Below are 51,923 nucleotides of genomic sequence, written 5' to 3' on the forward strand. Positions count from 1 at the left end.
AGTTATATTATGTGGCTAAAGAGGAGGACAGGTGTCTATTGATCCAGAGTAGATGCCCAAAATGCATGGAGTTTTAAGCTCATGATTGGTCAATACACACCTATTATTTACCCACCGGATATACGACATTACATATGATGTGCGATGTATTCAATATAATTTTGGCATTAAAATAAAATTAAATTCAGTCCGATGCATAAAACATCTTATGTTAGAAGGGTCAAGAGAAAGGTCACTTTCAAAGAGTGTGATGTAGATAACATATTCTAATGCAAGCACTAGTGATTGCTTTCACATCTCAAACTCTCGTAATTTATAGATCACAGAGAAATAACTTTATCGTTGCTCTAAGAATCCCTTTCAATTTTAACATTAAAATTTATATAGAGTGAGAAAAAAGAAATGAGTTCCAATTCTTTATAATAGAACCAAAATGTTATTACGTTTAGCTTCTAAAACTATATAGTATATGGAGCATGACGGATATCATGATGTGTTCTTCACATATAAACAAATTAACAAAAGTTTTTGGTCCTAGCCCAACTAACTATCCTAAATATATATATATATATATATATATATATATATATATATATATATATATATATATATATATATATATATATGCCTAATATAAGGGTAAGTGTTAAAAACTATTCAAGATTTGTGTTGCACGATATAAAGTAAACAACAACATTCAAGGTTCAATCGACAAAATGAGGGTTTCACTAAAAATATTCAAAATATATTCGATATGTACGGAAAGTAATTTTATTGTACCTAAGTATATTTTTTTTGGATACATATAACTCCCTCTGTCTTATTTTAGTTGTCATTTTAAGATTTTGCACAACCCTTAAGAAAACACTCTCTTAAGAAAAACATTCAAGGATAAAATTTGAACTATATTTTCCTCTATTACCCTTTTGTTTAATCAACCTCATAAAAAATATTAAATGTGAAATCATAAATACATGGAGTCCTTTATTGGAGTATAACTTTGTAAGTAGTGTAGTTTAAGTCCTAGAAAATTACAAAACTTCATTAATGGAAAGGGTAAACATGGAAAAAGTTTCAAACATTTCTCGTGAACTTTGAATAATTCAACTATTTTGAACAATGAAAAAAACTCTAGAAATTTAGTTAATATAGAATAGATGGAGTATTAATTAGGAGCGTTATTTGACTAATACCCCCCTTATTAATTTTTTTATCTTTATCTATTTATGTGCCTCTTAATTCTAGAATAATTAATGTCAAAAGTAAAGTTGAAAAAATATAATTAATTCTCTCTTGATTGTTTAAATAGACAACTATCTTGGGACAATTATTTTGAGTAAACATGACAACTAATATGGAACGGATGAAATATAATTTTCAATAAAAAAAATTCAATTGACCACCCAATATTATACATGGCTACGTAGGTCGCAACCTATATCTATATTTTACAGGAGTAACATATATTATTAACTTTTTCATGTGCTTAAACAATTCAAAGATATAACTTTTATAAAGTGTATGGTTAGTTACCGGCGGTGTAGTTAACTTTCTAATGATGTGAGATCTATACTTAGTATAATCCTAATCCTACGTCCTCCTAACTTTAATCTTAATGGTGGATGAAACTTTTTTGCTTGCGGATTCATTAGAATTCAGTTTTATTGATGGGAAACATAAATATATTTGTAATGAGTCTATAGTCTTTCGAAAACAATAATTATATTTTTATGAGATGGGGATAAAATTTATGTGCATGACACCATTCCCAAACCCCGTCATCGAATATGCTGTTTTTGTTGTCCTACAACCTTTTTACCAATATTAATTCCACCAATGTTTAAGTTTACCACGACATTAAACAATATGATAATTAACTGAATAAGTTTATTTAGTTCTTTTTTCTTAATCCTTACTTTTTAATTAGGTTCTCCGTGGGCTGTGGCATTATCTAACATTTAAAAAAAGGGACATCATTTATTTTATTTTTTTGCTGTATAACTAGATTTCCACCTTGTTATTGTGTAGATAATAAAATTTATTCAGTCTCGTGTGTACCCATTTTCCACTAACAAATTAATAAAATGCACACTTAATAAGTTTTAATCAAAATCAATTCATTGGATTCAGACAATTTGATAGGAGTACAACATAATTAATGAATCCTATAACTAATAAAATTCTGTCTGCAAAAGGTGTTTTTTTTTTCTTTTCCCAAAATGAAATTATATATTGAGTCACTATCATTTTATTGGTATAACCTATGGTCTAGTAGAAGTCTTAGTGTGTAGATATGACGAGGTAGGTCCACACACAAAGAAATTCCGACCAGAGAGGATGGCTCGAGTGGTTGAACATTTTTTTAATTGGCAAGTTAAAGGTTCGAGTGAACACTATTCATCCGATGAGTGGAGTGGAGTTAAAAAAAAAGAATTATAAAAAATAACTTGATGATCTCTTCTCATTTGCTTAAGTCTTGGCAAAAATTATCCGACACTTGTACTAGTGAGAAGAAATACCCAATTGATTTGTCAAAGTGTGGCAAGTTGGACTCAATAAAGGGTAGCTCAATGCACAAAATAATCTGAGTTCAGGCAAAGTGCAAGGACCGCACAATCACACACCAAAAGGTGTGATATATAGAACTGGGAGTTTACCTTGATGTATCAGTAGCTGATTTTACAGCTCAAACATGTGATCTATAAATTACACGATGACAATTTTACCGTTGCTTCTAAACTCTCCGTTGCAAGTTGACTCAATTATTTTTAAAAAAATTAAAGAAATATTAACGGCTGATATCTTTTATTGGGGTTGGTAGCTAAAAAGGTTCTCATTTACCCATGTTTTGGTGGCTAGTTCAACACCTCTAATTGCTTCTGTACCAAAAATAGAAATGCTCATTTTTTTTTCCTAATATCTTAAAGTATGCAAAAGCATGCATCATCTTTGCTTCTTCAATTCTACAATTGTCTATAGTGCATCATCATGGCTAAAATTCAGGGATTTTGTCTGTAAATTCCCAGCCAAGAGATTCTTCTCAATGCATAAATCCTGCATTGCTACTGAACTGAAGTCACCAAAAGCCAAGTTCTCTTTTTCTTACAGCTCACATATCCAGTTTTTACAGCTCACAAAGATTGAAACAACTGCAATCTATAAAACCTAGAATCTTCAAACATGTGCTTGTGTCATATTTTCAACAAGAAACTCTTGATTTTGCACATATCCTTTGACTCGGAAACTTCGTGACGCTTCTAGAAGTTCCAGAAGTTTCGCAGGATTTCTTATGAATAATACAAGCAACTGACTTCATTAAGCAAAATCACTCCTGCATATTTGCTTCTCAAGTTCCTAAAGGACCAAGTCTTCTAGTCAATTAAAGGAAACAACCAAAGCTAAAACTAGTTTTGCCTACCTAGTACAACACATCAACAAAAAGCATATGGACCAGATGGAAAAATCAAGAAGAGAGAGTTATAGAGCAAAACTAGTGATTAGATAAAAAAAGCACCTTTTATCAGACTGCTCTCTATATCAGAATTCTCTAACACCCACATAATACAGATTCTAAAATGGCCCACAAGAAACTATTTCAACTTTTTACTAATAAAGTTCCAAGAACTTCAAAATGCTAAAAGTAAAGACAGCACAACTTGGATTTTGTGTAAAAAAAAAGGAGTTTATTAAAGGCATTTTCAGCTGAAAACAATTGAACCAACAAACCAATATCTCCTCAAAAAGCTGCAGAAGAAGATTAAGTCAAGGGACCAATTTTATATAACGTGTCAACACCAATGAGAAAGGGTCCCCAAAGGAACCAATGGTGACATAGATTTTGATAATCTTATAGAAAAAACTTTTGTGTCCCTTTCAGTAAAGAGGCTATTGATTTGTGTCATCCTGTTACTGGTCCAACCCACATAACATCAACTTTTGGGGATACCCTCTTTGCAATAATGCTTGACATCATTGCGTGCCTCACCCACATGACTGCCAAAACTCAAAATCCTGAACAAAAATTCAATTATAGGAAGGGAAAAAATGATCTCTTTGAACCACCTACCTTACAGCTTAAACAGATATAATATGTTGCAAAGAAGCAAACTAAGTCTTTGGTATGTGTCTATGTTTTATATGAGATGACATGTGCATTGCACATGTGTACATCTGGATAGCCCACATTTATAAGATAATGTTAAATAGGGAAATAAAAGCTTGGACGTGGCATCTAACAAACCAGAGATATGCCTGTTCCATTTGATAAATGAAGTCAAATATGGAAAAATAATATCACAAACCATGACCAATAAGATATAATAAACAATATGACTACGATATCAGACAAGCGACCTCACAATTGCTGAATGCTTCTTTATGGTTTGTTTAGACTACTTATTGTATACTCTTAATAACTTGAACACAAAATGACTGTCATATTTGTTTTGTTTTTCCACCTAAATAAAATTCTTTTAGGCTCAAAAGGCATGGTTTTGATGTCTTTTTGCTTATGATAGGCTAAAACTAAAGCAACTGCTTCGACTCAACTCAGATGAAAATTTTCAATTTCCATACAGCATCATTTTTATTTTCTTAATACTATTGTATTTATCTTCACGAACTTCTCAATGAAATTGTATTAATCTGCACGGTAGCAGATATTCCCCCAAAAACTTACTTACCAACTTTCTTCTTTAAAACTATCCTTTGTTGGAACTAACAATTAAAACTTTGGCAAGAATTTTCAAGATTCTGCTAATTAAAATTCTAAACACAAGCAATTTAACAAATTGAATATTTATAAACCTAAGGCTAATGCAAATGCATGTTTTCTGTTGAACTCCAAGGCAGCCTTGATTCAACTATCGATTTGATGCACAACACAATGAGAAGTCTTCCTGAATTCCTAAAAGTCTAGCTCCTTCTTTAAAGATAAAGCAAGTAAATTAAAAATTTCACCTTCTTTTTATTATCTGTAATGAGATATCCACTAGACCTAACACCTAACACTCACAGTTTGTGACTTGGACATCATCAAAGACTGTTTTTATTCCTCACTAGAAGAAAGCTACAAAGACAGCAATAAGCAACATCTCAAAACTCAATAATCAGAAGCAGAAACAGACACAATAATCATTCAGCCATTCCATGATTGTGCATCTTTAATGTTGTACTTCCTTTTCCATAACTACTTTGATTTGTTGTTCTTGAGCCGAGGGTCTTTCGGAAATTCCCTCTCTACCTCCACGAGATATGGGTAAGATTTGCGCACACTCTACACTCCCCAAACCTCACTTGTGAGATGACATTGGGTATGTTATTGTTGTTGTTACTCCAAGATTGTGTATTAAAACATTTTAGAGCACCACATCATTAAAAATGGGCAGGAAGCATGCTACTGACAGAGGTTTTAAATTCACAAAACTTAAAATTGTTAGATGAGCCCATAAAACATCAAAAATAAAATTGTTAGAATGATAATTTCCAATATCTGAATGATAGCCTACGAAACAACCCTGATAAAATTATGATATTTGGGCCTATCTCAAACCCAAATGCTAGATCATGAAGAAGATTGTCCAATTCAATATAAGCAAACTACCAGATATTCAGGCCCAACTCACCGAACTAGAGAGTGGACAATATAACATGGGCCCCAAACATGAGGACTTGGCTCTAATACCATGTAAACATATGGCACTTGGATATAACTCAACCCCAAAAGCTAGCTCATAAGGGAAGGATTGTCCAAGTTCATATAAGCATACCACTAGTTTATTCTCCAACCAATGTGGGACTCTAACCCACTCTAACTATCCCCAAATCACTGGATTCAACAAAATCATGAAAGCATTCAGAAAATGGACTTTAGCAAAAATAGTGACCAAAGAACTACTAAGGGTTACTTACTTTGAAAAAGAAAAGAAAGTATCACTGCATGGTTGATGCTAGAAGCAGGGAGAGGCGGGACCAAGGCAGAAGACTGCTGAAATAAACAGAATGCAGAATCAGGCCATCTGCATTTTTCTTTCTTACTTTTTTTCTTTAAAGCTTTGGACGCATCAAAACAGTGAAGGCGTGTGGGAGGGAGAGTGAGAGTGAGAGATAGGGGATTGGATAAAGTGGTTAAGTGGTTTGCTTTCTATAATTATGTAGTATATCTTTGTATTAGAGTTATTATTTTCCACGAAACTGATTAGATTAACCCCCTTTAGTACAAGGTGGGTTCTCCCTACTAGCTATATTGTATGATCTAAGTCAAACATATCATCCATGACATCACAATTGTTCTAGTATCACTTTTTCATCAGAAAATAGAAGAACCCACATTAGAAACAAATCCAGAAACTTTAGAGCATCAGTGGAGCATGTCCAAATGAACAAAAAAGAAATACTTTTTGAGAATGTATGAAGCATATTCAATATAACATCCCACCATACCGCCAAACCCGAAGCAACGTGTCCATGAAAACAAGTCCTAGTTGTACAACATGTATATGTATGACTATAGATATAGTTGTACTTCTAGGCCTGTTTTCATGTTATCTAAACTATTTCTGAAAAAAAAAGCAATGATGACCATATAATTTGATGTATACACCTATATTATATCTGTCAAACAAAATACAACATATTGTTTGTTAAATATAGGAGCTAGGAAAAATCAAATTTAAGAACTTTACACTTATTTCATGCCTCTAATGCAACCAAAGGCAAGATTCAGGTCCCGAGGCAATGCAAAGAACGGAAATGGCGCCTAACCACACTTCAGGCGAGGTGTGGCACACAAGCGATCAATAAGCGCACACCTCAAGTAAGGAAAAAACAAGAATTTAGAATCCAAGAGAAAAAGAAATATCCTGCAAGAATAAAAGAGATGTACTCTTGAGAATAGAATCAGAAACTACTACAACACAGAATAAATGACGTGAGAAGATCATCAATGATCAGAGTTGGATGAAGCACAAGAAACAGTGGTCTTCATGGTTACTCTTTCTTTCTTTTTTTTAGAAAAATTATTTTGGCAAACAAGTTTGACTGCCTGTATCTTTTATTTCCTCTATTTCCTTTCATTTCTCTTTTGGGAAAAAGAGAGAATAATATTTTTTCCACTCAGGCTCTTAGTTTTGTCTATGGTCTGTCATTTTATTTCTTCTTGGAGAAAGGAGAAATCTTCTGTTTATATTTTAGAAAAAGGGTCATATTTACACCTCTACTATTGAAAAAGGTTTAATATTGTCATCTGTTATACTATCAATCTATATATGCCCCTAACGTCAATAGCTTGGTGACTGTTGTGATGCGATGGATACTAAGCTGCAAAATGTTTAAGGGGGGAGTCAGTTCGCATTGTTGTTAGTTTGTTAGAATCAGCTACAGGAATATCCAGCAGGGACATCTCAAAGGAAAGCATTGAAAATACATATCCAAACCCCATTTTAGCTCTTTTTTTGCTCCTCTAAACTTTTACCTTATTTCTAATAACTTTTCATTCCTTCCAGATTTATTTTTCTTCTTCTATTGGCGTATTAGTTGTGAAAACCATAACATTTGGAAATTGCAATGGCGGGAAACCAGAATTTGAGAGGGATTGTAAAACCCTTCATTTACATAAGTGACATTCATATTCATTAGAGATTAATGCCTAGGATATTAGTCCAACAACTTTTTTAGATGTGCATTAAGTAGCCAAGTAGCATGAGGAATCCATCAATTCGATAAGCACAATTCTACTCCATAATCCAGCTTCTTTCCAATAAATAGCCTGAAACCAAGCACCTAACACAAAACTCCCCAGCCATGTCCCCAAGCCACCTAGTCTTCCATCGACAAACCTTTCAACTTTCTTTTACCTCACATACAATCTACTATGTACGCAGAAGCTGAAAATACTTTCCAAGACATTGATACAAGCCCAAATACCTCGACATTGTTTGCGTAAATGAAGGAGGATATAGGAGAGAATGTTGAGAAGGATGATGGCAAATCAGTTAAAGAGGAACAGGGTGAAGATCAAGAGGAAGTGTTGTTGAATATAGTCTACGACGTCAAATTTTCGTCTGACCGTCAAAATTGTTAAATCTGCTAAGAGATACTATGACAGATAATCATAGGACCAGCGGCGAAGATATGTGTGTGTGTGTGTCTGTGTCTGTGTAAATAAAAACAATATGTAATTGCAGAGTCCAACCCCTTTATAAACTTGGGACATGAGGTAAAGCTTTAGAATTCCCACAACCCCATATCCAGACAATAGGCCGACACTGCTTAATGCAAAATCGTGTCAATGCCTTTGCACCGGACTTTATGCCATCAGTTACAATCAAACTTATAAGGAATAATCTCAAGTGAATCTCATTTTAAACTTCATTATGCTAAAGGTTAACATCATCTTGGGATTGATTCATGGATCGGATTGACCTCTACTCCCTGGTCATTTAGACACGTGACCAAACCAAGTATCATTCTGGTGATGATAAGGGAGAATCAAGGGGAAGAATTGCTAAAAGAATTTCACCATCGTGTTACTCAAGTGTTCAACATTGCAATAATGCTGCACAGTAGAGTCACCTAAAGTGACCTTACTCCTACCATTGTTTCAAGATGCCCTCAAAAGTCAAAACATTATCTACAGCTCAAAAAAAGAATTAGTCGGGAAGTTTATCTATTACACTTGATCCCTGGAGTATGTTTGATTTCTAATTTCTTAACCTCCCATTTGACCATAGATTATGAAGTTAAAACTTGAAACTTAAAAAATTGAGTTTTTGAAGTTGTGATCTATGGAATTTGAAGTTTTTAGCGGAATATTTGAATATCATATTTCAAAATCTAATCAAACTTGGTTAACAAACTTATATTTGAAGACAATTTTTTAAAAACTACTCCCAAACTCTAGCTTAGAGTTAGTTTAAGGAATTTCCAGCAGGAGCATCTCAGCTCTATAAAAATTGAGGTTTGCAATAATAAAATTCCCATTTTAGCTTCTTTTAATTGCTTCCTTAGTTCTTCTAATGGCAATCACAACAATCACGAATCCAAATTGTTTCATAAATACATCCATAACATTAAACTAATGAGATACAAATAGAATTACCATGGAGGATTCGGTTTCTGCTGATTAAGAAGAATTACAACTCCGGGACAATTGCATCAATCTCCACCCAGTGGCGGAGCCACATGTTGCTCAGCTGTTCATTCGAAACTTTCGACAGAAAATTATAGTATTTATACATGCTAAAAATAATTTTCTATATACACGTGCAGGATTCTTAACCCCTTCCATAAGTTTACGTGTCTTACTTCTTCCAATTTTAAATTTTTAAATCAAAATTCTGACTTCGATACTAACTCCACCACTGTAAACAACTTAAACTGGATCTCTTTCGCTTCTTTCATTGCTGACAATTAATGATCGAACAATTCCGGGGATTTCAACTTTTTTGGGGGTCTTTTCGTCGTTTTCTTTGATGGGCCATAACCAGAACTAGAATGATTTTCGGGAAAAAAACACTTCGGTATAAATAAAAGACGGGAAAAGGTTTAAATATTTTTGAATTATTGAAAATAATATAAAAATGGGAAACTTACATAAATACACAATCTTAAGAAAATATTTACCAGCAATAAAAAAATAATTTTACTGAACACTTATAATACATTTATAATACAGTTTTAATACATATTGCAGAGAACTATTTATAAAACATATATAATACAAGTTTTATAGATGGATAATATATTTATCACATATTTTAATAGACTTATAATACATTATGTTAGTTTTTTACTAGACAAACATAATATATATTTTAAAACACTTATAATACATTTATATTGTATGCATAATTCACTTTTAATACAAGTGTAGATTTATCATAATATTGCTATATATTGCTATAAATGGTAATAAATAAAAAATATCGCTAAAATCAGTAATTAATTTTTAAAAAGCACTCAATCAAGTAATTTTTCCTATAAAAATACCTCTCGTTTATCTATTGGGCTTAAAAAACGCATCCACATTTAGGTCCAAAAATGAACTTTTCTTTAATAGAAAAGAACATAATGGGGCATTTTTGTACCATTTTCATTAGTTCAAAGGCATTTTAGGCCCTTTTCCAAAAAAGAAACTATTTACAAGCAGAAAATTTTCAGCAAACATTAAGGCTTAAATAGGACTCCTTAGATATACTTTCACTATTTATAATAAATAGCTATACTTTAATTTGCTATTGGACTAATTTATGTATTTCTTTTAAGAATTTCAATTAACAAAATACAAATAAGAAACAACCAACTAGAGAAAATTATGGGAGAGAATCTTTCAAATTAGGTAATATGCTTAATTTTCTCACTATTTAAGTTACACAATTTAGGAGTCTCAAAATAGGAGACTATCTTCCTTCTTCCTTAAACTCAATTCTAAATTGATAATTGTCCTTTTTCCTCGAATTCAATTGAATTCGTCAGAGTTCTCTGATGGAAAAATAAAGAACGACATTGATAAAGATTTTACTGAATATGAAATTGGAGCAATGTGAACTAATCGACCAGAAAAACTCGTTGAAATTCAAGTTTGATCTTTGAGCTTTACTTGGTAAGGTATTGTGTCAAAAGTTTTGTTGAATTAACTTATGAGGAAGAATGAATACAATTTTATTGAAATCAATTTACATATTTGTTTGGATAGACATGAATTTTAACTCTTTTGCTAACGACTATCCGATCAATCTTTTCTTTCAGAATCGTGGTCAGAAACTTGGGCGAACGGATTCCATTCAGTCCCGGCGGTTTAACAGTTCTCGCAGAAAATTCCAAGTTGACTATTTTTTCCATTTGGGAACTCTGAAAGGAAGGAAATAGGAAGTTTTTAATATACAACAGTTTGGAATATAATTTAAATGATGTGATTCAAATTGTATATTCAACGTGGATACTTTAGAATACAATTAAAGCTTCGAAATTCATTTGTACATTTAAATGCTGATCCGTTTGGAATACAAATAATGCATACTTGAATGGACATGAATTTGTAAGTTTCGAATACACATCTGATTAGAATACATTACGCTTCGAAATATATTTGTACTTTGACTGAATTATGTTTGGGATACAAACATTGCATGATTTTATGGTTTTACATTTTTGTATTTTGTACGATTGAAATACAAAGTTATTTAGACTACAAAAATGTTGTTGATGTGACCGACAAATTGAACCTTGTATATAAAATATTGTGAAATACAAAACAAATAAGAAATACGTTTTGTCTTGGAATACAATGTATCCGAAATACAAATTTTAAATATTACTATGATTGTGAATTTGTATGATTGGATGATTGGAATACAATTTTTTTGGCATACGTAATGGAATGAATACAAACTAATAAAGAAAAACAAGTTTCATTATACAAAATACAACATGAATACTAGAATGAATACAAATACATTAAGTTTGATGTTCAGAAAATTGTTCTTCCTCAATTTGATCTTCATCAAGTTTTTCGACTTCGCTGTTGGTAGACGAAGTATCTATAATTTTCATTTTCTTGATGATATTGCTATTTCAATCTTGGGGAAGATTTTGCATGCAAATAGGGTCATGTAGATACTTGGATCTGCTCTCTTCAACCAGTTTAGCCGCAGAGACTACATTTTTGAGTACTCCTTGAGTAATGCATAGATCAAAAGAGAAAAATTAATTGCTAATAGTTGATGATTATATGGGATACCTCTTGTATTCCTATTTGACTCAAACATTAGAGTGGAATCTTTGAAGTTTTTCATAGCCAGAACTCAAATCGAAAATGGAGAAATTACTAAGTAACTAAACACACAAATATATAGAAAAATTCAAACAAATACAAAAAATACAGAAATGGTTCAATATAAATAGAAGAATACAACTACAAAACCCAAACTACAAATCAAATCTCTAAAAAAGAGATAAAATCGCAAAAAATACATACCAAAAATTTATACCCGAATCAATGGAATTGTTGTATAAATCCTTTTAGAGATTATTCTAATTTCTGAAAAGAAAAAAAAATAAAATAAGAAACGAAATTTGAAATCCTTGATGAGAGAAAATAAGGATTGTTGTAGATTAAATGAGGGAAGTGAAGGAGAGAAAATTTTCAAATTTGAAATATTTTAAAAATTGGAGAGAGAACGTATGTGAGCAAAACGTGGCATTCATATGAGTTAATTTAGGAATTAAGGATACTATTAATTTGCTATATAAATAAAATATTGTTCTTTTTTATAATTTTTTTTTAACATTTGTTGTTTTCAATAAAAAAGCTATAGTTTTTTGCCGTTACATAATTTTTCCCTAAATAATTGGAGTCGTGAGTCCAATCAGGATAAATTTTGAATTGAATCCAATTTGAGTAAACAATTTGCCTAATGAGTCCAATTTATGTAGTTTTTCTAATGATTTTCTTCGAGATTAATGCCACGATCCCCAATCATTGGACAATTTGCGTTTCTTGTTGATATATATCCACCCACTAAAATAATAATAGATAATATATATTTTATATATTAACATAAAAAAAGCTAAAGATTACGTTTTGCTAACAATACACTCAGTATGATTTCACAAGTGAAGTTTGAAGAGTGTTAAATTATACACGAACATTACCCTTACCTTTGTAGGATATAACACTAGGCATATTCTATTTATTTTTATTTTTTCATTCATCTATATCTTGGTGGGCAAAGTAAGTAGTATCCATATTTGTGCAAAGATGATAGATAAACAATGTTGCACAAACTACCCCAAAGAACGTAATTAAAGTAAAAAACGTCAAATTCATTCACTACAGAATTCTGTTCTTTTGTTTATCTAAATCTTTGATGAACAGATTACCAGTAACTCTACACAAATCTATCCAAACTCAACTGTAAAATTTAACCCCTGTATTCTCTAGGGGAGTATCAAAATATCAGTGATACACCAAACTTCGAAAAAACATGGCAATTACAATTTTTGGGTTCTGCATATGCCGATGAAGACAGAACCAAAAAATATAAATATCACGAAAGAATATATTGCAAAATCTCTAGTTCAACTCCAACAGCCCACACATGCATGCTCATCTATCTTGTGGCACAGCTCAATCTCTATTACATATTGAAACCTAAATCTGCTAGTACATCATCCATCACATACTGCATCTAAAAAAAAGTAAGAAAAAACACCTTTTAATCTGCAGTATTGGCTTGGAGTTTCGTGCGTATATAAATACACTGGGAATTTCATTTACAAGAACGAATATCTTACCACGCATAGAGGTCACGGAGAAAAAATCTAGTCCTCCTCCATAGGAACGTTGGGGATATCAAACCTATCTTCTTCAATTGCCTTATTGATCACAGAAAGAGGACTTGGTAATACAGAGTTAAGAGAACATATTTTCCAATGATGCAGCAAAAAAAAATATTAATAGGAACATCCAACAAGTAAACTTTAGCAACATGAAAAAATCATAGCTACATCTACTATTTTACCTCAGTCATTAGAGAACCACAGAAAATAAACATGTTAAAATTTATCCATCTTGCAAAAAGCAACTAGCGTCAAAGATACACAACTTTCAGATCGTTGTTATGCATGACATCCTACCCCATCAATGCAGATATGCACACACCCACAGAAAATAGCAGAATTTAAGCATGAACTGTCACGGAAGATCTAAAGATTTTTTGTTTAATCCGTAGTTTTTAAAACATTAAGAACGCCATTATGTTATGGCAATAGCAGAAGACAATATAAATAGACCAAATTAAGCTCAACCAGAGATGTATCTGAAAGATTTAAACCATCAATGAGAGGATATCAAATGACATTGCATCGTCCTCCTTTTCCCCACGACTTCTGCTCTTTTCGATTTCCCTCAATATGTCAGGTGTAATCTGCATTTGGAGGCACAAACATAACTTGAATGTTTACTTGCATCAACAGAAAACAGAACAGCTGCAGTGAAAATAAAATACAAAAGCATACCAATCTATGTCTTTGCCTTTCAACAAGTGCTCTTATGTTAGCTTTATCCTCCTTCCTCAACTCAGTTTTGTACCTGTAACAATATTTACCCACATAGTATAAACATTATTCAGAACTCTGCAAAAGCTATCATGTTATTGGACAAATTGACAAGAATGTAAAAAAGGAAAGACCCCATAATGCAAAGGCAATATCAAGGTTAACATTAAAGTGCCATTGAAAGAAAAAGAACATAACATCACCTGAACAAGTGACAACACCACTTGTCTACCTCAAAATATACTTAGCAATGGAGTGTCAGTCATACAGAATAGTGAAGTAGACATTAGGAATAAACAAGAAACGTTACATCATGTTCCTTAATATAAAAGAAATTGTTGCTACTTGTCATTTCACATCCCCATTTTGTCAATAAAATTGTTATTATATCTTCAAATAAGAGTTTCAATCCACGTGGACACCCAAAAGAATTCAAAGCAAGTATGATTACCCAGGTACTTGAGAGAAAAGATGATTAATAGAAGGTGAGACATGTAAATAAGTCTAGTGTGTAGCTTATCAATGAGTTAAGTGTGAGAAGTAACCTTGAAGCTTTTATCATTCAAAAAAATGGTAACCTTGGAGCTTTATTACCATTAACTTAATACCACCATGAAGAGGAGAAACACCACAAGAAACGAAGGGGTGAAACCAACCTCTGCACAAATACAAGAAGTGACAGGTGCCAGATCACAGGCATGACTCTTGTTTCATCAAAGAAATTCATGAAGTGTGCTACCATGGCATCAAGTACACGATAGGGCAAAGCATATTTCTTCTCAATTAGTAACTTGATGAAATAACTGCAGCAACAAAGAAAGAAAATAATTATCAGACTAATTGTAGCGGGAAAAAAGATCTGCATTAGGCAGCATAAATTGCATGATTGAACATATCCTGGTGCTAAAAAATCCAGCCATATAATTTAGCTCCCCTTGAACTCAATAAAAGCAACTACTTCCGGTAGGTCCATCCCTAAAAACTTGGCATCTTTGTTTAAATACAGAACTTTTTCCCCAAGAGTGCAGACTAATGTAAACTAATGCTACTTCACATTAACCAGTATAAATATCCCATGAGTTATTATTCCACCAAAAAGATTGCTGCTATATATTAAACACAAACTTAATATTACATGAACTATTCAACCTTTTTTACATTAATTATTATTTTAAGCATTTCTCCACCAAAATTGAACTTGATAGTCTGTTCAAACATACATTTTTATTTTCAAATCAAACTAGTTCAAGTTTATTGAGAGATGGAGTTAGCAACAGATATTGTTCCCCTTTATATCAGTCAACCATATCAATTTGGAGAAATTTTGCTTTTCCACGAGACTAATTCAAAAATTCCATGTGTTGTGGTTAGCATCATTTTTAAAAATTATCTTAGTGAAGTGAATAAAATCAAACAAAACACCAACCATTCAATGCTCTCACTTTTTAAATCCTATCATTCAAACAACCATACACTGGGTATGATGTTGTTGCATTCAGACAACCTTAGTAAGTTGTAATTATCTCAATTAACTTGGTTGGTCATTCATAAACAAAATAAATTGTCTTAGGCCACCAATATAACTTTTTTTTCCTTATATAATACAGTAGTATACAGTTTTTTTACTGGCACTTGAATCATGGGTAAACCAAAAGAAAAAAGTTTATAAATAGATATAAAATTCACCAGATATTCCCATGTGAAGCAAGTGCTAACAGGTAGTACTAATCTTAACTGTGCAATAACTACGATTATTTACCAGCAGTGCAAGACTGTAGAGTGTGGACATGTATAAGAAAGGAAGACATCTCTAATTCTTCATAATTGACTGTGATAACCAAATGTTCATGATGAGTTGTTTTTTTTTTGATATCATGGTGGCCGGGCCAGCCTCACCAAAGTTTAAATAGATGAGAAGAAATAACCTAATGTGGGATTTGAACCTAAGACTCCATGGTTCTCAACCCATTTTATTGACCACTAGGACACACCCTTGGGTGCACCGTTCATGATGAGTTTAAGTTATGCATGCACAGAAATTTACCACAACCAAGAGTTTCAATTGAATATTCGTATCTTAAACTGCAACACATCATGAGTATAACAAGGATATATTTCTAAAACATCCTCTGGGTTTTTTTTTTTTGCTGCATAGCCATGTGGTAGGAATCGACCGATCAAGTGATGATATACTGAGAAACAATTTTAGCTTCCATGTATAAGATCAACAAAGTGCTTTAGTAACTATTGAATATTATAAGATCATAACAGTAGCTATTATTCAAAAGACCAAAAAGGAAAAAACATTGAAGATGTAAGGCAACATGAGGTAAGGAAGCACAACATGTAGAATACCTTGTTGTGCCACAATACTCCATCTCTGCAAGTTTCAGCAGCGCTACACTGCATCCCAGAACGATTAAAAGTTAAGACTTCTCAAAGAATGAGGTATTACAGTGACAGTAGCAATAGCTTGATAATAACTGTCTTTACTTGCAAAATATGAAAAGAGGTAGCAACAAGAATAAGTTTTAAAAGTAGAGTTACTGTTTCTAATCTTGTCCTAAACTGTGAAGTTGGGTTATTGAGCTACTGACTACTCTTAGTGTATCCGACCTTTTGGAACTAAAACCCAACGATATAATAGTGTTTTTATCCTACTTTACATGTGCCTCTCTTATTTCCTTCTTTTGATAACATGAAGTCAAATTTCACTACAAAAGCCAGTCAAATTGACCATAAAGTAAAATTATACGCCCTAAAGTGGGATGTAGGCTGTATATAACTTGCAAATGGTTTTTTTATATTCACTGCAGGCTTGTTTTAAACCAAAGAGACATGTTTTAGCCATGATACGGGGAAGTATGTATAGTTTACTAACCTAGCAGTTCCCATATAAGCAATTTGTAGATGTATGTACTCCAATTATTAGAACGAAAGGCCGACACTATTAGGGAAGTGCAAAAACTTGTAACAGATTTCTGCTCACTGCATAAATTTCTAGCATCTTGCTTGAGCTCTTTATTAGTATTTTGACTGAATTTCAGATTCTAGTACATTGAACAGAATGCATTTCTTCCAGATTGCTTGCGACACCAATCATCATAAAATAAACAGGTAATAAAACAATTCGTTACCACATAACTTTGTCAACCACATAAAAAGTGTAGGTGAGAACCTTAATTAAGAGAAATTCTCATGGTTCTCACAAAAATATAGAAAGACCATCAGCAGAACTAGGAGAATCTGTACAAATATGATGACATCTTCTTTTAAAGCCCTAAAAACGCATGTCACTTTTACCACTATAAACGTTTCCAGAAACCATACCTAGCATGAAGATGAGGAATGGAGACCTTCTCAATAACACTCCCAAAGATGACAGCCTCCCTCAAGGTGCACGTCCTTGACTGGATCAGAAAATGCAAAATAGACATTTCAGTAAGCACAGGATAAACATCATACACATATACAAAGAGATGATACAGAAGATAGAACTATATTAAATGTGTGTGTCCTGACAATGTGAAAGAACATCAGAGTATTCGAGAAAACTGATCTCAGCAGACATTCAAGTCATATCTCAATACAGGATGGCCGTGAGACAACATGTTTTTGCAAATTGCATAAGTCTATCTATCCTAGAGTATACAAACTTCTGTTGATTGTTTCATGGTACATTATTGCATTTATTATGTGTGAACTAAGTGTGGAGACACCACGTGTTCTAGCAGTCTTTTGCAGTTAGCATCCAAAGTTCCACACCTTGGACCTGAGCATTCAGTCTTGTTACTTGAAATTATAGAAGTCTTTATATTCACCAAATAGGAGACTCAACATAGTTGCTCTCCATCTGCTCCGAAGAGATTACGAAGGCACATAACAATACTTTCTTTTCTTTTTCTTTTTTTCTCATTGAGAATCTATGCCTAATGTAAGTTCCCAACAACAAAAGTAAAAGAGTCAGATTCTACATAAAACGTTTGAAACCCAGACCCCCAAAAAGGGAAGGAAGAAAAAAAGAGGCAGTGCACAATTATAAAATCTCATTACAAGCAAGGTTTTGAAACATTAACCACATATGCAACTTTTGACTACATCTATCCACTTAATAACTTTTGGTTAACTAAAATATACAAGAAAGATGTCAGATTCTCGAATAACTCCTGCTTAGTAACAAAACTCTCAGCGTGTATGTAGCATCAGATTCACCAAGTTTTGTAGCACAGCTTTAACAAAGTACCAGTAAAGTAGAGAAACAGATAAACGGAAAACCCACTACCCACTTTTCAATATCCCTATGTCACGACCTATATTTTGCTGTAAAGAAAGTCACTTAAAAATTCAATAGGCAATCAAGACAATATAGCTAATCAAATCATTGTTAGTTCTTATAAAAGAAGTTGTAAACTTTGGACATAAATGCAATTCTCCAATAACTTTTAAAGAATTCTTTCACAATGGTTTTATACCTCACACAAAGGAAACAAGATTCCCTTATTGAAGGCAGCAGGCTTATAAAGAGATTTCTTCAAGGATTGATACAGAGCAAAATGCAGTCTCTTATTCTTGCGAATATCATCTCTAACTCGTGGGAGCAAGACAAACTTGTAGAAGCGTTCTGCCTTCTTGACACCCAAATTTGAAGCAAATATTCTTGTGGCTTGGTACATTGCATTTGGTGACCATTTCTCAGGTTCTGTTAAATATAGAACATCTTCCCAATATTGTAATGAAGGAATATGTTTGAACGCTTTTGGCATCTTGCCTGAAGTGTATTTGCTAAGATGCTTGCCAACACTGCATCACAACCACACCAGTCAGCCAAGGTTGTTAATGCAAAGTTGCAGATAAAGAACTTATAAAATAAGGACCAGGAGAGTAAACATACCCTTTGTATAACTCAATGATCGAGTCATCCAATTTGGGCATTGGTTGCACTTCAACAAACAAAACTTATATCAGTTCTCATATTCAAAGAGCTTTTTTTTATTACTACTATTATTATTTTTGGATAAAGGACATTGTCAAATTGCTGAAAAGAAGTTTGATAAAGAATGTTTAAAGCTTGGGTTGCTCAAGAACAATCACAAGAAGTCAAATATTGGTGATAGTTATTTTCTGTTCTGAAATGACAGAATAATACCTGAAGAAACTTGTGCATTTTGTTCCTTGCTCTTTTCGATAAGGATTTGGCCCAATGTGCGTTCGGGGCGATTTTGTGTAGAATAAAAAGCCTCCAATAGCTTTTCATCCTCCAATAGCATCTTGTCAACCTCATCCTGCATTGATGCGTGGAAAAAAGTCATTAACTTTTGTAAACTGACACCATGAAAAACTGGGAAAAGAAGTGACAAGTTTCTATCTTTGAAAATTGATTTTTTTTTTCTTGCTAGATATCAGTTAAGATCCAATTTATTGTATTAAACAGATAAATCCTCCCGTTATAGCTAGAAAAAATCCCCTCGTAACTGATGGAATGTGTTATCAATGAAAATCAATTAATCAAGCAACTAGACCTCAAACCAAAATTAGTCGGGGTAGGCTTTATAAATCATCTATATCCATCTGCTCTATGACCTCTATGTGAATCCTCTAGGAAGTTTGTGAAGTTCATACAGACACGTCATTTCCAAATCAATACAAGGCAATGAAAAAGTTCAAGCAATTGTATAACTACTACATTCATCAACCTTCCACTAAGCTATTATATAAAGGAGTTACCTCCAAATCACCACATTGGCTTTGGGTCTCCTGAAACCCAGTAAAATTATCAACGTCATCGTCATCCTCCTCTTCTACAGCTCTAGTTGCAACATCCTCCGTGAAAACTATAGCATTAGGATTTCTCTCTCGAGTCTCCTCCTCATCTACTTCCTTCTGCTGAAGTAACGCCTCCTTCAATATCTTCGAGCTAATGCTAGACGATATAACCTGATATAAGAATGATCAAATTAGTACTATTAGTTCTTAAGATTATTTAGTAAATTTCTCCGTTCATAAATCGAAAAAAAAGAAGTATGATTTGCCTGTTGTTGCTGTTGGTGAGATTTAGGAGCTTTTGAGCGTTTCTTGGAGGAGGCTTTGGATTTGGTATCATCTTCCAGGAAGGGTTCTGGATTTGTGAGGCGTTCTCGTTTTTTCCCCATTTTTGCTTTGCTTAAACCTCTGTAGCTCTCTCTGTTTTTAGGGCTACACTAGTTTGCGCCAACGTCTAAGAATCCATTATATAGGATGACTTTTTTTCTTTTTTTCTTCTCCACATAAAATGGTATTTTATTTTTACTAACTTAATAGGATTAATAGACCCAAAAATATTACCGTGGTTTAATATATAGAGCTTGGTTGAGTTAATTGATTAAAAAAGTGTTATCTCTTCTATTAAAGTTAGTAAATCAAAAATAATTAAGATTAAAAAAAGAAGTAATATTTGAGTTCACAAAATTCATTGTGTATTCTTATAGAATTTAATTCATTTAGTGTATCCTAGTTTATGAATTATTTCATCCCAAAATAAAACGGATAGAACATTAAAGAAGTTGTGGTATCTCAAACTTTAATAATTTTAGTGAAATCAAAAAGAAGCAACGTAATCACACAAAGATACAATTTTAGTTGTAAGAAAATATATGCAGAAGAGGGAGAAATTTTGATGTTCAAAAATGAGAGGAAAATCATCTATTTATAGACAACAAAGGGTAGTGTGAACATGTGCTTCTTATGATTTATCGGAAAAGTCACAACCCTTCGCAAAAGTCATAACATTTCAGAAAAGCGCAACTCTTCAAAAAAAATGGCAACTTTTTGAAAAAGTCACAATATTATGAAACGATCGCAATTTTTTAGAAAAGGCACAATCTTTCATAAATATCACAACATTTTATTTTCCATTCACATTTTTAAAACTCAATAAAAAGCAAGTTATATATTTAATTGGTATATTTATTAATTAGATATATAAAATATATATATAACTAATATATAGAAGCCGTTTGAAAAGTAGTTGGTTGTTGTCCTTCAGATTGCCCAAGCATTATTTTGATAATTTCAGGTATAGAAGTCGCTTGGGAATAGGGAGCATTCGGTTTGCAAATTTCGATTCAATTTTTTGATTTTTGATTTGGGGAAAATCTTAATTTAAATTAAATTAAAATAAATTTAGTTTGATTCAATTTTTATAATATCGATTTGGTTTATTTCGATTTAATTTTCAGTTTGTAAAATTATACTATGTATATTGTTATGTTGCTGTTGAATAAATTCACCTCTTTAATGTGAAATTTCAAATAAAGTTGCCAACTTTTGGTAATTTCGAAAAAATATACCACAATGATACATTGATACTATTATTACTACTAGTAACACATCTTTAACTACAACGAAAAGGAAGAACAAGTTAAAAGATATTGTTCTAGCAAAAAAAAAAAGTTAAAACATATTGTCATAGAATCATATGGGCCATATGATAAATTAGTCACTGCCACAGTGGTCACTGCATCCAGCCTTCAGCCTTCACTTTAGGGCACTAATATTTAACAGACAACAAGCAAGCAAGTAAGCAACTGTAGAGTGACTTGTGAGAGAGGATTGTCATATGTCGAGACTCAAGAGCGGAGGACGGAGACTGGAGAGAGTCTGCAAACATCGGCGATGGACTGTAGATGAGTGAGGACTGACGAGTCGACGTCGTTAGGGCTTGGCGTCGACGAGAGGTGCGCGAGAGTTCAGGAATTTCAATTTCAGATTTGGAAATTGGGACTTGACAGTTCACAAATCACAAATTGACTTATGATTAGGCCATTTGGCAATTGGGTTTGGGTATAATTTAAATTGGGCCACATTTTAATAATTTATTTTTTAATTAATTAACTTTTTGTGCTTTAATTTTTCAAAATATTCGAGTGTGTCACATCAAAAATTTCTAACTGTTGTTAGTAATTATATAATTATCATCTTCAAAATGTTGTTGTATTGTTTGTGTGCACCACACATAATTCAATCAACTACATGAACTCCAAAGTAGTTAACATTATCTTTAAGAATATATGCTAATGATTAATTTACCATAGTCCTGCTCCTTTATCTGAATTTAGCATGGATTTTGAAGATGCAAATCTTCTAGTTTGTTCCAACTAAGAACAACTCATGCCACAAACAAGAAAAGTTTTATCTCAGCAATGTATTGGCTATTGAGCAGAGAACTTTATGCGTGAAGTTCCACGATATGATGATATATAGAAATAGAGGATGTACAATGGAGGCATCACTTGCCATTTATCAGAATATATCAGTTTTCCATCACCATGAAAAGCTTAACACAACCGAAAACTCATTAACAGATACGAGTATTCAAATCAAAACATAAGCTTCAGAGATAGTGAAGCAATACTTTGCTTTGATGAAATAATATGAAACTTGAGGTACATTTTCACAACCTTGGGGCTGGAAGAGCAGCATGTGGGGCGTCCCATTCAGTGACAATGTGGTTTCGGGTAATCTCCTTCAGTGAGCGACAGCCACTCAATGCCATAGTTAGCTCAAACTCATCACGCAACATTTGCAGCACTTTTCTGACTCCAGCTTCTCCTTCAGCAGCCAATGAGAAAACTACTGGCCTTCCAATCTGTTAAGGACACCACAGAACGCACGTCACTCACTAGAATCTATGAAGACGATAAGGAAACATGGTATAATATGCAACTGTGTACAGAAGGGAGATTTAAAATCACTTTCAGATTGTTGATCATTCTCAAGGGAGAATTTTGGAAAAAGGCGCTATTTGGTCTACTGGTGAATAGATGAAAGATTGAGCTATGTGCTAATCTAGGTCCAATGAGTATATGGTACTTACAAAAATGCCTGAAGCTCCAAGTGCCAAAGCTTTGAAGACATCTGTTCCACGGCGGACACCTCCATCCAAGAATACAGGGACCCTGCCTTGTGCACCTTTCACAACCTGGTACAATAACACAAACGGAGCAAATCAGTATGTGTACAGAAGCTCCCAACAGATATTCTAGGCAAAGAACAGATTAGTGGAACAACAAAAGAACAACTACTCTTAGAAACAAGCCATATATGTACCTCTTCAAGAGCCGAGATTGTTGCAGGGACATAATCGAGTTGGCGAGCGCCATGGTTTGACACAATGATACCAGCTGCTCCAGCCTGAACTGCAAGCCTAGCTGCAAGTTCAAGGTGGTAAATTGTTTCAGCATTAATGCATGAGCATAATAGGACTGAATAATAAAAGCGGGTAGATTATTTAGGGTATTGAATCATATACCATCCTCAGCCGTAAGTACACCCTTTACCAGGATTGGCATTGAAGTGATAGTCTGGAGCCACTGAACATCCTGTTCAAGTCCAGAAAGAAATCCTTGACATATGAAATTTGTCTCGAGATTCATTTTTAAGCACAGAATGCCCATCACAGTTTCAAATGATATGCATGTTTATCAAATCTTTTTTTGTCATGTCAAATTAAGTTTCGACTTTCAATCCTAACCTTAGTGCACTTGAACTACTGACAAACTGATGTTCTTTTCCTCATTGACCCAAAAAAAAATGTGTATTTCGTGTCTTTAGTGTTTCTACCTATTTGAGATTAAAGAATAGTTCTCGGCCTACTGAATTCTCAAGAAATGATGGAAAAGGGGAATAAAACATGGAATATGTAGGAGGAGCCGAAGAAAGGTAATGTACCTTCCAACTCAAAGTGCGATCAATTTGACCAGCAACATACGAAGCTAATCCAGAGTCATTAGCCTGCAACAAGAAGACAATTTAAGATTATACATAAATAGATTCTTACAAAAACTTGATGCACGGATTAGAGAACTATCCATTTTTCCACTCACTTGGTCCATCTTGCCAAGGTCCAATCCTTCAAAGTTCTTCAATGTCAAAAATGGTGGCAACACGAATCTGCAAGGTGATGAAGATAAAATTAACGTATACAGCTTCATATATTAAGCTCCTTAGCAGGCTGAAAAGGCAACACAACCTAATGGAGTGACAGTAATATAAGGATATATACCTGTTCTTAATATCAGCTTCTCTACGTCCGAGCCTTGGGGTATCAACTGTGAGGGCTATAGCCTTGAAACCTGCCCTTTCAGCTCTCCTCACAAGTTGAGCAACAACATTCCTGTCCTTGTAGACCTGAATATATGAGAGGATAGATACAATTTAGACATTATATGGTGTATGTATACATTTCTCCTAAATTTTAACTGCAAGTTCATGCTCACATAAAGCTGGAAGAAACGGATCCCAGGTCCTGTTGAAGCAACCTCCTCAACGCTGGAAGTGGCCCAAGATGACAATGTCTGAAAGACAAATTTTGTGTTGCGTTAACAAAGGGAAAAATACCACGCTCTAAGTCAAATACAAGTACTTTAGATCATAACAGCTTGTAAGGCTTCAAGTGCCTTCTGAGGAACCAGTAAATTGTTGTTCTAATACGTAATCCCTCTCTCTCCCGGGGGATAGTAATTACAGTAACAAACACCAACTAAAGATCGAATTAGCTGCAATGAAGAGGCAGAAATCATACATAAAATCAAAGGGTGCAAAGCTATACTCCGTTTCCATTGAAATATCTTTTCTGTTCATCCATACTCTAAATAACAAGAAGTCTTACCCTGTATAAATTTATTAACAATGAACAACAAATTCCAAGGTTTCTAATTGCAATAAGAGAACCAAAAATGGAAAGAGAAAAGAACTTGTACCGTACATGTTAAAAAATAAAGGCAAGGGAAACAAAATGATGTTGCCTGATTATGTGATCACTTCCAGAAACTTAAAGCTTCATTTATTACGATTGTAACGTAATTATATGCAAGACATGAAATGCAAAGCCAAAGTTGACTCAATTGTATCAATTGTACTATGCATTTCAAAAGAAGATTTAAAGTCACTAACCATTGGCTGCAATGATATTCGTATAATAGAGAATCCTAAAGTACTTTATCGACACTATGTAACATCAGCTATGATCCATCATATTTGCAATCCAAAGGCATTATTATAAAATTAGAGTTACTATGGAGAACCAAGTGAGACTAACCATGATTGTCCCTGCTGCTGATGCTGCTCTTGCTGTAGCATACTCTCCTACATAAAGCAACCAAGTAATCAGAATTCCAAAACACCTTACAGTTTTCCACATAAAGACTGCTCGAACCCTCAAAAAGGATGTTTAGTACTACACATAAATCTATTGCCATCTGAACCCTAGACTCAACTTTAATAATCAATAGTTAAACCAAATGTGAGTATGTGACCAACAATTTTCTCAAGTAGACAGAGCTCAAAGCCTTTCAAAAATGCATGGATGGAAATTCATAATTGATTGAAAATTATGTCCGTTGAGGTTAGTTGTGATAACATGACATAAATTCATAGTTATGCCCAAGGAATCCAGATAGTATGATTATACATTAAAAAAACTTGTATGAGTGCTAGGTATACCTTCAGGGTGTGCCATTTTCTGCATGGCTGTTGGTGCAATCATGATAGGCATTGAAATCTTGAATCCTAGCACTGTGGTGGCCATATCAATTTTGCTCACATCAATGAGAATACGGGGCCTAAACCTGTATCGGTTACAAAAGAACAGAATATATATGTGAATATAATCCCAAGAGTCATATTTTATGTAGTTCAGGTCTTAGACCTAGAGCTGCTTACAGAATTCTTGAGAAGGCGTTTCTGTTCTCAGCCAGAGACCACTGGTCCTCAGAGCCCGAGGCATAGTAGTCATAAACCATCTTTGGCAACTTTTTCTTGGCAATCTCCTCATACTCCATAACATTGGTTATTTCCTCCATCTTTAGCAGTTATTTTGCACTCCCCCTCCAAAATTCCTGATGCTACACAAAATTAGCACTATAGACAAGCCTTCTTGAAGATACATATTACTGTTAAATCACATGACAGCAACCAAGGAAAATATTTTACTCAAAGAAACTTCATCTACATCTTTTTCTAGTGTTTGGTTGGGCATAAATTAAGTACCATATCATGATATAAAGTACGATGATAGTATCTGGTTGATATTTTTTAGTATTACTGTCAAATATTAATGTCTAAAAGTTAGTTAAAGCAAGTGATACGAAGTGAGAGCTGGGATACTTATAAAAGAAGATGACTTCCACCTATATAAGTCATCCACCCCTTTTGATGGAAAATAGTTTCCTCCTATCAAACACCAAAAAATGACTTCACGTAAAACATTCTTCAAGAAAAAAAAATGTTTTCGTCATACCAAATACACCTTAATTGTGAAGCTGAAGAAGTATGCATCAAAGATGTAAAAACAACTTAGATAAACAACCATAAAAGAAGTAATTAGAGCTGGGATACTTATACAAGAAGATGACTTCCACCTATAAGGGAGAGAAGTCATCGACCCCCTTTGATGGAAATAGTTTCCTCCGTCTACCAAACACCAAAAAATGACTTCATCATGTAAAATATTTTCCAGGAAAAAGTTTTCGTCATAATTAGTGAAGAAAATGTATGCATCAAAGATGTAAAAGCAACTTAGATTAACAATAGATTTTCTATGAGCCTAATGGTACAAGAAACTTCACATGTTTGATTAAAAAAAAAAGGTAGCTCAGTCACAAAGCATCCCACGTTAGCTAACAGGGTCCAGAGAAGGGCCGCACCCAAGGAGTGTGACGTAAACAGCCTAACCTAATGCAAACATTAGTGACTACTTTCACCGCTTGAACCCGTGACCAGGTCACACGGAGACAACTTAACATTATGTTTGATCAAGAAATAATAAACAAGAACAGAAACAGAACAAAACCCTTGAATAACAGAAAACAAGAACAAGGACAAATGAATCAAAAATAGGAAAACAGAGTCTCTTTAGATGGTACTGTTCACTCGAAGTAACAAAAGCATCAAACATGCATGCAGTAAACAGATAGCTAACAGCTAATAAGGACTCAAACAAACAAGATTCTTGAAAGTAAATTAAAACTGAAGAAAGAGTAAGGAAATCTAGAACAGACCTTGGACACTCCCAAGCTGTTGAGAACACTTTGTGCTAAGTGAAAACCAGTGAACAACTTGCTACTAAAATAGTAGAGAAGGAACCAATAATAATACTGAGAAAAATGGGGCAAGAAATCAATTAAATAGGAAATAAGAAAAAGACAAATAATTGTATGGGGTGGATGAATAGAGAAGCACAAATTGAGGATCAGTTTTTGGAGGTGAATATTATAAACCACATCCGATTAGGGGTGGGCGAATGTGTGGCTCTCTATCACATAACCCTCTTCTGTGTTTCACAATTTCCCTTCACTATCATCCCCACAATAATATCCAAAAATAATCCATATTCATCTGACTTCTAGCAACGGTAAAGTTGTCATCATATGACCTATATATTTCATGAATAATATGAGTAGATTGTCTACATCACACCTCTAAGAGTACAACCTTATCTGATCCTATCAAAACACAAGATATTTTGTACAACCACCCCTACATCATTCATCTAGTATGTATCACTGAACTTACATGCTTATTGATTAACGAAAAAAGGGCATAAATCGTAATTTTATCATAAAGTCATCTCAATAATACCCTGCCACTTGTCCATATACAGAAAAACAGAGGATTATATGAAGATAAGAAGAAAATAAAACGATATGGGGGAGATGAGAACTGAGAGTCGCTGTCTTCTAGCGAAATAGATACTGCTAAAAGTCCAAATTATTCGACGAATAGCTATAATTTCAAGTGGTAACAACGGAATTCAATATATTCAATGTTAAAAATAATTAGCAAAATTATCAAATTCGGTCAATCCAAAAAGCTTAGTAATTAGTATCCATAATAAACCAAAGATTTTTACATGGGCAACTTGTTGCGAGAATACATTGGGATGGGTGCAGCAAGACTACACGTGAACTTGAGTAATTAAAAGGCCATTGTTAAATAGCCAATAACTATATATAGGCATGGTTAGGCAGTTGAGTAGTAAAGTAATATGTCATGCTGAGTCTGTCAAATGGGAAAGAGTAATAAGCTACTGTTTAATCATAAATTTTGAATTAAATTTTAAAAATTATAATTTTTAGATTTTAATTTCAAAATCTATGACTAAAAATCTTAAAAGTTAAATTCATATAATTTAAATTTGGAATTCAGGTTTGTGACTTTTTTCAATTAAGAAAAAGATCAAGCAGCTAATAGGTACGAAATACCCACCTTAGCCGATGAAAAACTTGCAATTTTGAATCGAGGAAGCTATTCAAGAGCTTAGTTGTTACTATTTGTCCTTAAAATGGTACATTTAAAACACACGAATTGACATTATTAAAATATGTGATTTGTATAATATAATTTGCTCAATTAATGGGGATAAGGAAAAAAACTTAACAAATATAGAATAGAAATAAAATAATAAGAGCCTATGGTCCGGTGTTATTGGCTAACAACATCAACGAATAAACTTTGGGTATTATACTATTATTGATATTAATCATGACAATGAGCAACAAAGCAAGAACACATGATAGTAGTAGAAGATTGACAAATGGTTAATGAATAATGATTCCATGGTTCACACTTAGAATGAAAGATTATTTATAGCTAAATCATAAAAAATATTGTCTCCAAAATTCACCCTTCGGAGATTCTTATTTGCTCACGTCTGTATCAGTTACATAACATTTGGGGGAAGATTGTGAATCTTTCGAAAACAATTGAGCTTTGTCCTTGCCTTATTCAATTGACTTCACTATTTTGGATTTCAACCTACGAACTGACATCAAATCTTATAATCAATTTTATAATTTAAAAATAAATTTGGGATATGAATATTTCACATAAAATGAAATAACCCAAATAATTTTTATATCATTACTGTTAAACAAACAAAGTCTTTATTAATTTTTGAGAAAATTTCAAAATAACAATTGTTTGAGGTCTAATTATCAAACATAACAATAGTTTAGATAATTATCAAATATAACAAGAGTTTTAAAATTTACTCACTAATAGTGGTACAACAATTCAATTTGTATCAGTGATACATCAACATATACAAAGCGAATTGTTGTATCAAAGCAAATTATTGTATTATTGATACGAAAACAAATTATTGTATCACCAATATAAAATGAATTTAAAAAAAAAACACTTCTACAAAGTGAATTTTAAAAACTATTATATTAACGATACAAGACGAATTTCAATAACTTAAATGTTATGTTTGATAATTTCTTTAAATTCTGGCTATGTTTGGTAAATATAATGTATAAGTTTAGCTACTCAGGTAATTATTCTTTTTTTAGGAAGAAAAAGAAAAAGAAAGTAAACGAGAATGGCGCAGTCGGTAATAGGATCAAAAGAGAAGTGGGAAATCAAGCAACCAAAACCAATTCCACCAAGTCAGGCGCGCTAAAAGTCTGAACACTACACACTTTCTGATTTTCTTGTCCCACTTTTTAACCATTCCACTCCATCAATCTGTCAGTTATTAAACTTTTCTTCAAATATCAACATTCCCACCGTGAAAGCCCAGTGTGTGAGGTTTCAGAAATGGCGGATCCGCAGAGAAAATGGCTGAGCGACGATGTGTTAACATACGCATATCTTCTACTCTACATTGCACTCTCGAGTGGTCAGATCTTCTTCAACAAGGTCGCTTCTTATTCCTTTTAATTAACCACGTAAAATTTGCATATAAATTGATTTGGATTCGTTGTCTATATTGCATTGATCTTGTAATTTTTATTGATACTGGAGTAATGCTTTGTGCCTTGGATCTATGGGCGACTTTAGCCATTGCCTTCATTTTGGACCTATAGTTGAAAAGTTTCATAAGATACGTGTTCGTACTCACATAATAACAAGAGAGTATTGGTGCAGTCACTCAGACGCCGAGCTAGAATTTGAAGCTTAATTCAGGATTTTAGTCCTTTTGAGTTAGTGTGTTCTAGATAAATAATTTGTACGATAGATTTTCTTATGGCAAATGCAAGGATTGGACCAAAACTGCCCCCGTGCAGTTTTACTTTGCGTCCATTTACTTAAAATCGTGGATCTGTGTTTGATGGTTTGAAGAAATGGCTCTTGTTATGAATAATACACACGTAGTAGAAGATTGACATTGTTGCAAGGTTGTGAAATTACACCCTAAGGAGTGTTGACGTTCATAGGGCCAATTGCACTTCAACTGGTACTTGAACTCTGTCTTCTCTTCTTTATTTTTTGAGTTGTTATAGAGGATAAGCTGGGAAATGAAGTAATCAAGTAAATGAACTAGTTCTTAGACATTTGAAGGCACCAAGCTGGAGTTTAATGATATAGAACTTCATATTCCTTTCATGGAAAGCCTTAGTACCATAAGTCTCACTAATTCATCGATTTGTTTGTTCCAACTGTATTGTTTGTGAAAACATTTTATTCCTTTAACCGGAAACTTAAGGTGACATTCTGTTTTTAATCAGTCAAAAATCTCGTTGACCAGTTTAAACTTCAAAGAAGCTACTGAAGTGTAAACACTGGAAAGATTCTTATCTTCTAGTATTGCTTTTATGCACACTATCTATATTTTGTACATTTTACAACTTAGTTGAGAATTCATTCTAGAAATTGTTAAGTGAACATATAGAAGTGGCATTCAATATACATAAGGAGCAATCTATTAGAAGATTATGGAAGCTCTAAAGTAAGTATTATTGCCATAGATGACTTTCAGTTTCTTTTTGTGGGTTTGAGGTGTATTGGGGACTCAAAACAGGTTTGTGGTCAATGGATGTAAATGAGTTTCTTTTTCTGGTATAAAGTCTCTACTGAGCTTATATGGAATTGTTATGCTTGTTGAACAAGTTTTGATGCTCTCTTTACATATATGAGATCCAAATCAAACTGATATAAAGCTTATAAAAAAGAGGAGATCCAAATGTGTATGCTACTTCACAGTACTGAAACCTTTTGTGCATACTAAAAGTCATTTTGTTTTTAATGCTTTATCATTAAAAAAGTAGTTCAGTATAAAGCACACCACCATGTATGGTTTTCCTTTTCCATATGTCTGTCCTGTCCATTACTGTTTTCCTTGGCAAAAGTTCCCTTCCACATCAGTGTATGATGGGGACACTGAGAACTAGGGTTGCATGTTATTATAGCCTATCAATCATGTTCGTATAAGTTCCTTAATTGTGATCTATCATGTATTCAGTTAGATTTTTCTTTGCTGATATCAAGTTAGAATCTGTAAGTTTTTATTTTTTTGGTCCTGGAACCTATATCATTGGCTTTGATCTTTTATGTCATTAGATAATTTCACCATAGTTCCCATACTTGAATTTTGAGAACCCGCGACATCTTAGTGAATTAAATGCCTATAAAATAATCCTCTGTTAGTGAGAAGTGAGTGAGAGAGAGAGAGAGAGAGGATCGGAGGGAGGAAGGGAGAGAGAGAGTGTCATGCCCCGAGTCTACACCCTAGGCGTGACCGCACTCAGAAACCATTGTTGGTTCCCAAGCAAACCCTTGGCCTAACTAACTACTAAGCGGAAGACTCAACTTAAAGAAATATAACTCATGATGGGCATGCAAATTTATAGAAGTGCACTCCTCAAAATAAAGTCTCAAAATAACTCTGAATATAATATATGAATAATTCAAACATAACCCTGAGAGTAAATGGAAAGAACTCAAACTCTGTCCGACTATTCTACGAAGCCTCTAATGCTAACTATGAAAATAGGTACCGGGATAGGCACGCGGCTACCTCAAAAGTAATAATAATGTAAAGACTGAAATAAAGACTCAAGAGCTCCTTTGAATGCTAAGAGGTCTCACCAAAGCTGAATGAAAATCTGTTCTTCAACGATGCGCTTGTTGAGGATCTCTATTACCCGTGTCTGCATCATAAAACGATGCAGCGCCAAATGACGTCAGTACATGGAATGTACGATATGTAAAATAGCTAAAAAGAAACTAACTCAAGAATGCTCAACTCAACTCAATTCATGAAATAACTCAACTCAATAAAGCATGCACTATGTATAAATAAGACAATGCGTTAATACATAGATAGATCATGCAACTCAGTATAAAATAATATTTTATTCTTAGGGAGTTTCTCTAACCATCACTATGAGCATCGTGATGATACAATCAATTATTGTCGTTGCCACATCCGTCCAATACCTTGGCAGGGTAAGGGACGTGACTCATCTCATGGATCCAATAAAAGCCCTCAATGAGGCTAATGAGGAGTCGTCCGCATGAATAACGCGATCCTATCCTAAGTTGACTACGTAGTTTATGCGGTTCGAATTGTTCTATACTCTTACTCAAATCGGTACTCAATATTACTTTCAAAAATATATTTATTATGCTCATATCTCAAATGAGTGTATGTACTCAAATAACTCATTTAGACTCATTGAACTTTACTCAATTTACTCAACTCTTCTCAACTCATCTCTTCTCTTTAAATTAGTTATATTCTCAACTCAATGAATGCATTTAAAAGCATAACTTGATTTCTCAACTCAATCTCAAAATAGATATTTAAATGCATTACTCGACTCATTTAGACTCATGCTCAAAATAGTAAAGACTTCTCAAGGCTCAAACTCCTTCTCAATTAAAAGTTGAAATATATCATTCTTTAAACTCAATGCAATGCATATAATTAATTATATGCATGTAGACATGAATATAATTAACTAGGGCTCATGTGAATGTAGACATGAACGACAATTTAAGAATTCAAATCATGGGAATCATTGCAATATATTTATATATACAAGGAACTCAATAAGGAACCACATAGATAACTCAAGAACTCAATTTAACGGTCTTGAAACTCAAACTCGAAACTCAACTCGACTGAATGAAGATGTAGGGCACAAGGACGAACTCAGTCCTATGTTGCGATTAGCCTTATATACCTTGAACGACGATTATCTAAGCGAAACTAGAAGATCTTGCTTGAAACTCTTGAACCCTTGTTTTTCTCCTTCTCTCCAATTTGTGCTCTCAAAAGATTCTAATTGTTAATGAGATAAAATGATTGTTGGAGACTGATAAAGGGTTGATTTTAGTCCCAAAGCGTTTTGGTTTGAGTTTGGAAAGGTGGGAAAAGACGAAAATACCCCCACTTAAAAATTGGGTCTGGCCGCTATGGGCACTTCTACGGACCGTGGAGTCTTCTACGGATCGTAGAAGGCCGGTCATAGAAGCTTGGTGCCAGGTTGGGACCTCACTGGAAATTGACCCTATAGGTCTACGACCACCCTCCTATGGATCGTAAAGACCCCTCGTGAAGCTCCACTAGGGAAAATACTAGGGGGCTACGAGTCCTTCTCTACGGCTCATACTAATTTGTACGGATCGTAACCTTGGTCACAGGACCTAGGTGCACATTCCAGTAGCTACTAGAATGTGTCACTGGACCCTACGACTGACTGTACGGATCGTAGAGTGAATGACGGCTCGTAAGGTTGAATCGTAGAAAGGGTCTTGGAACTATGAAAATGGCTGTGTCGAGGGGTTCCACGGGCCCCTTCTACGGCTCGTAGAACACTCTACGGGCTGCAAAGTGGGTCATGGACCTACTGACAGTGGTTTTCTCTCATTCTTTTCTCAAGGTTCTCGGATTTTATCTAATTTAAAATAGTACGAGGTGTTACAGAGAGGAATTGGGATTTTCTTTGGATTTGTGGCCAGTGGCCACAATACTTTATTTAATCATGACTTTCTGCTTCTTTTTTTTTTTTAAATTTCATGGAAAGAAGACAAGATAAAGATGTGCCATCCTTTATCTAGCTCTATTTTAAGTCAACTTTAGTTAACAATTGCGGCCTTTAAGACTAGTTTGCATCTCTGACATATTGTAGCTCCTTTAGGCTTTATCTGACTTATAGTGATGTGTGTTGCAGTGGGTTTTGTCTTCAAAAGAAATAAACTTTCCCTATCCCCTTGGATTGACTCTGCTTCACATGGTCTTCTCCTCAATTCTATGTTTTGTGCTTACCAAGGTTCTCAAGGTAAGAAATATTCCTTCTTTGTATTTTAATAGTTTCATGAATGCCACCTTATAGTGCTAATTCAGGGGATTTCATGCAGATAATGAAAGTTGAGGAAGGGATGACTCTAGATATGTGAGTATTCCAGCGAAAGAGTCTCATCTCAAATATTTTTCTTATTCTGGATATTGGTTGGCTTCTATCAGAGGCATTATTCTCTTTCCTGACATTTGTACTTAAGCTCATTTAGTCCTTATTTCCCAAATTATATGTCCATTTTCTTTATGTGATACACTTTCATGTGAAATAATTATACCACCTATCTTTCTCACAAGAAATTACACAACAATCCGCCTTTTTTATCCTAAAAAGAACTAATCCTTTTCATCAACTCTGTATAAATTGAAATTCAATTTGGAGCCTCCCTGTGTTTTTCATTAGAGTTGTTACATTTTAAATTCTGATCTTACAAATGTGCCAACTCAAATGGAGTAATCAAATAAACTAAAAAAGGAGTTCACCATGCTGATGTAATTACCAATTTTTTGACCAAATAATGAGAGAAACAAAAGTTAATGTTGAACTTTCTTACTTACCTATTTGTGTGAACTTAACCAAAAAGTTGATGAATCTTTTAGTGTGGGCTTCTCGTTATCTTTTTTACCTGCATTCTAATTCATCCATGTAAGATAACTATTTGCTCTTGTTGTCATTTTTTTTCTTCTTGTTGTTGTTCTTTTTTTGTGGTTTTCTTTTGTCAGATTTCTCTTCCAATTGTTTTAGAAATTATCATTCAATCAATATATTGTGGTTTTAATATGCAGATACATTAGTTCGGTCATACCAATTGGTGCAATGTTTGCAATGACACTTTGGCTTGGGAACACTGCCTACCTCTATATTTCTGTTTCATTCGCTCAGATGTTGAAAGCAATCAGTAAGTAGTACTGTTTGCAGCTGGCTTATGTACTGTAGACTACAGCATAGAAATATACTCATAGGGGAACTGTCATGCGACACTTCATGCTTGATAGATAAGCTTTAGAGGCTGGGCTGGTGACCATCTGCTCAAGTACTTTTTTAATTTGTGCCAAGGGCATCATCTCTCTCTCTCTCTCTCTTTTGGTTTCTTCTGCAGTGCCAGTAGCAGTTTTCATTCTAGGGGTTGCTGCCGGACTCGAAATGATGAGCTGCAGAATGCTTCTCATAATGTCAGTAATCAGTTTGGGTGTTCTTGTGGCTTCTTATGGGGAAATAGATATTAACTGGGTAGGTGTTGTCTATCAAATGGGAGGTGTTGTTGGAGAAGCTTTGAGGCTTATATTTATGGAGATTCTGGTGAAACGAAAAGGCCTGAAGCTCAATCCCATATCTGTGATGTACTATGTTAGCCCATGCAGGCATGTATTTTTATAGTCTAAAAGCTGATGTGTTGAAAATTTTATCTTTTCTGTTTCAACACTATAATTTTCAATTTGATTGGAATCTTCTTGTCAAATGCAGTGCTCTTTGTCTTTTAGTTCCATGGATCTTTTTGGAGAAACCTAAGATGGATGAACAGAGGACATGGAGCTTTCAACCTCTTGTTCTAACCCTAAATTCTCTATGTACCTTTGCCTTGAATCTGTCAGTTTTTCTGGTGATTCAACATACAAGTGCCCTGACAATTCGCGTTGCTGGAGTTGTCAAAGATTGGGTGGTTGTGCTGTTATCCGCATTACTTTTTGCTGATGCGAAATTGACACTGATTAATCTTTTTGGTTATGCTATTGGTAACTTTTCTAACCTCCTCCTCAAAATTCTTCTCCTAGCCCTCTTGTGTGGTTCACTGCAGAGATATTACTATTTAAAGTGCATTACAGTCATGTTCAATGTTCTCTGTGCTGAGCTCCACATAATCTTGTGCAGTCAAATAGGATCAATCTATAAAAAGATGAGATCAGTGAATGCATTTTTGTTTAGGTTCCCGAGATTATCTGCATTTTTTTTGTGATGAGGAGTCGTACGTCAATGGTTGTCCCCAGACGATGGATCAATCCCTTATATTGAAAAACCTGCATTAAATCTTCATCTCTTCTTGCTTTGGTTCAATTTGACTTCTGGCAGGTGCATAATCCTTTTGATTTGTATCTGTGGGTTTGTGCAAACTTTAGAACTTTTGAGAATGGACTGTACCAACTACCATAACTGCAAATATCAACGCTGCTGCTGGTCTTTGGAGAATACCTGAGATTTCTTTTGACCTATTGCAATTGGTTTTGATTTTTTTAGAATTAGAATTAGATTGGACTGACAAAATCATCACTTCTAGTTAGTGATTCTTTGGAGACAGATGCCAACTGATGGTTATGGATCTTAGTAGTACATCATTTTGTAACTTGGAGGGTGATAAGTGTAACGCTGATCTAAACTTCAGTTGATTGGGATGTTTTTGTTTTTCTTATTTCTCATACTAGTTTTTCTAACCATAAGTTTCTGCCTACTGTGTTTATATGTGTGGTAAGAAGTATGATGATTCATGGTACTACTTCATGAGCACTTAATAACATACGGAGTTGTGGTGTTCTGTGCAGCTATTGCAGGTGTAGCCGCATATAATAATCACAAGCTAAAAAAGGGAACTTCCCCAGAAAGTTCAGACGATTCTGAACCCAAACAGTCTGTACCTTTAATACAATCTTCAAATTCCAACAAGTAGATGTATGTGAAGAACAGCCTCACAATTTATCCTGAGGTTTTGCATGTAAATGATGGGAATTGTTCAAGTTCTTGTATTGTTCTTAATTGGGAATGGGAGTGGTTTTCAAATGATGCATTATTTGACATACTGGCTCAAGATTTTGCTTTATGAGAAGCCATAGTGAAACACGGAGATATTTGACTGAAAAGCATTCTTGTGGATGCAACCTTTTCTGGTTGCTGCTGCTTTTGAATCTGGCGGATTTTTGTGATACATGTGATGATAAGAAACAAAAAAAGTTATACTTGTATGACGTAGAGAGTTCGGACCTTGTTCTACACAAAAAAAGGCTGGACAGACATCAAAACATGCTGACAGTTAACACACTACAATGTATTGTGGACATTTTTGAATTTCAGCACTTTGTGGCTGAAATTCTTTTATATAGAAGGCTGTTTGTGCAATTGAATTGTTCTATTCTTTTTCTGTATTATGTCCTGCTCTGTAAATCAGAGTATGACACAATGTTTTCACTGCATAAGTAGGATATTTCAGAATGATAGTTCTTATATATACAAATTGTGAGTTCATGTTGGTAAAATGAGATTTGCAGAATTGCATTGCTCAGCTACTGATAAGTGGAAGATTCCATGGGACTGGCTGTATCCACCAGTTGTTTGATGGAAGTTCTCGGTACGAAGGACTCCGAAGAGTTGACAGGTGATGAATAAGTGAAAATATGTAGCTCAGATTGTTCATTAACATAGGATTTGCTTGTTATTCTCTATTAAATTTATGTTATCAAACATTCACTCTTCTGACAGATCTCTTACGTCGACTTTAGTGAACGAAATTTTGATTCAAATTTACTTCACCATTTCTCTGTATTTTCTATTCTCATGAGTTGTCTGTTTGTTTGGCTGATTTCCATATCATCTTGTACTAGATCTAGTTGTTTCCTATGCAGAAACTTTTAACTTCTATATTAATCTTTGCTTGGTACTCTCTAGATATAGTTTTCAATGGCTCTGGTCACTAGGACTTCAACCATCAGTAGTCCAGGTGTGAATTCATGTTAGTCAGGCTTCATTACTAATACAGTATTAAGTCAGAAACCAAAATTTTTTATCCTACGGCTTATTGGTTCAAGTGCTCACTTCTTTGTATAGGACAAGGGCCAATTAAAGGTCAAGATAGTACACTTGAGACGAGATCAATTATCAAATGAGATTTTTTTAGTGTAGACCTTGACTTTGTTTCAAAATGCCACACCTGGTAGCTGGCATAGAAGAACTTTTTGTATTAACAAAGATAAGGTTTGGCTTTGCCTAATTGTCTCCTCCCGACTATATTCGTCATATTTGGAACTTCTTTATTTTTTTCTTAAGTAGGAAATGTTTTCTGACTTTCAAATCATGTTTGGTTTGTCAAAATTTTGAAAAAATACTTTTTCTATGAGAACAAGTTACATAATATACTTGAAATACCATTTTAACTTGAATATAATATTTTTTTTGAGTTTCACAATTTTTATGATCAAATGCCCCAAGTTCGATTGGCAAGAAAGATAACCATATATAATGCGGTTATTTGCACGAATGTCCTATTTTAGGGTGATGTTTAATTTTTATCCCTTAAATATGTGGTTTTTGGTTTTTTTTTCAGTATAATAGTTTAAGTAGTGATTGAAAACATCCTAGACATAAAAAAAAAAGTTCTTTCGGCATGAGTTTATATTTTCGTATCATAATATGATATAACTTATGTTTTACAAGACATAATAAGTTATGTCGCTTACTTCCTACAGAATTGATGCCCGATAGAGACAGAAGCTTAGTTCAGAACCCACAAGATATAACGTACAAGATATAACTTAATTATTCCAAAACTGATGTCGATAGATGCATAACTCATAAGTGCACTTTAAACTTATACTGAACGAATTAGATACTACACCACTTATGTAAGATAAGACAAAATTTTTCTAAATTTATGCCAAGCAAATTAAATGTTACACAACTAATGACCGATAAAGTAAACGTTGTCTAAACTTATCCCTCGTAAAACTAGATCATCACTAAGGATACTTTAACCCTTAAATTTCAATTAAATAAAAAATATGAGCAAAAATAAAAAATCACAAATTTAATAGATAAAAATTAAAAATATCCCAAAATACGATAAAATGCGTAGAGGGCCCGGACCCGCTAAAGGCAGGGAAAGGACAAAATAGTGATGCCAGAGGGGGGGGGGGGGGGGGGGGACTGCGAATTCCTTCTTCGCTTCCACACTCTCCTACTCTTCTCTTCTCTTTTTGTCTTTTGGCGCAAACATTTTGTTACACACAAGCGAGCGCCACACTATCATTTTACCCCAAAAGTAAAATACACATTTGCCAAAATTTCAAACCACAATTAAACCTCCGTTCTTCTCCAAATCTCCCTCCTCCCTGAACCCGAATTTACAAAACCTAACATCAGAGAGAGAGAGAGAGAGAGAGAGAGAGAGAGAGGGAGGGAGGGAGAAGAGGGAGGAACTCAAGTGGGAGAGGCGATGCGATCGTGGTGGCTGCAGCTTCGGGGCAGCCCATACGCGGCGGTTCTGACGGCGGTGAAGGAGGAAGAAGAATCAGGTCGTTAATGGCCTATTTGCAAATGAACTGGCAGCCGAACCTACTCACCCACAGACGCAAGACTGGTCCTCCTTTAGGGCTTAAAAACCTCGGCAATACCTGTTATATCAACTCCGTCCTTCAGTGCCTCACTTATACCCCTCCTCTTGCTTATTTCTGCCTCAAATCTCAACATTCCGCTTCTTGTAATTCCTCCACTATTTATTATAATCTTGTTTATTTATTTATTAACTTCGCACATGGGCTAAACCCCCCCCCCCCTTTTCTTTAGTATTGATGTTCATCGATGCCTAATTGAGCTGAATGATTAGTGGGGATTCATATAGCTGACTCCAATTAATTTGGTATCAAGGCATGGCAGTTGTTATGGCTATTGTTGATTGATATATTGAACCTTATAGTTTGGGATTGAGGAGTTAGTTGTTGTGGTTATTGAGGATTCATATAGCTGTCTCAAGTCCCTCAACTAGTTCTAAATTGAAGCATGATATTTGTAGTATTTTTATAGTATACGTCAGCTAATTATTTTTAATAGTTGAGGTGTAGTTGGTAGATTGTTTGATTGATGCCCTGGTCTTTTAGCTTTTTTTGAATCCCATTCTATTGCGCAGGTGATTCTGAAGCAGCAGCTGCTTCAGGGAAGAAAAGTGAATGTCCTTTTTGTATATTAGAGAAGCGAATAGCTAGGTCTTTGAGTCTCGATTCAGCACTAGATACTCCGTCCAAGATTAATAGTTGCTTAAAGATTTTCGCCCAGCATTTTAGGTTTGGGAGGCAAGAGGATGCTCATGAATTCTTGCGATATGTCATTGACGCCTGTCACAATACGTGTTTGCGGTTGAAGAAGTTGCAGCAGCAGACAAGGAAGGGTGGCGGAGGTAGTGTTGATGGGAATGGGAATACCATTGTTAAGGAGATCTTTGGGGGTGCTCTGCAGAGCCAGGTCAAGTGCTTGTCATGTGGTGCTGAGTCAAATAAGGTGGACGAGATTATGGATATAAGTCTTGATGTGTTGCACAGTAGCTCACTCAAAGATGCTTTGCAGAGATTTTTTCAGCCTGAGGTTTTGGATGGAAACAACAAGTACAAGTGTGAGAAGTAAGTATTATCCTCTTTCCTTTTCCTATAATTCATATCGTATGATAAACCTGCTGTTTCTTCGCACCTGTTGGAGTAAGGACTTACACTTGTTTAGCTGTAAGAAATTGGTGACAGCAAGGAAGCAAATGTCAATTCTTCAAGCACCAAATGTTCTTGTCATTCAGCTCAAGGTACAAAACAGTAGGAATTTTCTGTCTTTTGTATTTTACTGTCAACTGCCAATGCTAACTTTCATTTGGTTGTGAATAGAGGTTTGAAGGAATATATGGTGGGAAGATTGATAAGCCCATTGCATTCGAGGAGGTTCTAGTGCTTTCAAGCTACATGTGCAAAGCGAGTCAGGTGTGTGCAGTAATGATTAAGTTCAATATATGCTGTTTTGCTCCCCCACCACTGGATTTATTCTTTTCCAATTAAATTCAGACCATATTCAATGAAGCTATTCTACTGTGGTGCCAACTGTAAAATTTGTAGTTTTTTCAGCATTTTATTTGGAGAAAATCATTATGTGGTATTGACCCTATTTGTTCAGCACTGGTGCCCTTCCTCAGAGCCTGCCATGGTAGCTGGTTTTCAAAGGATTAACCTTTTATTTGACAATGAGTTCTGCATCTTTTATTTTTTACCATTGAACTTGATTATTGTTTCACATGTAACTGAAAGGTTATTTTCATCACCCGATAGGCTGACCTGTAGGCACCAATGCATGATGGTTTCTCGAATTCGTATGGTAGATAGAGTTTCTATGGGTTTCTATCCGTCATCTGTGATGTTTCCCCTTCATTTTGGCAATGCACCTTCTTTCATCCAAGGAGACATAGAAGTTTTATATAACACAGTTGTTAAAAAATGTTTTTAAGGAAATCACAGGCTTATCTGGATAACTAGGGGTTGTTTGGTGGTCAAGATGAAATTCACTATAGTATTACTATCCTTTTCTTTTCTTGATTATAATTAAAGAGATGGTATTACTATTCTTTTCGTTTGGTAAGTCGAAGTAATATACTATTCTTTTCCTTGGGTTTGGTAAGTCGAAGTAATATTGGGTATCCACTCCAGTAAATATTTCATCATGTTCTATGCAAATTCATGTTGCCCTTGAACAAAATTACATTCTTAATTGCAATGGCTAGTGTAGAGTTGTAAAGTCTTTGTGATGCGGGGTAGTGGACGGAGAAAAGATCAAGGGAGGCTGCTCAAGAGGGCAGAGATGTCACCAACAACAATTACACTGGGGTATTGTAATGGTAAGGGATGATGATCCTAGGGTATGTGAGGGGGAAGCTATGATGGTAATAGTTTGAATAAGGGGATTGCAAATGGGAGAATGAAGACGCTAGAATGGATGAGAGCTATCGGTGGGAGTGTCCAATCTTGCTGCGTACTAGTGTAACTGGGAGAGGGGAATAAGGCGGAATGAAGGGACAAAAATGAACTGGGTTTGATCTGTCCCATCTAGTTATTGATCTTTTTTTGATAAGAAAAAATTGCTAACCATCTAATTGTTGATCAAAATACGTTTTTGACTAATGCCTTGTCATACTAGAGCCTGAAATGTTGTCACCAACTCTTGGACGGATCAATGTAGGGAGACCCAGCTCTGCAATAATACATAGAGAATGAGGGATTGCATGCAATTAATTTCACTTGCATTTGGAATCTACACATGTAGTTAGGGGTTCCAATTGAAATTTCTCGTACTAATTTCCCTGCATATCTGTGGTATTCTCTTTTTCAAACTGCTTTGTGATGTGTTACTTGAGTCAAAGACTCGAGGGTCTTTTGGAAATAATATCTCTATCTCTATGAGGTAGGGCTAAGGTCTGCGTACATGTTACCGGTTACCCTTCGCGGACCCCACTTGTGGGAATACACTGGCTATGATGTTGTTGTTATAATTTCTGTGCATTGCTTGATCATACTTTCCGTACCTGTCAGTAAAATCTGCATAGAAGATAGGACTGCACCCTACACTGTTGATATAAAATAGTAATTATACTAGTAGTATTTTTAGAAGGGCTTGGAATATGGTTCCGCCTGTGTTAATGTGGGTAGTTTGGAGAGAGAGAGAAATAGGAGAGCTTTTGAAGGAGTAGAATCGAGTTTCGCTCAGTTGAGGGATAGTCTTCGATCCCTTATTTTCTTATGGTGTAAACAAAAAGTTCCCTGTTGTATATATGATTGAGTGGACTTTGTAGAGTATCATATTCTGTAGATTCTTTATTTTTTGGTATATCTCTTGTATACGGCTAGTTTGGCCATGTTTATAAATGAAAATACACTTGATAAAAATAGATTATACTAGTATTTTACTTTACATCAAAAATAAGATAGCAATTCTACTAGTGAACTCCTTTCTTGCTCACTAACTTATGCATGTTCTCTGATCTTTGATTTCGGAAATTTGTGGTCTCATATGTTCGCAACTTAAGGTTCAGGCAATCTCATCATATTAACAGTGATGGAATATGCATATATATTGGAGAAGGTAAACTGGCTGAGATTGTACTTCGGAGAGAGTTCATTTTGTATATGTTTCTTTGGAGACACTGTTTTTTGGCATTCTTGATACATGGTACAATGGATTTAAGATTTATAATGGGTTGTATCAATTTGGGCATAATAGTATAAGGTACATGTAGGTGTGTTTGAACTGTCTTCTTTCAGAATTGTACCAGTAATTCCTGCTGACTGAACAGTAGTTCACATATATAAGTTTAATGATGTGGAGTTGCAGTGTAGTGTTCATCCTAGCTGATTGAACACTAAACTTTTAGTAAATAATTTGAGAAATAAGCTACATCTCTCTCATAGTCAAGTTACTTCATGTTCTTTAATTTGCAGGATCTGCATCCAGAATACAATCTTTTTGGAACGATTGTCCACTCAGGCTTTTCACCAGATTCAGGGCACTATTATGCATATATCAAGGTGACAGCTTCATTTTGTATCAATTGCCCCTCACATTTTTTTTTCCTGAGAAATATTAAAAAGCTATTAAAAATAAAAGTCAAATCATTTGCTTATAATTTCACATGCAAAAGTTGCCGTGTTGTCAACATCATTACTGGGGAAAAACTCTGTCTCAAGAGTCTCAACTTTTCTTCATTCTTTACTTGGTATTGTAAAAGATGATAGTTGTTAGATGATAGAGGCAATCATAGTTTTATGTTACCTGATTGTTTGTGTTTTGATTTTGGTTGGCTGTTTAACAGGATACTATGGGTCGTTGGTTCTGCTGTAATGATTCTTACGTTTCTCCTAAACTCTTGCAAGAAGTGTTGTCGGAGAAGGTGTACATCCTTTTCTTCTCTCGTACCAAACAGAGGTCACCACCCACCAAGACATGTTTATCAATTAATGGGTCAAAGTCCAATCACTCCAATGGCTTGGCTAAATCCAAAATCTTGACCAGTGACTTAGCAAAAGCAGAAAACGGAAAACAAGTTTTAGGCCACCCCTCCGAGAAAGAAAATGCAATGACATCTAAGGTCAGTAAAGTGCATTCAAGCCCAGTGAGAGAGTTGGGCATATTTGAAAGATCTTCCATCAAGAAGGTATCTACCTCTGGTAATATCAAAATGGTTTTTCATCCAAGAGAATCTGGCAATAGAACTGGTGGTGTGAGAGCATCAGTTCTTACAGGGAAAGAGATTACATCATTACCAGACAGGAATGGTGTTAACAAAAGTTGTGGTAATGGCCAAGTGACAAGATCACATGCCTCAATGAATGGAAATGGAAATGGAAATGGAAAACTTCCAATTGTAGCAACCAGCCCTGTAGCAGACGGTCCCCATCAAGATTATGGTGGAAGTAATGGAAATGCTGCAGGAAAGGATCCATACCCCAAAGAGGTGACTAGATCATCATCTTTATCAAATGGAAATGGCAAAACCCTATGTGTTGCAACAGATACCTTGAGGGGAAGTCTGCATAGAAATAATGGGGAGAATAGTGAAAGTCTGGCAGCAATAACTTCTGTATACAGGGATATGTCCAATGGCCATGTTGAATCGTCTTCTATCTCAGGTTCAAAGAGAAAATCACCAGATCAATGCATCCTGCTTGATCATGATGCTCAGTCTCGTGCAAAGGTGGAAGAATTAAAAAAAGAGTATGTTACTCTATCTTTGATTACTTGCATTCCTTTGCCGTAGTATTATTATAGCACAGTGATTGAAGTTTTGAACTCGTTATACTTGTCCTTACATTTGCTAGAACTTGAGATTATGTGCTTTGAAAATGCTAGGGGTTTCTTTTACATGGTTTGTTCTCCGAAGTAGCTTTAGCTGAATTTTGATCTTGCCTTTTGCGGGGGTTCTCCTGATTGCATAGGATGCAAATACTTTTTGCTTTGTATTGTCATCTCTCTTTATTTGGCCATATATTATATATCCTTGAGAATGAATAAACTAGAACCACTCATCTCTATGATGTTGGTCAACCATATCTTATGTTGGCCTCACTAACAATATACTGAGAAGAGTTCTGGGGAAGGAGGTTGAGTAGGACTTTGACCCTAGCTGTTGAGTTCAGATTCTTACTGTTCTCAAGCTATATAATCGGGAAGCTCCCTTTTGCTGTCATCACCTTTAGTGGTTAGAGATCGTGAAGTACTTTCTGCTTCCTGTGTCCTGCTAAATAAACTTTTTTTTTCTTGAAACTGGCAACTAGCTAAATAAACTTTCAACAACTTTATCTTATATCCGCAATGTGATTATTTAACCCTATCTTTCTAATGAGTTTCAGGCTCCATCAGGAAGCTTCATCATTTCTAAGAACATGTGGTTGGTCAGAAGAAGTCTATGCTTTTATGCGTTCCAAGAAGTCGGGGGCACTATCAGACTTTCAAGCATCAGATGTTAATGCGATGAAGTATGTTCCTCTAGCTTTGCAGTTTGAAGTAGTTCAATTAAGAGTACTTGCTTGTCCTTGAGGTCGGAAGTTGCTTTCCTCTTCTTTGTTTGCTTTAGTACATATTTCAATAAATTAGATACTATGGAAAACGCAAATATGTATGGGGTACTATTACCTTGTTTCTTATCATTGCTTATTCCGAACTTGTTTGACCTGTTATCTTTTTGTCTTTTTCATTAGATGATGCAGTATTCTACTACCTTCATAAAAGTAAACTAACATTTCTGTGTACATGTTTAAGTTTTGGGGTGTAGTTGCATATATTTTCTACTATCTTTGTAGTTCGACCAAACTGAAAGGCAATAACACATCCAAACTTTCTTCTTCAGCTTTTGTGTTAATTAAACTATGTTGCTCAAGATGGACGTGGACTGTCTTGCATAGGGTGATAATGGGAAAAGGTTCCCTTGAAGTGAATTTGTATGTTAAACATGATAAAGTTAACTGTCCACGGATATGTTTAAGTTCCAAGACAATTGCATTTTTACTTCTTCCCAGTGAGAAATCTATCAGTGAAACTAATGCCCGTACTGAACATTTGGATTTAATGCCATTGGGGTTCCTTTTTTTTTGTGTGGGGGGGGTGGGTGGGTGGGTGGGGGGGGGCACAATTGTTTGGTCACCAATATCGAAGCTGGTTAAGCTTTTTTTTTTTTAAAGATTTTAATGTATATGTCGAGTTGATTCTATCTGGGTTTAGAATAGTATAGTACAAATTTCATTTCTGTCAGTGGTTAACTTTGATATGCCCTCGATGGTGGTGTAGTGTTGTCCCTTTTAGTTTTGGTGCAATCATCAAGGAAAATTTGAACTATTATTCTACTAAAATGTAAGTGGTCCAAAAATGAGCATAAAGTGAATTGTCTGGAAAATTTTAACGGTGTTAACATTGAAGTAGGCCCCGAAATATCTCTTTATAATAGAATTATGGGGAAATCATGGAGATGCATGCAGAAAAATTATCTTGCAAACTACACAAGAAGTTTTTAATTTGAGAAAGTCGATTTAGTTTAGGGACTGTGGTGACTGTAGATGTTAAAAAGGGGACGAGCTAGACCTAAAATCACTTGGAAAGAAGTTGTCTTGAAAGACTTATGATCTGTTGGATCCACACAGACCTAGCGTAAGTAGGACAGACTGGAAGAAAAAGATCTGAATAGGTGAATACCTATCAGTTGGGACCATATTTTTGCTACATTAGTATATTTACTTTGGGTCTTACGTTTTCGAGGAGTCTTTTGGTCTTAGCTGAGATTTATATGCCAACAATTATTACTATTGTTGTTATAACCAAAAATGAGCATAAAGTTGATTGCGGAGGAATTTTACAGTGTTAGCATTGAAGTAGGTCCCAAAATATTTATTATAGAATTATGGGGAAATCATGGAGAAGTGTGCAGAAGAAATATCTTGCAAACTGCATGGGAAGTTTTTAATTTGAGAAAGCGGATTTAGTTTAGGGACCATGGTGAGTGAAGGTGTTAAAAGGGGACGAGGTAGACCTAAAATCACTTGGAAGGAATGTCTTGAAAGACACAATCTCTTGGATCCACACAGACCTAGCGAAAGTAGGACCGATTGGAAGAAAGAGATCTGAATAGGAGAATACCTATCAGCTGCGACCATGCTTTTGTTACATTAGTATATTTTCAGGTCTTATGTTTTCTAGGAGTCTTTTGGTCTTAGCTGAGATTTATATGCCAACAATTATTATTATTGTTTTACTATTGTTGTTGTTATTATACAATATGGGATCGAGCTTAAATAGAGCAGGATGGTCAGTGAGGATTCGTATGGTCGATCCCAACTTGCTCGGGAATGAGGCATAGTGGTTGTTGGACTTAGCTTAGGGACAATCTATAACAAAAAGAAGGAAAAGTGAAATTTCTCTCATCTTTTTCTGTGAAACAGGGAAAAGATTTCTCTGTTTCCCCTCCAGCATTTTCCTGCTTGAGTGTTATTTAATCAGCAAAGCAGCGCTTCACATCCAAATTGGCCCAGTAATGCTTCATGGTCTACCCAATAGTGCTTCATATCTAAACTACTCTTTGTCTAAGATTGGTAAACGTAACAAAGCAGACATTGTTTTTGGTTCTTTTTACTCTGGCTAAAAGTTCTGTAGCCATACATAATTTAATTTGGGACAAGAAAGTACTGTTCCAATATGTTGAACCTTAATGGTTGGTAAAGCTTCTTTGGTATTGAAATGAGATGGGTAATGGAGTGGATTGACTACATAGGATTCATATAGTTTCAATTCGAATTAATAGCATTGAGCCATAATTGAGTTTTGTCCACAGTGAATGGAAAATTTGGTTTTATCGAAAGTGATTGACAAGTGTTTTTCCTTCCTTTTTTCGAAGGCAAGTGACCAGCAAGCTCTTTTTTATGCTATTCTTGCTTTTAGTGTGGTGCGTGAAGATTTTCTTTTTTTGCCTCTTTGAATTCAGATCTGATTGTTGAATTCCCTGAATCCTTTGTCGGCATCCACCACTCACAAGTCACATCGTGTGCTGTTTTTTTTTCCCGGAGAGAAAAAACATGTGCTGTTTGTTGTTGCCTTGGCTCATATTCTATATGTCCTTTCGACTGCACAATTCAACCTTCCTTCTTTTGTCCTGTTTCTTTTTTCTTTTTCCTAATATGCAGTATATGAACTGAGAGACAAGTGTGTCTCTAATTTGTTGTGCCCGGTGCTGTTAGCTTGCCATTATATTATTTTGTGATAATTCTTGTAGCTTGTATTGCAAAAATTTTTTTGATTAAAAATAAAAAGGAAAAAAATACCATTTGAGCACGTCAAAATCCAAGAAAACATCAGGGTTAAAACAGGTGTAAGATTAACCCAACAAAAGAGTAGAATTAAGCATCTGTCCTTGAGCTTGGAGTTGGCAGTTGAAGTCCCATCAAAGCATCTTTGGTTCCTCTCTGTCCATAAGCACCACAAAATAGTAGCTGGAACCATAGACCAGATTCTTTTGATGGATTTCTCAACTAACCTTTAGTTCCAGTTAACAAAAATGCAAAATCTCTATGATACTAGAGGGCATAACCCACTGTAAGACAAAGAGGGATAGGTACATAGACAATAGACCAGATGTCTGAAGCAACATGGCAATGTAAGAATAGATGATTGACATATTCTCGACTGTTAAGGCACATGTAGCATCTGTTAGCTATGTGAAATTTCCTTCTTTTGAGATTATCTTGAGTCAGAACTCAGAAGGCAGTGGTAAGATCTGCGTACACTCTACCCTCCCCAGACTCCACTTGTGGGATTTCACTGGGTATGTTGTTGAGTCAGAAGGCATTTTTTAAGGCTAACCAACAGAAGTCATTGATCTTGGGAGGCATTTTCACCTGTCATACAAGCTTCCAAGGCCACTGATCAATTAGAGCTTTATTGGAGCTCATGAGTTGATAGTTGGCTTTGACCGAGTATAAGCCATCCAATCTGTTGCCCCATCTGTGAACATGTCCTCTTCCTGAGGATTGATGGCAATATGCTGTAAAATGCCAAGGAGGCCTGACAATTCTTCAAACTCCCAGTCATTCAGATTTCTTCTCAAGCTTGGACACCAAGTATTTCCCTCTCAATTCTCGAAAACAGTAAAGTCACGATTGGAAGCAGTGGAAAAAATCGTAGGGTAAGCTTAAGCTTCCTTCAGAGTCAATTGGCCTAACCATAAATCTTTCCAGAAAAGAATATGATTCCCATCACCCACATGCAAAGGTGAATTCATTGAGAATTCGGGCCACAGGTTCCTGATTCTTTTCCAAAGTCCACAACCATGAGGGAGCCTGCTGGTGTTGAAGACCCAATGACTATCACCATCATATTTGGCTTGAATCACCTCCTTCTAAAGGCTCATTCCTTCTGATTGTATCTCCAATGCCATTTCAGGAGCATGCTTTTGCTGTGCAGAGCCAGGTCTTCCATCCCTAGCCCCCCAAGAGATTTGGGAAGAATACCCTTGTCCCATTTCATCAAGTGGACTTTATGGTCCTTGTTGTTGCCCTCCCATAGGAAAGAACACCTAAGTGCTTTTCTCATGCCTATTTAGCTAGTGAGTAGTGGGGCATTGGTCATAGCCGAAATTCTGTCAAGATGCTGAAGGACTTCTGATGGGATCGGAATTAGGGACATAAAATAAGTAGGGATGCTGCCACCAAAAGAAAGATATTGTTGTTGCCAGGAAGCTAGTCTCTTTTTCAGTTTCTGAACAATCCCACTCCATATCTCAGTTGATTTGTACTTGGCACCAAAAGGAAGTCCCAGATAGGTGGTTGGAAAACAATCTGTATTGCAACACATAATCTCGGCCAGCTCATCCAATTCTGGAACCCAATTAACAGGATAAATGACACTTTAAATATGTTATGTGAAGCCCAGAGAGTTCCTCAAAGATTATTAAAGTAATGTTTAAGTGTTGGACCTGGGACCTCTCAGCACCACAGAAGATGTGTGAGTGTCATCAGCAAACAACCAGTGGGAAACAGAGTCTGAGATATTTGTTCCACTGCCAATACCAAACCCTCCAGCAAGTTGAGTTGTTTAGCCTTGTCTATCATCCTGCTAAGACCCTCCATGACTAGTATGAAAAGAAAGGGGGACATAGGGTCCCCTTGCCTATTCCTCTCTTGGGAGAGAAAAATCCAACTGGACTCCTGTTAACCAACACAGAATATTTAACTGTAGAGAATGAGAATTTAATCCGTTTGTCTCCAAAGCCCATCTGCCTGAAGATAGATAATAAATACTTCCTGTTTAATTTTTCAAAGGCCTTTTCTATGTCCAGTTTAAATTTTAGCCCAGAAACACCACTTTTAAGTCTCCAGTCAAGGGTGGGCCTTAGTAGCAATGAGAGCAGCATCTGTGATCTTTTTTTTTTTTTTTAGATGAAGTAAGATGTTATCATTGATACATCATTGATATATGGCAACTGGAAGGTGCCAAATTACAAAGCATCTGTGATCTGTCTGCCTTTAATGAAATTTCTGGAAACTTTAAAAAATCTTGGTTTAGAAAAGATTAGAAATGAGGATGACTTGCAATTCCCTACCGAGTCTTTGTTGTGGTCATGATGAACTTTTGGCTGAGTAACAAGTGCATGTAGGTCAATCACAAAAGGAAAATGAGGATAAGATGGTAGTGGACTAAAGGCTCACTGATCTATGGATATCATTTGTCTGCCATTCATTTCTTGAACTATGGAAATCTGTTGGATGTATTTGCTGAACTTGTATTGTCAATGAACAATTATCATGGAGTCCGTTACCAACTATTACGTAGATCTGACTTGAGAGTGTGACAATGCTTACACATGCCTTTATACTTTCTATCTTCTTTTTATCTTACAAGTTACGACTGAGAATGTTTTGTGCTAAATATTGTTTGTCTTGCAGGGAATTATTGATTACAGATGCCAAATCAATGTTCATCTCACAGCTTCCTCAATCATTGAAGGGAAGTCTTATTGAACGTCTAACATCATTTAGTCAAGGAACACCACCCTCCAGTACCTAAGCACACTCAGACATGGTATGTGCAGAAGCAGAGTGGTCTTTTCAGGTTTTAAGGTGCAAACTCATGATATGTCGATCTATCAGCTGCCATTGTATTTCACGTGAATTACCCTTGAAAATTTTGCAGTCCATTGACGAAGGTGCTGATTTTCTTGGGCTGTATACTTTGTCACTTGGAGATGGGATGTTTGTTTGCGACGACTAATATTGTATGTCGCACGGTGAAGGGAGCAACGAGTATAAGTTGTCCTTAATTTTTTTCACTCAGCTGTAATGTGTTGCCAAATGTGTTCAGTCAGGTAAAAGAGGAAAGCAACGTGCCAACATATTATTCTGGTAGACATTTTCTTGAGAGTCAAGAGAGCCTATAGAAGATGCGTAAATTCCTTTCGTGCTGTATGATATATGCCCTTTTTGGCCGTAGTTTAGCATGTAATCCTCATTTTATGGATGTTTACCAATTTTTTTCCATAAAATTGTGGTCGGGGTTGTATTCTTGAATCTAGAGTTGAGGTTTTACTTTTGAACATACATACATACATACATACAATTATAATACTCCATCAGATAATTGTTGAAGGAATTTCATATTCATAGATTTGTGTCTCAGATTTCTAAAAGATAATGGTTTGATATATGTCTCGTCTCTATTAGGAAAATTATCGGTGTTCTTGCAGCAATTTTTATTTTTTACTTGATATTACATTGAGTATCATGCTAAGTGCACTAAGCCTAAGTTTGTTCAAGGAGCGGATTCATTATCCATTTATCCTCACTTTTGAAGACTGCAATTGACTCCAGATGAATTTTTCAATCCAAATAAAACACCAAGTAAGAATAATCACTTGCCGTTGTTTTACTCATGAGTTTGTTCACTGTTTTTCCATTTTCTAGAGTACTCTATAATGTCATTGGTTACACAATACAGCCTTATGAGGGAATGACAGGTCCACTCAGAAGCCCCTAGAAAATGCTGTCGTGCTGG

The 51,923-nt window shown here is 35.0% G+C and overlaps 4 protein-coding genes across 9 annotated transcripts; 2 read left to right on the plus strand and 2 right to left on the minus strand.

The window, feature by feature from the left end:
• Nucleotides 1–12,827: 12,827 nt before the first annotated feature.
• On the minus strand, nt 12,828–20,264 carry LOC129892223 (bystin). Of its 2 annotated transcripts, none has more exons than XM_055967782.1 (12): nt 20,085–20,264; nt 19,780–19,989; nt 19,202–19,337; nt 18,947–18,995; nt 18,528–18,855; nt 17,386–17,465; nt 16,411–16,458; nt 14,712–14,858; nt 14,017–14,089; nt 13,850–13,925; nt 13,294–13,400; nt 12,828–13,181 (listed from the first exon to the last, which is right to left on the minus strand). In XM_055967782.1, the coding sequence occupies exons 1-11, from the start codon at nt 20,202–20,204 to the stop codon at nt 13,321–13,323; spliced, it is 1,347 nt and encodes a 448-aa protein (XP_055823757.1). In that variant the 5' UTR covers nt 20,205–20,264; the 3' UTR covers nt 12,828–13,181; nt 13,294–13,320. The 2 variants fall into 2 exon arrangements, with proteins under 2 accessions (XP_055823757.1, XP_055823756.1); XM_055967781.1 differs by having other exon boundaries at nt 12,828–13,187.
• A 1,993-nt stretch (nt 20,265–22,257) lies between these two features.
• Nucleotides 22,258–27,466, minus strand: LOC129891142 (glycolate oxidase 1). 2 transcript variants are annotated; one of them, XM_055966408.1, is made up of 12 exons: nt 27,090–27,466; nt 25,753–25,934; nt 25,534–25,658; nt 25,130–25,176; nt 24,309–24,386; nt 24,095–24,219; nt 23,916–23,982; nt 23,761–23,823; nt 23,342–23,411; nt 23,140–23,240; nt 22,907–23,011; nt 22,258–22,678 (listed from the first exon to the last, which is right to left on the minus strand). In XM_055966408.1, the coding sequence occupies exons 2-12, from the start codon at nt 25,890–25,892 to the stop codon at nt 22,484–22,486; spliced, it is 1,116 nt and encodes a 371-aa protein (XP_055822383.1). In that variant the 5' UTR covers nt 25,893–25,934; nt 27,090–27,466; the 3' UTR covers nt 22,258–22,483. The 2 variants fall into 2 exon arrangements, with proteins under 2 accessions (XP_055822383.1, XP_055822382.1); XM_055966407.1 differs by having other exon boundaries at nt 25,753–25,928; nt 27,090–27,375.
• Nucleotides 27,467–29,375: 1,909 nt separating this feature from the next.
• On the plus strand, nt 29,376–37,316 carry LOC129893280 (probable sugar phosphate/phosphate translocator At3g14410). Of its 2 annotated transcripts, XM_055968788.1 has the most exons (8): nt 29,380–29,485; nt 29,567–29,733; nt 33,993–34,100; nt 34,180–34,214; nt 34,904–35,016; nt 35,218–35,479; nt 35,583–35,851; nt 36,653–37,316. In XM_055968788.1, the coding sequence occupies exons 2-8, from the start codon at nt 29,632–29,634 to the stop codon at nt 36,775–36,777; spliced, it is 1,014 nt and encodes a 337-aa protein (XP_055824763.1). In that variant the 5' UTR covers nt 29,380–29,485; nt 29,567–29,631; the 3' UTR covers nt 36,778–37,316. The 2 variants fall into 2 exon arrangements, with proteins under 2 accessions (XP_055824762.1, XP_055824763.1); XM_055968787.1 differs by having other exon boundaries at nt 29,376–29,733.
• A 1,751-nt stretch (nt 37,317–39,067) lies between these two features.
• On the plus strand, nt 39,068–51,517 carry LOC129891759 (ubiquitin carboxyl-terminal hydrolase 25). 3 transcript variants are annotated; one of them, XR_008767232.1, is made up of 9 exons: nt 39,068–39,576; nt 40,003–40,489; nt 40,587–40,662; nt 40,742–40,834; nt 43,337–43,423; nt 43,708–44,609; nt 45,245–45,370; nt 50,819–50,992; nt 51,066–51,517. XR_008767232.1 is itself a non-coding variant. In XM_055967238.1 (9 exons), the coding sequence occupies exons 1-8, from the start codon at nt 39,399–39,401 to the stop codon at nt 50,937–50,939; spliced, it is 2,070 nt and encodes a 689-aa protein (XP_055823213.1). In that variant the 5' UTR covers nt 39,068–39,398; the 3' UTR covers nt 50,940–50,954; nt 51,066–51,517. The 3 variants fall into 3 exon arrangements, 2 of the variants coding, with proteins under 2 accessions (XP_055823213.1, XP_055823212.1); XM_055967238.1 differs by having other exon boundaries at nt 50,819–50,954; XM_055967237.1 differs by having other exon boundaries at nt 50,819–51,517.
• The last annotated feature ends 406 nt before the right edge of the window (nt 51,518–51,923 follow it).

Source organism: Solanum dulcamara, chromosome 6 (assembly GCF_947179165.1).
Source record: "Solanum dulcamara chromosome 6, daSolDulc1.2, whole genome shotgun sequence".
NCBI lineage: Eukaryota > Viridiplantae > Streptophyta > Magnoliopsida > Solanales > Solanaceae > Solanum > Solanum dulcamara.

Bases quoted from the DNA above. Each gene is read 5' to 3' on its own strand.
- LOC129892223 (XM_055967782.1), bottom strand. From the start codon at position 20,204: ATGGGGAAAAAACGAGAACGCCTCACAAATCCAGAACCCTTCCTGGAA. The intron at 19,990-20,084 runs GCAAATCATACT...TTCTTATATCAG, and splicing joins CTCACCAACAGCAACAACAG to GTTATATCGTCTAGCATTAG. The intron at 19,338-19,779 runs GTAACTCCTTTA...GCATCAATGCAG, and splicing joins GCCAATGTGGTGATTTGGAG to GATGAGGTTGACAAGATGCT.
- LOC129893280 (XM_055968787.1), top strand. From the start codon at position 29,632: ATGGCGGATCCGCAGAGAAAATGGCTGAGCGACGATGTGTTAACATAC. The intron at 29,734-33,992 runs GTCGCTTCTTAT...TGTGTGTTGCAG, and splicing joins GTCAGATCTTCTTCAACAAG to TGGGTTTTGTCTTCAAAAGA. The intron at 34,215-34,903 runs GTGAGTATTCCA...TTTAATATGCAG, and splicing joins GAAGGGATGACTCTAGATAT to ATACATTAGTTCGGTCATAC.
- LOC129891142 (XM_055966408.1), bottom strand. From the start codon at position 25,892: ATGGAGGAAATAACCAATGTTATGGAGTATGAGGAGATTGCCAAGAAA. The intron at 25,659-25,752 runs GTAAGCAGCTCT...TAACCGATACAG, and splicing joins AACGCCTTCTCAAGAATTCT to GTTTAGGCCCCGTATTCTCA. The intron at 22,679-22,906 runs GTAAGTACCATA...TGTCCTTAACAG, and splicing joins TTGGAGCTTCAGGCATTTTT to ATTGGAAGGCCAGTAGTTTT.
- LOC129891759 (XM_055967237.1), top strand. From the start codon at position 39,399: ATGGCCTATTTGCAAATGAACTGGCAGCCGAACCTACTCACCCACAGA. The intron at 40,490-40,586 runs GTAAGTATTATC...ACACTTGTTTAG, and splicing joins AACAAGTACAAGTGTGAGAA to CTGTAAGAAATTGGTGACAG. The intron at 44,610-45,244 runs GTATGTTACTCT...AATGAGTTTCAG, and splicing joins GTGGAAGAATTAAAAAAAGA to GCTCCATCAGGAAGCTTCAT.